At 43.3% G+C, this 60,948-nt stretch overlaps 3 protein-coding genes and 1 long non-coding RNA gene across 6 annotated transcripts in view; 2 read left to right on the top strand and 2 right to left on the bottom strand.

The window, feature by feature from the left end:
* The first annotated feature begins 601 nt into the window (after positions 1 to 601).
* Positions 602 to 7,515, top strand: LOC120031243. 3 transcript variants are annotated; one of them, XR_005473719.1, is made up of 8 exons: positions 609 to 660; positions 896 to 1,000; positions 1,122 to 1,192; positions 1,384 to 1,436; positions 1,608 to 1,683; positions 6,002 to 6,110; positions 6,374 to 6,472; positions 6,905 to 7,515. It is a non-coding gene; the product is annotated as an uncharacterized LOC120031243 (long non-coding RNA). The 3 variants fall into 3 exon arrangements; XR_005473720.1 differs by having other exon boundaries at positions 602 to 660; positions 899 to 1,000; positions 6,002 to 6,472; XR_005473718.1 differs by having other exon boundaries at positions 6,002 to 6,472.
* A 5,540-nt stretch (positions 7,516 to 13,055) lies between these two features.
* On the top strand, positions 13,056 to 29,604 carry LOC120031195 (valine--tRNA ligase-like). Its single transcript, XM_038976835.1, has 30 exons — positions 13,056 to 13,119; positions 14,045 to 14,394; positions 14,630 to 14,773; positions 15,300 to 15,498; positions 19,421 to 19,548; positions 19,747 to 19,822; positions 19,964 to 20,064; positions 20,184 to 20,311; positions 20,617 to 20,781; positions 20,917 to 20,998; positions 21,183 to 21,302; positions 21,397 to 21,505; positions 21,660 to 21,748; positions 21,922 to 22,012; positions 22,130 to 22,254; positions 22,714 to 22,817; positions 22,996 to 23,154; positions 24,113 to 24,203; positions 24,311 to 24,416; positions 24,508 to 24,578; positions 24,751 to 24,876; positions 24,987 to 25,091; positions 26,833 to 26,980; positions 27,081 to 27,208; positions 27,417 to 27,572; positions 27,701 to 27,925; positions 28,057 to 28,168; positions 28,332 to 28,507; positions 28,683 to 28,832; positions 28,997 to 29,604. Exons 2-30 carry the CDS (start codon positions 14,047 to 14,049, stop codon positions 29,063 to 29,065), a joined length of 3,831 nt encoding a protein of 1,276 aa, XP_038832763.1. The 5' UTR covers positions 13,056 to 13,119; positions 14,045 to 14,046; the 3' UTR covers positions 29,066 to 29,604.
* A 4,611-nt stretch (positions 29,605 to 34,215) lies between these two features.
* On the bottom strand, positions 34,216 to 50,395 carry LOC120031351 (phosphatidylserine lipase ABHD16A-like). Its single transcript, XM_038977063.1, has 19 exons — positions 50,294 to 50,395; positions 49,831 to 49,887; positions 49,504 to 49,570; positions 49,146 to 49,232; positions 48,728 to 48,813; positions 48,450 to 48,523; positions 48,117 to 48,227; positions 44,700 to 44,814; positions 42,991 to 43,092; positions 42,833 to 42,896; positions 42,581 to 42,630; positions 42,097 to 42,220; positions 41,766 to 41,870; positions 41,474 to 41,537; positions 38,331 to 38,387; positions 38,157 to 38,219; positions 36,178 to 36,353; positions 35,334 to 35,380; positions 34,216 to 34,914 (listed from the first exon to the last, which is right to left on the bottom strand). The coding sequence occupies exons 1-19, from the start codon at positions 50,393 to 50,395 to the stop codon at positions 34,831 to 34,833; spliced, it is 1,635 nt and encodes a 544-aa protein (XP_038832991.1). The 3' UTR covers positions 34,216 to 34,830.
* Positions 50,396 to 55,281: 4,886 nt separating this feature from the next.
* Positions 55,282 to 60,948, bottom strand: part of LOC120031572 — a 13,075-nt gene continuing 7,408 nt past the window's right edge. The window contains exons 9-13 of the mRNA XM_038977380.1: positions 57,116 to 57,274; positions 56,785 to 56,858; positions 56,328 to 56,354; positions 55,761 to 55,807; positions 55,282 to 55,471 (exon numbers count right to left, since the gene is read on the bottom strand). Of these exons, the coding sequence (XP_038833308.1) occupies positions 55,411 to 55,471; positions 55,761 to 55,807; positions 56,328 to 56,354; positions 56,785 to 56,858; positions 57,116 to 57,274 (368 nt within the window). The 3' untranslated portion in view covers positions 55,282 to 55,410. The remainder of the gene's footprint in view (positions 55,472 to 55,760; positions 55,808 to 56,327; positions 56,355 to 56,784; positions 56,859 to 57,115; positions 57,275 to 60,948) is intronic.

The raw sequence follows: 60,948 nt of genomic DNA, 5'->3' as shown, positions 1-60,948 counted from the left end.
TAATCATTAGTTGATAAAGCCTATTGTTCATGGGTATGAGTAGGTCTCACAATCCATAAAATCGCCTAGATCCCTCATTAACGTATATTATTTATGTGACCACTGCAGGGGTTAGATTATTTTCCTTCATTCTGGCTCTATGTCTGGCCCCGCCCACTGTTTTAAATGTCACTTCCAGAGCTTGAAAATGACTCCCAACTAGTGGTGAGGTGAGGTTTTAATGGATGCAACTGTAGGGTTAGTGTGTAAGGTCATTTTTCTTCCCTTTTCCCCATCCTTTTCTCTTCACCTTTGCATCATAAAGTGTAATGAATTCACACTCCAGTAGGCGGGAAATACAAGGGTTGAAAAGACAAATACATGAGAAATACACAATAGGGAGGTTGCGCCCAGTCTCACAATCCAGTACAGTAGGTGGGGGTGTATGCACATTTCAGTTGGTTGCAATCCGCCAATACAAATTTAAAAAAGAAGAATGGCGCGCACAAACACACACAAAAAACGAAAGTAGACTCAATAATGTAATGTAGGTAGGCCGTGAATGGCCTCACACACCAGTACAGTAGATGGCGGTATATGCGAACTGCCAACCAAAACCTAATGAAGAAGAAGAACAGACGTAAACAATGAGTACGTCGCAGAGATTCATTCAAACGAGAGGTATGAAGTATTTTTCATATTAATTCAAGCTATTTAACTTTATAATGACATGGTTTCGTCTCCTTATTATCCTACTTTCAAGCGTTTTCAATTGCTATTTTTCTGCTTCCAGCTAAATGCTTAAAAAAACAACGATAATGCACTGGAAAGGCTAGCAGTGAGCTAGCCAACAAGCTGCTGTTAACGTTATATAGCTAACATAACCACGACACTAACAATTTCCCTACCGGTATAGCAGGTCCACTGACGGTTCAACCACAGCGTCAGAAATGCCGATATGGAGGTGGACTACAAGTAGAACCACAAAAATCTCAAACGCAAATTGAAATTCATGGTTTATGTGAGTATTAATGTTTCATCCAATTGTCAATGACGTGCTATTATTATTATAACACCTATTAGCCAAGGAACTGTAATTTACAGAGTTGAACTGTTGTATTTCGCTACTTGTCTCCGTTTAGGAGTAGGAGTGTTTTCAGGAAGTGCTCAGAAGATCCCAGAAGAAGCTGCTCAAAGTGTCCAGAGATAAAAGGTGGGTGGGTGAATCTAGAAGTTTGTTTAGTTTGGACAGATGGGGTGTATTTATTTGTCACACTGTAGCAAAACCTTTTACTACGATGTGCTACTAATAAATACACCCCTGTTTAATGTGTACACATACTGTACAAGCATGTTCAAAGTTAAAAATGGTCTTTCCTGGGCTTCTATTCTCTTCTCTTGCAGTTTTCTGTTGGACCGATTGTTACAGTACGAGCGGGTGGACGAGGACTCCTCAGGTAGGTCTTAAGCACCAAGTCTCAATGTTTCATTCTCCACAATATCTGTTATTTTCTTAATAGCTCAACCAATACTGATCAGGAAGTTACCTGCCTTGCTGTGGAGTATTTTCAGTATGGATCATGTTAGTATGTTGATGTACAGTGTCTGATTGTCATGTTGTGTTTCAGATTCTGATGCCACAGCCTCTTCTGAGAACAATGAAGGAGAGGGCACCAGGGAGAGGGAGAGAGACGGAGGAAAGAAGTGAGGATGCAGCATGCCAGCAACACAGACAATATTTCAAATTGCACTCTTTCTATTACTGTACTCTCTCCATCTTTGCCATTCTCTCTCACTGTCTCACTATTTAAGAACAGATATAGCCCTTGGTTCACCCCAGACTTGACTGCCCTTGACCATCACAAAAACATCCTGTGGCGTTCTGCATAAGCATCGAATAGCCCCCGCGATAAGCAACTTTTCGTTCAAATATTTTTTATTGAACACACACAGGAATGGTGTATAGGTATAAAAGGCAGGTATACAATTCTTATCTAAACATAAAAGAGCAGACAGAAACAAAAAGGCCCAGAGTTCTGGGTACAAAACAAATATTACAAAACAAGACATACAGAACAAGGACAGGTAGAAAGAAAGAGGGTAGGTGTCACCCCCCACTTATTCCCCCCCTTTATCCCTCCCCCACTTCTTCCCCCCCTTTATCCCTTCCCCTTATTCCCCTCCCGACTGCTCGGGTGGCGGTGCCAGCACATGCTGCCCAAAGGTGGATTAAAATATTACAATTGAGAGTGCGTTAAAAAGTACAAATTCACAGCGCCGAATGGTCCAAGTAAGAGAGGAAAGGCTGCCAGATTTGATCAAATGTTGATCATTTATTGTTCAGAATATATCTAATCCTTTCTAAGTGTACAGTGTTTGCCAATTCGCTGAGCCATAATTTGGTAGTGGGCGCTTCCTTCTTTTTCCAAAACAACAAGATTAGTTTTTTTGCCGAAATGAGACTGTAAGAGATTAGTTGTTTTTGGGGGTTGGTTAATCCGTTTAGGGAATCAGACACTCCCAGGATTATCAGAAGCGGGTCTGGGTCAATTGAAGTCTCCAGAACTTCAGAGAGGATCCTAAAAATTCCACACCAGTAACCATACAAGCTAGAGCATAGGGCAAAGCAGTGGAGTAGTGTACCCTGTGCAGCCTGACATTTATCACACATAGGGGATGTATCAGGAAATATCCTATGCAGTTTGGTTTTGGAATAGTGTAATCTGTGTAATACCTTGAATTGTATGAGACGATGTCTGGAGTTAATGGAGCAGGTGTGGATATACTCCAAGCTATCTTCCCAGTCTGCCACCGAAATGTCAGTCCCTAGTTCTTCCTCCCATTTTGCCTTAATGGCATCTGTAGAAGGTGTGCTAACCGATTGAAAAGCATCATATAAACGAGATATCAGTTTGTCTGAGGTGGGGGATGTTTTTATGCATCCGTCAAACATGGAAGGCTTAGCGTTCCCAAATGTTGGGAGGTGTTTCCTAACATAGTCTCTGATTTGTAGGTATCTGAAAAAGTTACTTCTGGGAAGATTATAAGTTTCCCTCAGCAACTCAAAGCAAGCAAAGGTCCCTTCTATATATAAATCCCCTATGGTACTTATCCCCAACTCTCACCATTGCTCAAAGGTGTTATCAAGGTTAGAGGGGGCAAAGGAGGGGTTCCTGGCAACAGGGAGCATGAATGACATTGGTCTAAGCTCAAAGTGGGTTTTAATTTGCTTCCAGATTCGGACTGTGCTATGTATAATAGGATTGTTACGATAAAGTGACCTCTCCAGATTGACAGGCGACAAAATCACAGCACCAATAGAGAAGGGGTGACACTCCTCCCGCTCCATACTAAGCCAGCTGGGTGACGGACGTGCGTCATCCAGCAAAAACGTAACAGCGCGGAGGTTAGCGGCCCAATAATAAAATATAAAATTTGGGAGAGACAATCCTCCTTCCATCTTGGATTTGCAGAGGTGTTTTTTACCTATCCTGTGTGTTTTATAATCCCAGATGAAAGGATTGATAATTGAGTCCAGTTGTTTATGAAAGGACTTAGGTATGAATACTGGGATGTTCTGGTATAGGTAGAGCAGTTGTGGGAGGAAGACCATTTTAATGGCATTCATTCTTTTGAGCAGAGAAATTGGGAGAGTTCTCCAAAATTGTATGTTTGTCTTGAGTTTTTGCATCAGAGAGGGGAAATTCTCTTTAAATAGTAAGGAGTATTGTTTGGTAGATAAGCAACTTTTCAGGGAAGTCAGGAACCAATATACTCAGTCAGTTAGGAAAGCTAAGGCTAGCAGAAATTTGAATCCTGTAGCACAGGAAAGTCAGGAAAGGAAAGACACTGTAAAGTCCATGGAGAATAAGAGCACCTCCTCCCAGCTGCCCACTGCACTGAGGCTAGGAAACACTGTCACCACTGATAAATCTACGATAATCGTTACTTTCAATAAGCATTTTTCTACATCTGGCCATGCTTTTCACCTGGCTACCATTTCACCTGGCTTCCACCTACCCCGGCCAACAGCTCAGCACCCCCTGCAGCAACTTGCCCAAGCCCCCCCCCCCGCCCCGCTTCTCCTTCACCCAAATTCAGACAGTTGATGTTCTGAAAGAGCTGCAATATCTGGATCCCTACAAATCAGCTGGGCTAGACAATCTGGACCCTCTCTTTCTAAAATTATTCGCCAAAATTGTTACAACCCCTATAACTAGCATGTTCAACCTCTTGTATCATCTGAGATCCCCAAAGATTGTAAATCTGCCGCGGTCATCCCCCTCTTCAAAGGGGGAGACACTCTAGACCCAAACTGTTATAGACCTATATCCATCCTGCCCTGCCTTTCTAAGGTCTTCGAAAGCCAAGTTAAAAAACAGATCCCCGACCATTTCGAATCCCACCGTACCTTCTCCTGCAATCTGGTTTCAGAGCTGGTCATGGGTGTACCTCAGCCACGCTCAAAGTCCTAAACGATATCATAACCGCCATCGATAAAAGACAGTACTGTGCAGCCGTCTTCATCGACCTGGCCAAGGCTTTCTACTCTGTCAATCACCGCATTCTTAGCGGAAGACTCAATAGCCTTGGTTTCTCAAATGACTGCCTCACCTGGTTCACCAACTACTTCTCAGATAGAGTTCAGTGTGTCAAATCGGAGGGCCTGTTGTCCGGATCTCTAGCAGTCTATGGGGGTGCCACAGGGTTCAATTCTCGGGCTTTTCTCTGTATATATCAATGATGTCGCTCTTGCTGCTGGTGGTTCTCTGATCCACCTCTACGCAGACGACACCATTCTGTATACCCTTCTTTGGACACTGTGTTAACAAATCTCCAAACGAACTTCAATGCCATAGAATACTCCTTCCGTGGCCTCCAACTGCTTTTAAATGCTAGTAAAACTAAATGCATGCTCTTTAAGCGATTGTTGCCCGCACCCGCCCGCCTATCTAGCATCACTACTCTGGACGGTGCTGACTTAGAATATGTGGACAACTACAAATACCTAAGCGTCTGGCTAGACTGTAAACTCTCCTTCCAGACTCACATTAAGCATCTCCAATCCAAAATTAAATCTAGAATCGGCTTCCTATTTCGCAACAAAGCCTCCTTCACTCATGCTGCCAAACATACCCTCGTAAAACTGACTATCCTACCGATCCTTGACTTCGGCGATGTCATTTACAAAATAGTCTCCAACACTCTCCTCAGCAACTGGATGTAGTCTATCACAGTGCCATCCGTTTTGTCACCAAAGCCCCATATCCTACCCACCACTGCGACCTGTATGCTCTCGTTGGCTGGCCCTCACTACATATTCGTTGTCAAACCCACTTGCTCCAGGTCATCTATAAGTCTTTGCTAGGTAAAGCCCCACCTTATCTCAGCTCACTGGTCACCATAGCAGCACCCACTCGTAGCACGCGCTCCAGCAGGTATATTTCACTGGTCATCCCCAAAGCCAACACTTACTTTGGCCACCTTTCCTTCCAGTTCTCTGCTGCCAATGACTGGAACGAATTACAAAAATCACTGAAGCTGGAGTTTTATATCTCCCTCTTTAATTTTAAGCATCAGCTGTCAGAGCAGCTTACCGATCACTGCACCTGTACACAACCAATCTGTAAATAGCACACCCAACTACCTCATCCCCATATTGTTATTTATCCTCTTGCTCTTTTGCACACCAGTATTTCTACTTGCACATCATCATCTGCACATCTATCACTCCAGTGTTAATGCTAAATTGCAATTATTTTGCCTCTATGGCTTATTTATTGCCTTACCTCTTTACTCTTCTACATTTGCACACACTGTACATAGATTTTTCTATTGTGTTATTGGCTGTATGTTTGTTTATCCCATGTGTAACTTTGTGTTGTTTGTGTCGCACTGCTTTGCTTTATCTTGGCCAGGTCGCAGTTGTAAATGAGAACTTGTTCTCAACTGGCCTGGTTAAATAAAGGTGAAATAAATAAAAATACATTTATTCAACTGTCTCTCTTGTGAACTCTCTCAGGAGAAGTAGCCCTGGCATAGGCCTTCCTTCATCCTCCCATCTCTCTCTCCTCTCTCGTTCTGGAGTGAACCCTCTCCAGTCGTCCGGCAGTACCCCGTACCTCAACACAGTGAGTTATTATCGCCTTCCCCTCACTGAATCTATACAATCAATAACTATAACATCATTGATTGTTGCCATTATCGTTTTCTCATTACCGAAGATAATCACTGTTTTGATTTGGGGCATTATTAATATTGTTTTATTATATGTTTACTGTATCTTTTGCTGTCTATCATGTTTTATTTTTCGGGACTGTACCTACAGTGTGTGTGTGTGTGTATGTTTGTTTTGGAAATTGTCACTGTGTGTGTGTGTGTGTGTGGTGGGAAGTTGCCCTTCCCACCAGAGTATTTGCCTCCACCAGCTGAGAGAATGAAGAAAGAGAGAAAGACAAAGGCGCCCAAACACAAGAAAGAGACATCGGGGAAGGTGAGAGGGGAGGAGGAGGAGATCACAGATGAGGGAACAGACATGTGGCACGTAGGCTATTGAGTCCTTAGGGTCTAGAAGAGGGTGTTTCTACAGTATAACTGCACTACATATGACAGGTTAGGTGCAGGCCTACAGTAGGCTATAGGAAGGTCCATAACATTGTGGCATCATCAATGAAGTAATGTACTGCCATAATATCCTGGACTCTTTTCATTTCTAATTCCTGACCATTCATTTAAAGGGTTGTTTTTCCTCAGTAGACTAACTACATCCCAGATGGAACCCTATTCCTACCCCAGAGGGCTCTGGTCAAAAGTAGTGCACTATAAAGGAAATAGGGTGCAATTTGGGACTCAGTCCAAGTCATCTACCCCTCTCTTTCTCCATTGCATCTCTCATTCCATCTTCCTTTTACCTCCCTCCGCTTAGGTGGTGGCCCCTTTAGCAGCCAACAACCCAACGGGCCCGACTGCCCCTCCCACATCCAGCGCCTCGTTCAACTGGGTGCCCAGGCAGATGCTGAGTGGAGACGCGGCGGAGGAGGAGGGAGAGAGTGACGGAGACTCAGACAGTGGAGACAACGCCAGGGGGGAAGGAGAAGAGGCTGACCTTGTCATCGATATCCCCAACAAGTGAAGTGAAGTGTGTGTGTGTGTGTGTGTGTAAAGGATTGTTTGAAAGAGTGTGTAAGACCATAATGTGACTCTGTGGATTCAACCCCTCCCACTGTCAAATGCTTAGCCAAGCTCCCCCCAGTGGACCTTCAGGTTACTGCAACAATATCTCTCTAAGCAATGTGACCTGTCATAATAATGTTACTAATTGACTCCTTTAATGTAATTTTACTGCCTTCTACTGTTATACAAGTCATGGAAGAAATGGTATTGAAGGCATGGACAGCTACAGGACTGCATACATGTAGCACCTACCTTTTTATAGGAAACTGTCAAATAATGAATTTTCTGTTGGAGATAATGGAGATGTTATGTTTTCTACCAATGACTTTTCAAAATGTAATTGCATTAAATTAGTAACATTTCAGATAACTGTGGTAGTTGTTGCTGAAAACCTAATGGACTGGTAGTATAGTGTAGTATGTGCTGCACAGACATGCAGTACTGCGCTTTTACTCAAAACAAATGTTTCTATTGGCTGTGCCTGGAGACAAAAGCCTTTTATGCTGTGTTCATAACCAAATGGGAAGGTGGTTTTTACCCCTTCAACTCGTAAAATCTAGTAGGAAACTCGTCTATCATCTGTGAGGTCTGACTTCTCGCACATGCTGACCTCTGACGTCACCTACTAAGGAAATTACCTCGATAACAGCATTTTCGGCAGTTAAATGTAATTTGTTTACAAGCATTATAACTACTTTTAGTTTATGGTTGACACAGATTGTTGGCCATTAGCCAGTCAGCGTTTCTCAACGAGTTGAGAATGCATCCAACTGTTATTTACGACTTGACAACTGGTAATTAGTACCTTCCCACTTGGTTATGAACGCAGCATAAAGCCCAACCCAAAACTATCACACCCAAAAGCCATGCAGCTGTTAGTATGGAATGCATCCAAACAACCTAAAGCTACAAACAAAGGATGTAATGAGGAAATAATGAGTGTCTTTGCTACAGACTAATAACTGTGTCTGTGAATATAATAAGGAACAGTGTGACACTGTCGGAAAACTAATTATGCACTGATAAAGATTTTTCTTGGTGGAAATTACACATGTCAAACTATTAGCCTAATCTCCCTCAGATGTGCATTGATGTGTAGCCTATCCCATAAAAGGAATTCTCCTACCAGACAGTTCTGACTGTCAGGCCCAAGGGTGCACTGAAGACTCCATGTGATCCCAGTCATAACACGTAGCAGGACAAACCTGGTTTGTGACCCCCTATGTCAGAGGTCACAGGTGAAGAGCTTAATTATTATGCTCTCGTCTTTCCTCTCTTGTCATCTCACAGAGATTGCAATGGGTTGAATTGGATGACTCCTATCAATTTCCACATTTCCCTCAGCTTTACTAAACCAAGTGGCCGCTGAAACACAAAATCTAAAATAATTTTGTCTTTATAGCTGAGAAAATGTAATTCAGTCAATAGAATCTATTTTGGAACCTTGGTGGTGGATAGAGCTACTGTGTGATATTCAACACTAGGCCACTGCTGTAAGATATACTGCTGTGGTTTCACTGTGCACCCTAATAGTGCACTCGGCTAAAATAAAGTCAGCACTTAATTTTTTTTATTTTACCCCCTTTTCTCCCCAATTTTCGTGGTATCCAATTGCTAGTAATTACTATCTTATCTCATCGCTACAACTCCCGTACGGGCTCGGGAGAGACGAAGGTCGAAAGCCATGCGTCCTCCGAATCACAACCCAACCTACTGCTTCTTATTAACACAGCGCGCCTCCAACCCGGAAGCCAGCCACACCAATGTGTCGGAGGAAACACCGTGCACCTGGCTCCCTTGGTTAGCGCACACTGCGTCCGGCCCGCCACAGGAGTCGCTGGTGCGCGATGAGACAAGGATATCCCTACTGGCCAAACCCTCCCTAACCCGGACGACGCTAGGCCAATTGTGCGTCGCCCCACGGACCTCCCGGTCGCGGCCTGTTGCGACAGAGCCTGGGCGCGAACCAAGAGTCTAGGGGCGCAGCTGGCGCTGCGATGGAGTGCCCTAGACCACTGCGCCACCCGGGAGGCCCAAGTCAGCACTTTCTAAGAGGTGTGTGTTTTACCAGAGAAAATGAACCATTAAGCTGTCAATCAGACAGCCAAACCTTGTTTGGGAATGGAGACTTACAGGTAATAGGAACTGGTTACTGGGTGTGGGTCTGCTGTGTACCTAACAGTAATGAGAGGTAAAGGTGTAACCAAAAAAGAGCTATGAAAGAGAGAGGAAGGAGTGAGGGAGAGCCAGGTAGAGGTGTAGCTAGAGGGAGAATGTGTGTGTGAGGGAGGGAGGGAGGAAGAGTGAGCTTGTCAATGAGGGAGAGAGAAGCAGAGTGTAAGCAAGACTGTGCCCAGACACATACAGACAGCACAGCACACACAGTCCAAGGAGAAAGACATGGGTGGAGACGCTGATGGGGTGGAAGGGAGAGATTGAGAAAGGGATAGAAGAACGACATACCAGAGATTCCCTGGCTGTCAACCCTAGCTACCGGCCATTATCCTCTCCCATCTGCGTAGATACAGCACAAACCTCTGGATTATTTACCAGCCTCTCTCTCTGTGAGTGTGTGGGTTTGCTGAGCTCACCATGCTGCTGCTGCGGTGGTGTCCTGCTGGTGTCAGTGTCAGTACTGCAGGCTGGATCTTGCTGGGGCTGACTCTGGAGCTGTCTCTACCAGTCACGGCACTATCAGAACCAGACCCAGGCTTCTCCCTCTGCAGACAGAGCTTCTACAGACAGACCCCCCCCCTGGGCCTCTCTGTAGGTGGGGGGCCCCTCCTGACACCCCTCTGTCACAGGCTGCCAGGGGGACAGTCGGTCGCCACGCTCTACCACCCGACCTGTGACGCAGCTGTTTACTCTGCCTTTCATCTCAGCCAAGGATGGGGGGTGAGAGGAGGAAAGGAGGAGGGGGTAAGGGAGCATTCTGTTTACTCTGCCTTTCATCTCAGCCAAGGATGGGGGGTGAGAGGAGGAAAGGAGGAGGGGGTAAGGGAGCATTCTGTTTACTCTGCCTTTCATCTCAGCCAAGGATGGGGGGTGAGAGGAGGAAAGGAGGAGGGGGTAAGGGAGCATTCTTTTATTTCTATTATGTGGAAACAGTGGAATCATTGTCATGCATGGACTGCGTAAGCACTACCTTGTACAGTTTAGTGTACATTCTCAACACAATCACACAAGTTATAGCGGACATGATCAAACCAACAGTATACCACTCTTTTCCTCCAGCTGTAGTACAATCATGTTTTTGTGATATGAAACTTGTTCAAGTGAAAGGAAACTCTCGTCCTGTAGAGGCAGTCAACTTACTGTTGATATCAACATTCCATGCAAACCTGGCCTTGTTAAAACAAGTCAGAGTGAACAGAAAGATGAATGTGAACAACAGTTTGATATTTGACTTTGATATTTGACTGATGTCTGTCAGGAGACAAGCTCCCTAACACTCACAAAACTAGAATGGTCTGCATGGCATATTATTTCTGCCATGACACCTGAGTAAAAGACGTCCTCCTCTATCCTACTCTACATTGACACTAAATGTACTGTAATGTACAGTAAGCTTTACCCAAATAAGGGCCAAACATTCATTTATCATGATGTTAATACTAATTGCATTAGTGATTCAATATATGCACTTTGACTAATGATTCCTATCTCATAGACAGAGAAGGAGGAAGAGGATGCCAGAGGGGAGGAGAAAGAGGACGAAGGGTCCCAGGTGATGACCCCAGCCCTGCTCCAAGGGGATGTGGCGGGGGGTAATCCCCAAGCTCATTCTGACTCTCCCCTCCACCAGTGGGGCTCCCTGGCCACAGAGCTGATCCAGAGCAGCGTCCTGCCCCAGTGTGGCTCCACAGGGGGCCAGCTCTACGTCCTGACAGGGGCCACAGGGCTCAGGCTGGGGCCCGGGATGGAGGAGGGTGGGGATGGGGGGTGTGAGGCTGGGGTGCAATGGTCTGCAGTGTGCTGTGCTGGCCCAGAGGGACAGAGTGGGTTCAGTGTGGGGGTAGTGAGAGAGACAGGGGGAGTTGAGAGGGTGGTGAGTGTTAAGGAGCTGGAACACATGATTGGAGTGACAGATCTATTTTCAGAGGGTTGCGGGGAAGCAAATGGGGAAACGGAGGAAGACATAGTGACACTGCTCAGTGATGCGATGGTCGGAGTCGTAGAAAAGCAAAGAGCGGTCGCAAGGCCAGACGCCATTGAGGAAACACTAGATGAGACTACTGACCAAAGCATAGAGGCACTACCTGCCGACACAGAACCTCTCATCACTCCTTCAGTGGACAACGAGACACTGGCCTCTGAGTCGGACACAGAGTCGTCCAGCAACCCTCTGGTGTATATCATCACCTCCTCTGTCTCCCTGCTCATGGCCCCTCTACGCCCTGTAGTCTCCACCCTCATTGGGATCCCTGGACAGGTGATTACTGATGGAATGCAATACTGTGATTGAATTGAATTGAATTTATTTTGGGTAACAGACATATTAAACAAAATGTACAAGGAGGATATCACTTGAAAGTATTAATTAAAACGCTCGTTTCCAAAGTGGTCCTCGATGGTAAAAACAATAACACATGATGGTTCCATATCCTTTTATATTTCTGATCACAAAAATAAGTTTCTGTTATAACAGACAATATCTTGTAACAGAACATATCTCCTCTCCTCGTCTAGGTGGCCTTTGTCCTACAGGAAGACCTGGGGGTCCTGTCTGCACTGCCAGGCGACATCCTTTCTGTGTTCTACAACATGGCGTCTGACCTGGTGTCTGGGGTCGGCTCAGTCACAGGCCTGATACTTGGTGTGGGGGAGATGTGCTTCTCCACCCTGTACTGCATTACAGCCCCACTGGTGGGCTCTCTGTTCACCAGCTGCCAGGATGGGGTCACAGGGGTGGGCACCCTGGCCTGGGATGGGGTGGGCATTTTCAGGGGGATCGTGGACAGTGCCTGGTGGGTGTCCAGAGTGGTCGGGGACCAGGCGTGGGAGCAGGGTGGGGGGTATGTGGGGTCGGTGGTGTCTGAGATGGGAGGGCAGGTGAAGGCAGTGGGTGGGGGAATGGGGAAGCTGGCGTGGAGGTGTGGGAATGGGGTGGGGAACGCGGTGAGGTTGGCAGGAGGGCTGGTAGTAGGGAGCGCGGAAACGGTTGTGGAGAATGTGATGGAGGCCTTTGGGCAGGACCAGAACTGTGGATGGTTTGGGTCTACAGAGATTGTTCATCAATAACATTGCAGATTTATTGCAAACCTTGAAAATTGTGTATCGTATTCTTATAAAGTATGTAAATATGCACCAGATAGCAAGAGAGAATTGATGGGTACACCGCAATGCCAAAGCCTCTAGCTAAGCTGTCTAACATAAACCCATAGTTAGGCACACAATGCATTTTCATATTTTTTTGCTCCCTAAAGTAGATGACTTCTTAGTTGTAAAGAAGCAGGATCCCAAAAGACTAAAGCTGAGATGAATGGTATATGTGTCATTAAGTGAAGCAGGGTAGCCCCATGGCCATTTGATCAATTACAATATGGTATTATTTTGGGGAAACATGCTTTCACTGTGTGAGTTCAAATGGTAATAGGTGTTAGAATTGATGTTACTTTATGAACTATATGCTTGCTTGATTAAAAAAGGATAATTGATTGATCACACCCACTCAGACTAATGCAATTTTTTAATTTGTCTATCAATATATTTTGCCTTAAAGCTGGATCGTTTTAATTTGCACATTCATAACACTGCAATAATTGGTCTGAGTGAGACTCTGGACAAATGTCATTGTCAATTTGGAAAAGGCATTCTTACAGACCGCCTTGGTGTGGCGGAAATGAATCTGACCAAAGAGTCCTTCGAACCAAACATGTGCGCCACATTGCGTCAGACGGCCGACTATTGTAATACGCTGCTTATCCGGAACTCATGAGTTGACGTCCCTTTCTTATTCATTCAAAGGTATGGACAACTTTTGCAAGTGCCATTTAGTTTAAAATTATGTATTATATCAAAAGTTTGTGTACGTAATTAATGGTGTAAGGCAGGCGAATAACTACCACTTTTTACGGTAAAAAGCAGAGGGATGGGGCTGGTGAAATGTAACAACTCTCAAGTTCATAGATGGAGCTATGGATGCAAGGACTGACCATTCATGATCTCAACATGATAGTTTAAAAAATAATTGGGGGCTATACCGTGTTTGTTTACATTTAGCTAACGTTACTTTGTTTACAAACATTGGAGTAAAACAAGCTTATATTTTGGGTTCTGATGGCGTACGACCATTGAACGAAGCTCATGAGGCATTTAGCTATGTTATATTTGTCAAGAATGAATGGGTACATATCATTTATTTACAATGGATATAGCACCTGCATATTGTCCCTTTTAACGTTACAGCTTGCCAAAGCTGATGATTAGCTAACCGACTAAACTCCGCTCATAAACTTCCTTCACCATAGAGTGGAGTTTAGTCCGCTAATGGTTAAGTTAGCTAGCTAGCCTGTTAGCATGTATTTTCTGTTTGACAGGTTAGTTGCACTAGAAAATATTGCATGAGTCGATGCATAGCTATCTGCGCAGATCTCTGTTTGTGGAACTGTCTGTTTACTTACCATATTTTTAGCTAACGTTAGCGTTTGTTACTTGCAAGAGATGTCACGTTAGTATAGCATAACTTAAGTTAGCATAAACAAACATGCCCAAAACAGTAACGGTACTGCCGACTGTTATGTAGCTAGCCTGCTAGTTTTAGCTGAGATTGGATGACTTGTGAAGTGGTTTGCATCCAATAGTCTGTACTATTTCACGAAGCATTATATTTTGCCAGCCATTATATTGTCTGACACACCCATCTCCGTCATCATTCTCCCCCCTCTCCTAGGGATGGCTTCCCTCTACGTCTCCCCCCATCCTGATGACTTCAGGAGCCTCATGGCCCTGGTCGCTGCAGAGTTCTGCCCCTCTCGGCCCTGCACACTCATAGAGGACCCTCCTGCTTCCCTGGCCCTGTGCTCTCGCCCCGGCTTGGTGCTGGACTCTGGGGGAGGTGAGGTGCTCTCTGGGGCCAGTGCTGTTGCATGGTACCTAGCCTCTCAGGGGAAGAGGACCGGATCGAATGCTAAGCAGGAGAGCCAGGTGTGGCAGTGGCTCAGCTTTGCAGACAATGAGCTGACTCCTGTGTCCTGTGCTGTGGTGTTCCCACTGCTGGGGGTGATGGGAGTGGATAAGAAGGTGAGGGAGAGGGGTCTCACCACTGGCAGCAACCCATGCAGTCACAAACACAAATAGGAGTATAATGGTGAATATTTGCTTAATTTCAAATTAATGTTAGTATGGGAGTGATTGAACAATGACAAAGCAAGTAGAGGGAACACTAATCTGGAATATAACACAGCCCAAGACAAATTCCTGTGTTAACAATGTTGATTACCAATTGTTTTTTCTGATTCTGATTTTTCTGATGCAGCTTCAGCAGAGTTCTCATGCTGAGATGATGCGCGTGCTAAACGTTCTAGATAAGAACCTGGAGCCTAGAACATTCCTGGTGGGAGACAGCCTCACTCTGGCCGACATCGCTGTGGCAACCGCAGCACTCCTGCCCTTCAAATACGTGAGCCAAATCTTTGTTAACATTTATCTTATATGTATATCCTCTTCCTCATTCTTTAAAGTTAGGAAGAAGTGAAAGTACTTGTCTTCTGTTAACAGACTGTCTGGTAAGTGAGTGCTGGGTTGTATTTATTACGTCTTGCAACAGAACCTGTTTACCGTTTAAGAACTAAATGGAAGCAAATGGAGCAAGCAGAACAAAACGGGGGGCCTACCTGCGTTTGTCCTATAGAAACACTAGTTTTCGTTGTATAAAACGTTTTCCATTTGGAGTAAACCGTTTCTCTTGCAAAACGTTTTGCAACAGAATCGGCGTAATGAATACACCCCAGTTGTACTGTAAAGCTGACGTCACACAAAGCAATCCGTATGCAATTTCTGTTGCAGATTGCAAATGAAATCATCTCAAGCAACTTTGGTGATACGTAAAGCAACTCGACTGAAATTGCATGCAACATCCAATGTAAGATCTTCCTGTTTCACATTGTTTGAACTCCAATAACATTCCTCTTATTATGTCATACTAGGCCTTGGAGCCATCCAACAGGAAAGCCCTGACGAACGTGACCAGGTGGTTTCTGACCTGTGTCAACCAGCCTCAGTTTGTCAAGGTCCTGGGACAGATCTCTCTGTGTGAGAAGATGGTGCCCGTCACATCCAAACCCAGTGTTGCTCCTGTTCCTGCTGCTAACGCTAATCCAACTGCTGATGCCAACGCTGCCAGTGGTAAGAGGCTTAGGCCATGTCTTTGACTGTGAGAAACTCGTCTGGTAGTATGTGTTAAAGACGCACTATGCAGAAATTGCTCCCCCATTTTCTGGTTGCTAAGATTCTAATAGTGCGCCTAATTTCAGTTTGTATAACATAACAAGCAAGTATAGTGTAGAGAATCATTGTACCATCTAAACCCCTGTGAAATATATATTTTCCATAACCAAAAATATTGTATTTTCAGCTGTTTGAATCTGGTGTACAAAAACCGAAAGTAAAAGACGCAAAAACTAAACTTGAGAACGGGAAGCATAGAAATAGTGAAAGTAGAACAGATCTACCACTTCTTAAACATGCTTTCAATGAGAATGGCAGATCTATAACACACATTTCTATGTGAATTTGGTTGGGTCGCCCAAAAAGTTACGTTGCAGCTTTAAGAATTTGCAAACAATATGGAATCAATAAAATGACAAACAGCTTCAGTTCGATTGTATATTGCAATAAAACAATTATAATAATTGTGAGTTGACTCGTATACCTGCAAAGTTGCTTGAGATGATGACATTTGCAACCTGGAAATGCAAGAGAAATTCTTGCCAAGTTTCTTTGTGTGAGATCAGTTTAGATTGAAGAATAACTTTATTATCCTGAAGACCAACGGTGTCTTCTTGTCAAGCTGAATGGCAAACCCGTTTGTTTTCACTACATTTGGCATCTTATCAGTTAGTTATATCAGAGGAATATTTTCTGGATACATAGCAGCATGAGTGACTCCGTGAGTGTGTGTGTGTGTCAGCTTGAGTTTGTTTGAGTGTGTGTGTTATGAGAATTTCGTTATCAATGTTCATAAACTTCAATTAATCTACTCAGTCTGCAACCCAGAGTTTGTAAGGTTCTGGTTTAAATGAAACAGACAGATTTCCCAGCTTACAATAGTCAAAACGTTTATTCACGAGAGCACTCTGAAGTCCATTATACAAAGACATCCATTTTATACCTTGCTCCTTACTTACGCACATACTTCCACACAAACAGTAGATATCCTACGCAAATACATACACACGAACAGTAGGTGAGTTGTATCCTTCTCCAGAGTTCTCACCCCTGTGTATCACTACCCAGCCGAATCATATGAATTTCTATCATATCAGTGTGTTATTCTCAGAAGTGTGTTCTCTCGACCCCAAAACAAAAAAGATCACATGCAAATTAGATGAAATACAGAATGCATTTGAATCATATTACACAAATCTGTACAAGCAACCAGAGAAGGCAGATGCACAGACAATAGAGCACTTTTTGAACTCACTTGATCTCCCCTCAATTGGGACAGAGCAAAATGATAGGCTAACTTTAGAAATATCCACCGAATAAATTAATAAAGCAATATCTCAACAAAAAGTCAACAAGTCTCCAGGCACTGATGGCTTCCCTTCAGAATGGTTCAAGACCTTGAGAGAACAATTAGCACCTCTACTTAAGGCCTGTTTTAACTGGACTCTGAGGGAGGGGGGTCTCCCACCGTCATGGAGAGAGGCCATCATATCTGTAATCCCAAAAGAGGGTAAAAATAAGAAAGAATGCAGTTCATATAGACCTATCGCAATTCTTAACACAGATTATAAACTATATGCATCAATAATAGCCAAAAGAATGGAGAACATAATCCCAGAATTGATTGACGGAGATCAAACTGGTTTCATACAAAATAGGCAGACACAGGACAATATAAGGAGAACACTACATGTCATGGACCACATTACTCAGAATAAGACAAGTGCAATATTAATCAGTCTAGATGCAGAAAAAGCATTTGATTCAGTGGGATGGGATTACTTATTCCAAGTTATGGAAAGATTTGGTTTCAACAAAGAAGTGATACAGTGCATCAAAACACTGTATTCATGTCCGACCGCTAGAATAAAGATAAATGGACATTTGACACGAACGATAAAATTAGAGCGAGGGGCAAGACAAGTCTGTAATCTTTCACCCACGCTCTTCTCCTTGTACCTCGAACCATTAGCACAGGCAATAAGACAGGACCCAACCTTAGAGGGAATAACAATAAGAGACAGTGAACATAAGATATGCATGTATGCTGATGACGTTCTGTTATTCCTTAAAGACCCAGGCTCAAGCGTACCTAGATTGATGGATGTTCTACAAACATTTGGAACATATTCAGGGTATGTGCTTAACGTACACAAGACCCAAGCCCTAGTATATAATTATACCCCACAGGAAGAGCTGAAGAGTAGGTATAACTTCACCTGGACCTCTTCATCCATTAAATATCTTGGAGTATACCTACCAAAAGATACACCCAAACTTTATTGCATGAATTACGATCACATCAACAAGAAAATATATGATGACCTAGACAGGTGGAACTCACTTCCCTTAGATCTTAGTAGTAGAATTGAAACAATCAAAATGAACATCCTGCCGAGGTTATTGTATTTGTTCCAATCACTGCCCATAGAAATCCCACCTAAACAGTTTAGGGAATGGGATAAACGGATATCAAGGTTTATCTGGAACAGTAAGAGACCAAGAACTAGATATACAACATTACAATTACCAAAAAACTGGGGGGTATGGCCTTACCAAACCTAAAAGATTATCATGTGTCAGCCCAATTGAGACCTCTGGTTTGTTGGTGCAATTCAGAATACGAATCCAAATGGAAAGACATCGAGACTACTTTGACAGGGATACCCATACAGTCAGTTTTGGGAAATAAGGACATGGTAAAAGAAATATACAATAGACAAAATCAGTGGATTCATTTCTCTCTGAAGACATGGTTTAGGGTAGTTAAGCAAAATAATTTAGACAGAGAGATCAAACTGCTGAGTTGGCCCGCATACGACCCCAGCTTCATCCCTGCAACTCAGGACAGCAGATTTAAACAATGGACGCAGAAAGGCATCACATCATTCAGTACAATTATAAGGAATGGGAACCTAGATAACTTCCAGGACTTAAGTAAAAAACATGATTTGGATAAACAAGATTTTTACAGATACCTACAAATCCGACACTATTTCTTAAGGGAGATAAAAGTGACTGACCCTCGAGCACCTCCAAAATTAATCCAAGTATTCACTAACGCATACAACTTGGGGAGTAACAAAAAAACGATTTCAAATCTCTACTTGGGTATTCAATCCTCAAAGAAACATTCTACAAACTATATTAAAAAGAAATGGAAGGAGGAACTTAACATAGAAATAACTGATGAAACATGGTTGAACATATTAGAGACTCAACAAAGCTCCACCAACTCAAGGTCATGGAGAGAATTCTGTTGGATGAATGTTATACGTTTCTTCATAACACCTAAACTGAAATCAAAACAGACTGGCTCACCACACCCTTGTTGGAGAGAATGCGGTCTATTGAGGGCGGACCACTCTCATATCTTTTGGTCCTGCCCCGCAATCGAAACTTACTGGGGAGAAATAAGATCTAACATTGGAAAAATAATGGGATTTGACATAGAACAAACATTAATTTCTTTGTACTTGGGTGAAATACCTGATAACTTACACGATAGAGAAAAGTACCTCTTGAAGGTCCTACTGGCAGCCAGTAAAAAGGCTATCACTAGGAAATGGCTACAAAAAGACCCTCCCACAGTGACACAATGGATAGACATTGTAGAAGAAATACACCACATGGAGCGTATGACCTTTGCTTTAAGAACTCAACAGGAGAGAGGTCAGGAATACTGGGGAAAATGGGTTTTGTACTTGGAAAAGGTCTAATTCAAAGATGCCAATGTAACTGATATGATGATGAAGGTATGAAGTGCACTGTAACTGCCAGATCTTTTTTGTTATTTTATTTTACTTTATTTGTACTTTCTTTGTGTTCCTACAATAAAAACAAAGTATATAAAAAAAAAGAAGTGTGTTCTCTCACTCAGGCAAACCAAAGACAGAAGCTCAGCTGAAGAAGGAGGCTAAAAACAGAGAGAAGCTGGAGAAGTTCCAAAAGAAGAAGGAGATGGAGGAGAAGAAAAAGCAAGAAAAGAAACTGGCACCCCCGACAGAGGTATGAAGATGGACAGGTGGCTGGTTCCATTTCTCATTTTCCCTGTTGCAAAGACCATTGCTGTGTGGATCAACTGGAACCCAACAAGATGATGATCCTTAAAGTATACTCCCTTTACAGTTTTTACAGCCTAGATAAGGTCATTCAGTAGGTGTCTTGCCAATAGGTCTCATCAGTCTCATTCTGGTCTCTCTCCAGAAAAAGGCCAAACCAGAGAAGAAGGACCTGGGAGTGATCTCATACGACGTCCCTACCCCTCCTGGAGAGAAAAAAGGTGCTTATTAACCATAGAATTAGGAATGTGAATAATTGAATAGGATCTCTGTTATTAACCATGTATAATCCACCACTCTCTCTATTATACTCAAGTGTGTGTGTGTGGTGAATATTAAACTCCTATCTCTCCCTGTGTCAGACGTCCTGAGCCCCCTGCCAGACTCGTACAGTCCTCAGTACGTGGAGGCAGCCTGGTACTCCTGGTGGGAGAAGCAGGGTTACTTCAAGCCTGAATACGGGGTGAGACTGTCACTCTCTTTATGTATTTCATAGTTTAGGCTTGTTTATGAAATGTGACATTTAACTAGCCCATGGCTGAGGTCATAATCAAGCTATTATGATGTTCTTATATTCTTCAGCGGAAGAGTATCAGTGAGCCGAATCCCCGTGGAGTGTTCATGATGTGTATCCCTCCGCCCAATGTGACGGGATCTCTTCACTTAGGCCATGCCCTAACCAATGCCATCCAGGACTGTCTGACCAGATGGTAATGGGATTCTCTATATGATTACACCAACCTGCTCTCTCCCTTTCTAGCAGTTTTTATTTTCACCTCCTTTCACCAGTCTCACTCTATATTCTTTCTACCAACCTCTCACACTCTTTCTTTCTCTCTAGCCATCTCTCTCGCTGTCTTGCTTTCTCTGTCTTGCTGTCATGACTCTACGTGTCCCACTTCACCTCTCTCAACATTCATGTCTTATCCCATTCTCAACATTCTGGAGTGCTGTAATCTAGTTCTGTCCTTATCGCAGTATAATGGTGCATTTCCTGTTTCCTCCCTCTCCCCAGGCACCGTATGCGTGGCGAGACGACCCTGTGGAACCCAGGCTGTGACCACGCGGGTATCGCCACCCAGGTGGTGGTGGAGAAAAAACTGATGAGGGAGAGGGGCATGAGCCGTCACGACCTGGGGAGAGACCAGTTCATCCAGGAGGTCTGGAAGTGGAAGAACCTGTGAGTAGAGGGAGAGGAAGGAGAAGAAGAGAGGGTTTCAAAAGAAAGAACAACAATAGAAGAGAAAGTAAGAGCTAGAGTTCCTCTCTTTCTTCCTCCCTCACCCTCTTTCTTCCTCCCTGCGCTGTGTTGTAGGAAGGGAGACCGTATTTACCACCAGCTGAAGAAGCTGGGTTCCTCTCTGGACTGGGACAGAGCCTGCTTCACCATGGACCCTGTGAGTTTACTATCATTTACATTACCTCACACTTTACGTTACATTACCTGTCACCTTTTACTGTGTCATCATGGACATCTTATGAGAGCTTTATTAGTCTAATACATAAAGTACCATGTCTAGACTGAGCGTTTACCAACGTTGTAATGTTCCCAACACTAAACTATTGTGACGCCCTCTCTAGAAACTGTCCTATGCAGTCCAGGAGGCGTTCATTTGTCTGCATGAGGACGGCGTGATCTACAGGAGCAAGAGGCTGGTCAACTGGTCCTGCACCCTCAACTCTGCCATCTCGGATATAGAGGTATGATTCTGTTGTGAAATGTTTTAAACCGTTTTTGAAACGTCCATTCTGTTGCATACCATAATGAACACTCCCATGATGCTGTATTGTCCAGGTGGATAAGAAGGAGCTGACTGGCAGGACTCTGCTGCCCGTGCCTGGCTACAAGGACAAAGTGGAGTTTGGAGTACTGGTCTCCTTCTCCTACAAGATAGAGGGATCAGGTAAGACAGAGAGAAAAGGGAGAATCATTTTGGGCTGGGGAGGTACAGGGACACGGCTTTATCTTGAGTGTTTCTGTCAATTATGTTAATTGATCTCACCCTTCCATTTTTTTCTCCCTCCCTCATTAAATGTCTCCCTTTGTCTCACTGTCAGATGAGGAGGTGATTGTGGCGACCACTCGTATAGAGACCATGCTGGGAGATTCTGCTGTGGCCGTCCACCCTGCCGACCCCAGATACCAGGTCTCTACAACTCACACACACACCCTGCCGTCTCTACAACCTTCCAATACATGCGTTCTTTGGAAAAATCTATGAAAGGTTATGCTTTCTTGACATTTTAAATGTTTTTTTGATGAATGTTTTTGTCATTCTAATTGAGAACTAACAGGTTTTGGTTTATCTGTGTCTCTCAGCACCTTAAAGGGAAGATGGTGCTTCATCCCTTCTGTGACAGGAAGATGCCCATCGTGTTTGATGAGTTTGTGGACGTCAACTTTGGAACGGGTACTAACCATGCTGTTTGGCCATGTGTCTGTCCTGGGCTAGTCTGGTGGCCCAAGGAATAGTGGGATACTGTTAGTTTGTATGGTTGAGATGTACGGAACCTTCTCTCTCCACTAGGTGCTGTGAAGATAACCCCAGCCCATGACCATAATGATTATGAGGTTGGAAACAGACACAACCTGGCCTTCATCAACATCCTGGATGAGAACGGCCTGCTCATCAATGTGCCGGCTCCATTCTTGGTACAGTACACTCCCACTACTTCTTCACCTGGTACAGTACACTCCCACTACTTCTTCACCTGGTACAGTACACTCCCACTACTTCTTCACCTGGTACAGTACACTCCCACTACTTCTTCACCTGGTACAGTACACTCCCACTACTTCTTCACCTGGTACAGTACACTCCCACTACTTCTTCACCTGGTACAGTACACTCCCACTACTTCTTCACCTGGTACAGTACACTCCCACTACTTCTTCACCTGGTACAGTACACTCCCACTACTTCTTCACCTGGTACAGTACACTCCCACTACTTCTTCACCTGGTACAGTACACTCCCACTACTTCTTCACCTGGTACAGTACACTCCCACTACTTCTTCCTTTTCCTCCTTGTTGTTCTGTTTGGTAACTTCCTCTCTGTTTTTCTCTGCCTACCTCCTCTCTCTCTCTCTCATCTCTCGCTCTCTCTCAGGGTATGAAACGTTTCGAAGCGAGGAAGGCTGTGCTGCAGGCTCTGAAGGACAGAGGCCAGTTCAAGGAGACCAAAGACAACCCCATGGTGGTGCCTGTCTGCAGGTGTACTACGATCAGTCCACATTACGAGCACATCAACACAGTCTAGTCAATGTGCATTCCTTTTTTCAGCTTCACGTGCATCTGTGGGCGAAATGTGGTCACGTCTGTGTCCAGGTGTGGGAGCGTGTTAGTGAGAGAATTTTGAATAGTATTGAATGTGAGTGTTTCTCCTCCCCAGTCGTTCTAAGGACATAGTGGAGCCCCTGCTGAAGCCTCAGTGGTATGTGGACTGTGCTGACATGGGCAAGCAGGCAGCTGACTCGGTCCGGGAGGGAAGACTCAAAATCATCCCAGACCACCACCATAAGACCTGGTTCAACTGGTTGGACAACATCAGGTAGGTTTACTCTGCACCTCTCCCAGTCCCTTCCTCTTTCTCCATCACCTCTATCCCCTCCATCCCCTCTATCACCTCCATTCCATCACTCTATCACCTCTATCCCCTCCATCCCCTCTATCACCTCTATCACTCCATCACCTCTATCCCCTCCATCCCCTCTATCACCTCCATTCCATCCCTCTATCACCTCTATCACCTCTATCACCTCCATCTCCTTTCTGGTTCTGTTTTCCTCTTCCTTCTATACCTCTCTTTTGTCCTCAGTCTTTCTCTTTCCTCGCTGTCCTTCCCGTTATACTCTTAAAAAATATATATATATTTTTTTTACCCCCTTTTTCTCCCCGATTTCGTGGTATCCAATTATTAGTAGTTACTGTATTGTCTCATCGCTACAACTCCCGTACGGGCTCGGGAGAGACGAAGGTCGAGAGCCATGCGTCCTCCGAAACACAACCCAACCCACTGCTTCTTATTAACACAGCGCGCCTCCAACCCGGAAGCCAGCCACACCAATGTGTCGGAGGAAACACTGTACACCTAGCGACCTGGTCAGCGTGCACTGCGCCCGGCCCGCCACAGGAGTCGCTAGTGTGCGATGAGACAAGGATATCCCTACCGGCCTAATCCGGACGACGCTAGGCCGATTGGACTTCCCGGTCGCGGCCGGCTGCGACAGAGCCTGGGCTCGAACCCCCCCGTTCTACTCTTTAATGTGCTCCATCTCTCTACGCATTAGAAGGTGACACCCCACACTCTCTCCATTATAGAAATAAAGTGTATTACAGATCCTGGTTAGATCTCTAGTTAAAAACGGTGAGCACCTCTACTCCAGCACCAAACCCCTTTTCTTCTTTAGTGTTTCATCTGTCACAAGTTGTGCTCAGGTTTCCTCACCCCTCTTATTTCTTACATATTCACTTGAACTCATCCCTCTCTCATTCTCCCTCCTTCCCAGGGACTGGTGTATCTCTCGTCAGCTGTGGTGGGGTCACAGGATCCCAGCCTACTTTGTCACCGTGAACGACCCTTCAGTCAAACCAGGAGAGGTGAGATCTGTTTCTCTCATTTTCTCTGTGTCATTTTAAGTCACACCTGTCCTAACAACCCGTGTCCCATCTCTCTGGCTTCCTTCTCCCTCCCTCCCGTCCTCTAGGACATGGATGGTCATTACTGGGTGAGTGGGAGGACAGAGGAGGAGGCCAGAGATAAAGCTGCCAAGCGCTTCAACGTCTCCACTGACAAGATCACCCTCAGACAGGGTAAGATCTTCTCTCAAATGATGATCATTTACAGTGGAATGGACTATTCTGCCAATTGCCCAGTGATTTTTGTTCACTTCCTGTGTTACAGATGAGGATGTCCTGGATACATGGTTCTCCTCTGGTATTTTCCCCTTCTCCATCTTCGGCTGGCCCAACGAGGTGAGGCTGTGTGTGTGGGTGCGTGTGTGTCTGAGGCTGTGTGTATATTAAAGTTAACATAAGTTTTCCATAGTTCCTGTCTTGACTATATTGAATGTGTGGGTAAGGTGTGTCTAGAGCTGAGTGAGTGATACCCTCTGTGTGTAATACATGTTGTCCTCTCTCTGTCCAGAACCAGGACCTGAGTGTGTTCTATCCAGGCAGCCTGCTGGAGACAGGTCATGACATCCTGTTCTTCTGGGTGGCCCGCATGGTGATGATGGGCCTCAAACTCACCGGCAAGCTGCCCTTCAAAGAGGTCCGGCTCATTTGGAAGTAATCACCTGCTGCCTCTGACAGGTGTAGCATGTCATTGATTACAGTGGGGACAGCCTGTATAGTAATGATAATGGCTGTGTTTGATACTAGGTGTACCTCCATGCGGTGGTGAGGGACGCCCACGGGAGGAAGATGAGCAAATCTCTGGGTAACGTCGTCGACCCTCTGGACGTCATCACAGGCATCTCTCTGGAGGTAACACACCATGTTCCCATGGGGGGTGTTGTACTGTCTGCTTTATTAAGCAGCTATTCCAGGCTTTATTGAGGCCATTTATCTGTCTCCTAGTGTTGCTCCCTCAAACTGAGCTGAGTAGGGTTTGGAGGTATCCACATTTCCTTACCGTCATACCGTTTCTGTACCATACTGGGGTATACAGTATTACTGGAAATGCACACAAGGGGCACAAAACAATTTAGGCAACAGGGATCTTGATCCAGGAGGGGATTGAATGTAACCAATAAGCTGTAACCAAGAAGCTTGATCTAGCCACAGCTAGCAAGTTAGTGAACCAATTGCACAGCTGGAGCCATGAGCTGGATATAATTTATTTGGCACATCTTAGGTTTCTTATAATTATACTTCTAGTTAAAAGCAGTGGCGTAGCACGCATCCCCCAGCTGAAATACCCCGGTATACAGTATAAACGGTATATCGCTCAAGCCTAGAGCTGAGTCAGCCCTCTAGAGCAGTGGCCACCAACCTTTTCTGAGTCAAGGTCACTTTCGTAGTCAAAAAGCAAGCCGATATCTACCGCTATGATTTTGAAGAAAAAAAAAACATTTAACCTAAAAACTATTCTGTAGGAATGAGGTTTGTGCAGTAGGCCTAATACATTATCACAGCATATTGGCCATATGCCTGGCTTGCCAATATAGTAATTCTCAGACCATATTATATTTAAAAAACTCAAGCTTTGATAACAAAATAGATCAGTTTTTTTTATACTGGACTATGGTACCTGCATCTATCTGATGGTCATGGTGCTTTCAAGACAACCGAAGAAGAAGAAAAAGAGGTCAAATCATGACATCAGTGATCTAGAAACGATTTTCCCAGACAGATCTCGTTTTCTTCCGAGTTCCCTGTTGTTTTGAACACTACATTAGTCTCAGGGGAGGGAGAGAGCAGCAGAGGGTCCGCCTCTCACGTCCCTGCTCTATTCCTCGATATTAAAATAGACATGATGAGCTGCTAATAATAATACAAATGCAGGGCTATCGAGACACTTGGCTACTAATTCATTGCAGCGCGAGGGGAAGTAGGGAGAAGAGCGTTTTTATGTTTTGTAATAGTGTTGAATAAAAACAGCGTTGACAGTACTGAATATAAATTTTGACATGAACTCATAAAAACAGCAGCTCTTTGCTGTATTCTGTGACAGTCGCTCTGTGGTCATAGTTTTATAAACTTGGTTTGGTTTGGATCAAACTTTGCTGTAACCGGGGTCGTGGAAGCTGTAGGCATGGTGATTTGAGCTATCTGAATGGCCAGCGCAATAAGCACACTAGATTTAGCCACAGTTCTTCCGGTGTGCTGGGTAGGCGGAGTGTGTCTTTTCAGACAAATGAAATGGTTCAAAATGGGAATACTTTGCCTACCCGGTGCGCGGTGCATCTGAATCAAGTGCACCTACCGCCAACAGCGCAACACTATTTTTTTTAAAGGAGCGCAAGCCTTTTTCTTTGGTGCTCGACTAGGAATGCCTTGAAGATTGTCCGGTTGGTGACCACTGCTCTACAGGGCTCTGGGGACAGGCAGCACATACTCTTACTATATCAGGTGGATTGAGGAACCAACAGTGTCTTGCTGCGTTGAATAAAAGTGTCATGCATTTATGTTGTCACATAGCTGTTGAACTGCAAGTGTGGTTAAGGGCCTAGAACGAAGCACCAGGACATAGATAGATGTCTCTGCTGACTCTGTGTGTGTGCAGGGTCTGTATGCCCAGCTGCAGGACAGTAATCTGGACCCAGTAGAGGTAGAGAAGGCCAAGCAGGGACAGAAGTCTGACTACCCCACTGGTATCCCAGAGTGTGGCACAGATGCCCTCCGCTTCGCCCTGTGTGCCTACACCAGCCAAGGTACACCACTCACTACTGCCATCTAGTGGTGTGGCTGTGTCATATTGCTATGGCTGGCATGCCATGTACACACCACCACTACCCTTTCTAACTCTCTCAGGCAGGGACATTAACATGGATGTGAATCGTATCCTTGGTTACCGTCACTTCTGTAACAAACTGTGGAATGCTGTGAAGTTTGCCATGAGAACGCTGGGAGACAACTTTGTTCCTTCAGAGAAAGCCCAGGTAAGAGACGGGTGACATCTCTACCATAGAATTTGTATCTATTCAGTGTGTGCTTACTGCAGTGTCATGCCCATGTAAATGAAGGAAAATAAAGTTGCTTAGAGAAAATGCTCTTAATTTGATAGTGAGTGAAAATGGGTCTTTGTATGATAAGATGGTATTTAGTTTTATATTTCTGTAAAATGTCCAATTCTCCTCCTCCTGTCAGCTGTGTGGGGAGGAGAGTGTGTCAGACCGGTGGATTCTGTCCCGTCTGTGTACTGCTGTGGGTCTGTGTAATGCAGGGTTCCAGGCCTACGACTTCCCAGCTATCACCACAGCCATCTACAACTTCTGGCTCTACGAGCTCTGTGACATCTATCTGGTGAGTCTGTTTGCCTGCGAGTGTGAAATGGTGTGTGTGTGGGATTAATATATTGCCACTCCTTAATTTCCTGCTCCCAACCGCCATCCTCGTCCCTTCCCCCTTCTCTACCTCGCTCACCGCTGCAGGAGAGTGTGAAGCCAGTGTTCTCCAGGGTGGAGGAGGACATTGGGTCTCAGAGCCAGGCTGTAGTCTGCAGACAGACCCTGTTCACCTGCCTGGAGACTGGCCTGCGTCTCCTAGCTCCCATAATGCCCTTCGTGGGCGAGGAGCTCTACCAGAGGTTGCCACGGCGACGATCCCAGGATGAATGTTCTAGTATCCATGTTACGCCCTACCCTGAGACTGAGGAGGTGAGGGAGGGAGAGATTTGAGGGATTGAACTTTATTGATACACTGAGTACACTATGTCAGTATAATGTGTTATATTGACTGTAATTTGTGGTTTGAGGTTGTCTGACCGTCGTCTCTGTGTGGTCTCTAGTTCTGCTGGCACAGTGAGGACGTGGACCGTCAGATGGAGTTTGTGATGACCGTGGTCCGGACCATCCGTTCACTCAGGGCCGACTACAACCTGACCAAGACACGCGCCGATTGTGAGTTCATACATGACCATAAGCACTGTACTATATTTACTACTTAGTTATAGCAAGGGTGTATGATTTAGTCAGAATTGGCATGATTATCTACTTTGGTGACTAGAAGGAACACTTCTCATAGTTTTGTTTTACATAACCATATTATACCCCTTCCCCCCAGGCTACCTTCAGTGTATAGACAGTGAGACAATGTCTCTGGTGGAGCAGTACAGTCTGCAGATCCAGACCCTGTCTCTTTCCCAGACCATCCAGCCCGTCCCAGCCACCGGGGCCGTCCCAGAGGGCTGTGCTGTGGCCATTGCCTCCGATAGATGCACCGTCCACCTCATGCTCAAGGTAAGAGGTCTATTTTACGGGCTTCAACCGCACATTATTCTGTGTTGTGATTAGTATACACTGTTAGCCAGAGTCATCTGATGACTGTGTGCCAAACAGACATCTGTGAAATTTAGTTTCACTTTTTCCACAACTACGTTTCCTTTTCTTTTCTCCTCGTTAATCTCTCTCCCAGGGTCTGATAGACTTGGAGAAGGAGGTGGCCAAGCTGACTGTGAAGAAGGGAGAGCTGGAGAAACAGATGGATAAACTGAGAGAAAAGATGGATAAGAGTGACTACAAGGAGAAGGTGCCTGTTAAAGTACAGGAGCTGGACGCTGAGAAGGTAAGGAGGGATGTGGTAGAATGTTATTACTCAGGTTTTAGTTTTGGAACGTGGGGCATTCCCACAGTAAAGACGTTTTGCTTGGCTCTGCTTGTGAAGTGAGATTATCAGCCGCTTCTGAAGTGTGTGGTGACCTGTGATACTGCTCTCTAACCCTCTTCCAGCTGCGTCAGAGCCAGACGGAGCTGGAGAAAGCAACGGAAGCCATAGACAACTTCAAGAGAATGGTGTAACCTCTCCTCGTCCCCTTTTACAAAATTTCGTGAGCTCCAACAGTATTGTGACAGTGACTTATTTTGTTTTGGCTCTGTACTCCAGCACATTGGATTTGAAATTATACAATGACGACAGGTTAAAGTGCAGACGTTTAGATTTAATTTGAGGGTATTTTCATCCATATCGGGTGAACGCCACCATGATTGAGAAATTTAGACGTACATATGACTTGTGCCTAACTTTCATCATTATACGCAATCATGGTAGAATCCATATTAAATGTTCTATTCTTATTTACAATAAGTGACTCCAAAATGAGACCATTAATTTCTATTGGGCGCAAAATATTCTGAAACACAACCCCCCCCCCCCCAAAAAAAGTGCTGTCATTTCTAAACGGTTCACCCAATATGAATGAAAATACTGAAGTTAAAGCTGACAGTCTGTACTTTGTTCCAAAACAACAATTTCACTGTGTTCCCCTTCCTGTTGTCATGTCTAAGTACTATGTCACAAAGGATTCTCTGGAGGAAGTGAATAAAGACCTTAGACAGGCTGGGATCTCTGTTCTTTCTTTGATGTCCTTGCTGCCATTCTTGTGCATTCTACTCCTTTGGTGAAATTATTAGGTCCAGGAGTTTTTCCTGAGGATGTGACCTGACCTGGAACTTTGAGTTATGGTCAGGAAAAAAAAATGTAAGATCGCAGTTTCATAAATAAATGTTAACATTTTATTTAACATTAAGAGCATTATCAGGATACAGCTTTGTTCATAAGTGTCCACAAAAAGTAGATCTTTGCTCAAAGCCAATTTGGAATAACTGTTTCAGTTTTTTTTAAATGCAGCCAGAGGGAGAGAAGACCTCTTATTCATTTAAGATGCATCTTTCCTTCCTTGTAGTAGTGTAATCAAAGGCAATAGGATAGAGCCTTTTTAAAATCTAATTACCTAGAGATCAATGGTTACTTCATGGAAGGAAGCATTTTAAATATCTAGTTCTCATAGTACCAGATGCTTCTTGAGGACGGCAGTGTATATTTAAGCAATAAGGCCCGAGGGGGGTGTGGTACACGGTCAATATACCACAGTTAAGGGCTGTTCTTTTGTACGATGCAATGCGGAGTTCCGGGATACAGCCCTTAGCTGTGGTATATTGGCCATATCACAACCCCCCGATTTGCCATTATAAACTGGTTACCAATGTAATTAGAGCAGTAAAAATAAATGTCTGATATACCAGGGCTGGAACCACCCAGTTTATAAATATGAACAAAGCCATTACAACACAGAACCCAAACCAGCTGCATGCGTGCGCACATTTATTTTGTTCCCCCACACCAAACATCAAAACAAACTGAACAACATGTCTCTGGACCTACTCACTGCCACAGTCATACTCTGGACCTAGTTTTGTCCCATGGAATAAATGTTGTAGATCTTAATGTTTTTCCTCAATCCTGGACTATCGGACCACCATTTTATTACGTTTGCAATCGCAACAAATAATCTGCTCAGACCCCAACCAAGGAGCATCAAAAGTCGTGCTATAAATTCTCAGACAACACAAATTCCTTGATGCCCTTCCAGACTCCTGCCTACCCAAGGACGTCAGAGAACAAAAATCAGTTAACCACCTAACTGAGGAACTCAATTTAACCTTGCGCAATACCCTAGATGCAGTTGCACCCCTAAAAACGAAAAACATTTGTCATAAGAAACTAGCTCCCTGGTATACAGAAAATACCCGAGCTCTGAAGCAAGCTTCCAGAAAATTGGAACGGAAATGGCGCCACACCAAACTGGAAGTCTTCCGACTAGCTTGGAAAGACAGTACCGTGCAGTATCGAAGAGCCCTCACTGCTGCTCGATCAATTTAATTGAGGAAAACAAGAACAATCCAAAATTTATTTTTGATACTGTTGCAAAGCTAACTAAAAAGCAGCATTCCCCAAGAGAGGATGGCTTTCACTTCAGCAGTAATAAATTCATGAACTTCTTTGAGGTAAAGATCATGATCATTAGAAAGCAAATTACGGACTCCTCTTTAAATCTGCGTATTCCTCCAGGGCTTAGCTGTCCTGGATCTGCACAGCTCTGCCAGGGCCTGGGATCGGGAGAGACACTTAAGTGTTTTAGTGCTATATCTCTTGACACAATGATGAAAATAATCATGGCCTCTAAACCGTCAAGCTGCATACTGGATCCTATTCCAACTAAACTACTGAAAGAGCTGCTTCATGTGCTTGGCCCTCCTATGTTGAACATAATAAACGGCTCTCTATCCACCGGATGTGTACCAAACTCACTAAAAGTGGCAGTAATAAAGCCTCTCTTGAAAAAGCCAAACCTTGACCCGGAAAATATAAAAAACTATCGGCCTATATCGAATCTTCCATTCCTCTCAAAAAAAATTGAAAAAGCTGTTGCGTAGCAACTCACTGCCTTCCTGAAGACAAACAATGTATACGAAATGCTTCAGTCTGGTTTTAGACCCCATCATAGCACTGAGACTGCACTTGTGAAGGTGGTAAATGACCTTTTAATGGCGTCAGACCGAGGCTCTGCATCTGTCCTCGTGCTACTAGACCTTAGTGCTGCCTTTGATACCATCGATCACCACATTCTTTTGGAGAGACTGGAAACCCAAATTGGTCTACACGGACAAGTTCTGGCCTGGTTTAGATCTTATCTGTCGGAAAGATATCAGTTTGTCTCTGTGAATGGTTTGTCCTCTGACAAATCAACTGTACATTTCGGTGTTCCTCAAGGTTCCGTTTTAGGACCACTATTGTTTTCACTATATATTTTACCTCTTGGGGATGTTATTCGAAAACATGTTAACTTTCACTGCTATGCGGATGACACACAGCTGTACATTTCAATGAAACATGGTGAAGCCCCAAAATTGCCCTCGCTAGAAGCCTGCGTTTCAGACATAAGGAAGTGGATGGCTGAAAACATTCTACTTTTAAACTCGGACAAAACAGAGATGCTTGTTCTAGGTCCCAAGAAACAAAGAGATCTTCTGTTAAATCTGACAATCTTGATGGTTGTAAAGTCATCTCAAATAAAACTGTGAAGGACCTCGGCGTTACTCTGGACCCTGATCTCTCTTTTGACGAACATATCAAGACTGTTTCAAGGACAGCTTTTTTCCATCTACGTAACATTGCAAAAATCTGAAATTTTCTGTCCAAAAATGATGCAGAAAAATTAATCCATGCATTTGTTACTTCTAGGTTAGACTACTGCAATGCTCTACTTTCCGGCTACCCGGATAAAGCACTAAATAAACTTCAGTTAGTGCTAAATACGGCTGCTAGAATCCTGACTAGAACCAAGAAATTTGATCATATTACTCCAGTGCTAGCTTCCCTACACTGGCTTCCTGTTAAGGCAAGGGCTGATTTCAAGGTTTTACTGTTAACCTATAAAGCGTTACATGGGCTTGCTCCTACCTATCTTTCCGAGTTGGTCCTGCCGTACATACCTACACGTACGCTACGGTCACAAGACGCAGGCCTCCTAATTGTCCCTAGAATTTCTAAGCAAACAGCTGGAGGCAGGGCTTTCTCCTATAGATCTCCATTTTTATGGAATGGTCTGCCTACCCATGTGAGAGACGCAGACTCGGTCTCAACCTTTAAGTCTTTACTGAAGACTTATCTCTTCAGTAGGTCATATGATTGAGTGTAGTCTGGCCCAGGAGTGTGAAGGTGAACGGAAAGGCTCTGGAGCAACGAACCGCCCTTGCTGTCTCTGTCTGGCCGGTTCCCCTCTCTCCACTGGGATTCTCTGCCTCTAACCCTATTACAGGAGCTGAGTCACTGGCTTACTGGTGCTCTTTCATGCCGTCCCTAGGAGGGGTGCGTCACTTGAGTGGGTTGAGTTACTGACGTGATCTTCCTGTCTGGGTTGGCACCCCCCCTTGGTTTGTGCTGTGGTGGAGATCTTTGTGGGCTATACTCGGCCTTGTCTCAGGATTGTAAGTTGGTGGTTGAAGATATCCCTCTAGTGGTGCGGGGGCTGTGCTTTGGCAAAGTGGGTGGGGTTATATCCTTCCTGTTTGGCCCTGTCCGGGGGTATCATCGGATGGGGCCACAGTGTCTCCTGACCCCTCCTGTCTCAGCCTCCAGTATTTATGCTGCAGTAGTTTATGTGTTGGGGGGCTAGGGTCAGTTGGTTATATCTGGAGTACCTCTCCTGTCTTATCCAGTGTCCTGTGTGAATTTAAGTATGCTCCCTCTAATTCTCTCCTTCTCTCTTTCTTTCTCTCTCTCGGAGGAACTGAGCCCTAGGACCATACGTCAGGACTACCGGGCATGATGACTCCTTGCTGTCCCCAGTCCACCTGGCCTTGCTGCTGTTCCAGTTTCAACTGTTCTCCCTGCGGTTATGGAACCCCTACCTGTCCCAGACCTGCTGTTTTCAACTCTTAATGATCGGCTATGAAAAGCCAACTGACATTTAATCCTGATTATTATTTGACCATGCTTGTCACTTATGAACATTTTGAACATCTTGGCCATGTGCTGTTATAATCTCCACCCGGCACAGCCAGAAGAGGACTGGCCACCCCTCATAGCCTGGTTCCTCTCTAGGTTTCTTCCTAGGTTTTGGCCTTTCTAGGGAGTTTTTCCTAGCCACCGTGCTTCTACACCTGCATTGCTTGCTGTTTGGGGTTTTAGGCTGGGTTTCTGTACAGCACTTCGAGATATTAGCTGATGTACGAAGGGCTATATAAAATAAACTTGATTTGAACGAATTACATTAATTTGGGGACACGTCGCAAAGCATTAAACGTTTATGGCAATTCATAAACATTGTTATTTTACCTGAAATGCACAAGGTCCTCTACCTCGACAATTAATCCATAAAACGGTCAACAGAATCGTTTCTCGTCATCTCTCCTCCTTCCAGGCTTAAAAAAAATATATATATTTATGCACGATGGCGAACGCGGGCATCCAGTTTGGGTCCTGTGTAACTTCTATTTTACCTCACGGCAACACAAACGCTCATTGACGCGTGGGTGCAATAATTTAATAATATAGATTTCTACATTTATTTTGCGACGCGATGTAGTCAAGGTATTATTCTCAGACGATAATAAGGAATTCCCTTAGACCACGCCCACATTGAAAACAAAAATTCTTTACCATTCACCCCATTGTAAAAGAGCCAACTTCGTTTATTTTTGTTTTGTACAGAAATAAAACATGCGAAAAAGCTGCTGTGTTCGATGTACATGTAGCCAGGTCAAAAATCACAACCTACTGTTCGCAATGCTCCCATGTCGAGGAAGAGCCCTGTGGCTTCAGGCTATTTGGCGTGGGAAAGCAGGCTACGTGTGGGGAAAGCACTATCACAGGTAAGACTTAACTTGTTTAGTACAGTTCGTTTGTAACTCCACTCACTACTTGTAGCTGTATAACGTTGGTCTTGACTAGCTTGATGTTCCGGTCGGCCGCTAGCATCTTCATAAAAAAGGGGCATGAGGCAATAATACGTTTTTCTAAGTAGTGAGAACGCTAGGGAGCAGTAATCTTTAGACATTTACATTTCATAATTAAGTAGACAAATGCCAAGTTTTTGCTATGAGCCAATGGGGTAACCACAGGTAGGCAGGGTCGCAACGTTCTAATACCAACTGGGTCTAGCTGCCTTGAACACCTCCCATAGATACATATAACACATTCAATCCATGCGCTGTAAACCTCTGATTGGTTGGTCTCGCCAGGCTCTTTGCTTCTCGTTTCTATCCATCCTTCAACCCTCTTTCTACAGTCTCCAAGGGGCAGTGAATTCAGAGTAGGGGAGAGGAGTGCAGTGAGTTGAGTCGAAGTTCCGCATGTACTTCCGTGCCTGAGAAAGGGAGGGAACAAGTGATGGAGATGGGAGGGAAAACAATGAACGAGAGAACATTCCCAGTGGAAATCTGTAGATTTGCTTTTGTCTGACTTTAATGGAAGCCCACTCACCTCCTTACCATTTCCATATAAAGGGAATCAGATGTACATAACAGGCATTAGCCCACCACAGAACAGCTGTAGTAAATTACTTAAACCACAGAGCCAATAGAAATACATTGCACCAGACACAAGGAGAGCACAGGTGACCTAGTTACTATGGAAACCTCAAGTGTTCTTCAGCATTGGGGGGGTAAGCAAAGGATGGGGTGAAGGAGACAAGATTGAAAGGCTCTGATGGAGACGGGGGGAATAGAATGCAAGTCATGTTGTAGAGAGGAGGAACAACGGAAGATGAAAGAAGCGGTTTCTCACCAGGAAAAGAGCCAGTTGCCGTCTTCCCTCCAGTGTCATGTCCTCACCTGACAAAACAGGCAGGAAAAGCTTAATACCACAACACACACAAGTGTTTATATAGGTCTCTATGTTGTGTTTTGTCCTATATTTTTAATCCCATCCCCCATAGGAGGCCTTTTGGTAGGCCGCCATTGTAAATAATAATTTGTTCTTAACCAACTTACCTTGTTAATTAAAAAAATACATATGGATACACAATCTCAGCAGAGAGCAGTGGTGTAAAAATACTACTTAAGTCGTTTTTTGGAGTATCTGTACTTTACTTCTATGTATTTTTACTCCATACATTTTCCCTGACACCCAAAAGTACTAGTTACAATTTGAATGCTTAGCAGTACAGGAAAAAGGTCCAATTCACACACTCATCAAGAGAACGTCCCTGGTCATCCCTACTGCCGCTGATCTGGTGGACTCACTAAACATAAATGCTTCCTTTGTAAATTATGTCTGAGTGTTGGAGCTGCCCCTAGCTGTCAAAAAAGGAAATTGTGCCGTCTGGTTTGCTAAATATAAAGAATATGATGTATAGCTTTTACATTATCTCAAGTATGACAATTTTGTACTTTTTCCACCACTGTACTTTAGTAAAAGTATCAGATTTTAAATATACTTAAGTAGTATTTTACTGGGTTACTTTTACTCAAGTATGACAATTGAGTACTTTTCCCACCTCTGGCAGAGAGTAGTGTCTAAGAGGCAGTAAAAGACCAAAATAAATTCCATCATCAAGTAGTTCATCTAGGGAGATTCTAATCTAAGTCAAACAGCTGTAATGGTGTTGTCATTTGAGGAGTAGTCTTACCAACGCTCCAGGGGAAGAAAACGTCTCTCTCCGTCTTATACGACTGCAGTACAGACACACACCAGTCATCATCCACCTCATAGCTACTGTACACCGCTGCCTCTTCTACGTGGTTGGAGGCTGCCAGCCATGCTCTGATGGCCCTGACTCCATCGTCTGTCATCACCTTGGGGTACCTGAAGATATGACATCAGAAAGGGTTTAAAACAGAAACACAGTGCTCACTCTGTTCCAAGTGTATGTATACAGTTGAAGTCAGAAGTTTACATACACTTAGGTTGGAGTCATTAAAACTCATTTTTCAACCACTCCACAAATTTCTTGTTCACAAACTATAGTTTTGGCAAGTTGGTTAGGACATCTACTTTGTGCATGACAAGTAATTTTTCCAACAATTGTTTACAGACAGATTATTTCACTATCACAATTCCAGTGGGTCAGAAGTTTACATACACTAAGTTGACTGTGCCTTTAAACAGCTCGTAAAATTCCATAAAATGATGTAATGGCTTTAGAAGCTTCTGATAGGCTAATTGACATCATTTGAGTCAATTGGAGGTGTACCTGTGGATGTATTTCAAGGCCTACCTTCAAACTCAGTGCCTCTTTGCTTGACATCATGGGAAAATCAAAAAAAATCAGCCAAGACCTCAGAAAGAAAATTGTAGACCTCCACAAGTCTGGTTCATCCTTGGGAGCAATTTCCAAACGCCTGAAGGTACCACGTTCATCTGTACAAACATTAGTACGCAAGTATAAACACCATGAGACCACGTAGCCGTCGAACCGCTCAGAAAGGAGACACGTTCTGTCTCCTAGAGATGAACGTACTTTGGTGCGAAAAGTGCTATCAATCCCAGAACAGCAGCAAAGGACCTTGTGAAGATGCTGGAGGAAACAGGTACAAAAGTATCTATCCACAGTAAAACAAGTCCGATATCGACATAACCTGAAAGGCCGCTAAGCAAGGAAGCAGCCACTGCTCCAAAACCGCAATAAAAAAGCCAGACTATGGTTTGCAACTGCACATGGGGACAAAGATCGTACTTTCTGGAGAAATGTCCTCTGGTCTGATGAAACAAAAATAGAACTGTTTGGCCATAATGACCATCGTTATGTTTGGAGGAAAAAGGGGGAGGCTTGCAAGCCGAAGAACACCATCCCAACCGTGAAGCACGGGGGTGGCAGCATCATGTTGTGGGGGTGCTTTGCTGCAGGAGGGACTGGTGCACTTCACAAAATAGATGGCATCATGAGGATGGAAAATTATGTGGATATATTGAAGCAACATCTCAGGAAGTTAAAGCTTGGTCGCAAATGGGTCTTCCAAATGGACAATGACCCCAAGCATACTTCCAAAGTTGTGGCAAAATGGCTTAAGGACAACCATGTCAAGGTATTGGGAGTGGCCATCACAACACCCTGACCTCAATCCCATAGATAATTTTTGGGCAGAACTGAAAAAGCGTGTGCGAGCAAGGAGGCTTACAAACCTGACTCAGTTACCATCTCTGTCAAGAGGAATGGGCCAAAATTCACACTACTTATTGTGGGAAGCTTGTGGAAGGCTACCCGAAACGTTTGACCCAAGTTAAACAATTTAAAGGCAACGCTACCAAATACTAATTGAGTGTATGTAATTTCTGACCCACTGGGAATGTGATGAAAGAAATAAAAGCTGAAATAAATCATTCTCTCTACTATTATTCTGACATTTCACATTGTTAAAATAAAGTGATGATCCTAACTGATCTAAGACAGGGAATTTTTACTAGGATTAAATGTCAGGAATTGCGAAAAACTGAGTTTAAATGTATTTGGCTGAGGTGTATGTAAACTTCCGACTTCAACCGTATATAGTACAAGGCAACACAGATGTCTGTGTGAGGTTGTGGATAATAACGTCTGTAGTGTACATAGACATACGTGAGGTCTTACTAGAACAGGTCTATGTGAGGTCTTGGAGACAGAGAACCAACCTGAACTGCAGAAGTTTGAGCAGGAGGTTGTTTCCTCTGTTGGACATGATGTCTTCTGGACCCCTGAAACAACAGTCAGTCAGTGAAACCAGCCACTATAGCTATGCGCTGGTAAGTCGAGGTAACCTGAACGGGCTCTAAGTCTTCTTTATTCATGTCTTCATAGTGACTCACGTGGTGGTAATGATCTCATCTTTGGTTCTTCTGATTAGAAGCACTGGTCCCTGGTACCTAAGGAAGAAATCTTGTGTGTTAGGGTCATAAAATACTCCCATCTTCCCTTAGGGTAAACAGCACCCCTTTTGATTTGAACAAAACCTCCCATACACGTTTGCCCATTGTAGAAGTGCTCCGAAATTGTCCTTTTGGACCTGAATGCCAAAATATTCAGGAGAATAAAGGTGCTCAAAGTTGACCTATTTTGCATATCCCACCATACCATCAGATAGCCATGTCTTCATCACTGGAAAAGATAAAGTTTTAATCAATTAAAAGCTTTAAAAAAAACAGGGTTATCCAACTATTTTATTTTTTCTTAAATAATGAATTTTTTATAGTCATTTTAACCTTAAACACAATTATCTAAAAACTTGTAAACTCTTTTGTTCTTCATATTTGCATATGTTGTAGCTACCCTACTTTACATCTGATGTTCCAGGCTGCATCACATCCGGCCGTGATTGGGAGTCCCATCGGGCATCGCACAATTGGCCCAGCGTCATGCAGGTTTGACCGGGGTAGGCCATCATTGTAAATAAGAATTTGTTCTTAACTGACTTGCCTAGTTAAATAAAAAGGTTACATTAATTAATAAAAAAATAAAATAGTGCCCGGTTGAGACAATATGCTTTGAATTCAGTAGTGGTCACGATACCAGAATTTTGACTTCAATACAGATACCAGGACTAGAATTACGATACTCAACACCAAACAAATGAATGTTAGCCAGTCACAGAATGGCACTTGATCCAGACAAACTCAGCTACTGACTGCTCTGTTCAATCGTTGGGCATCTTTTAAATTCAATATCATTAGATTTGAACGTTTTTACTGCACCATTTTTCAGAGACTGTATAATTGATTAATTAATCCATACATAGCAATCAATTTTACTTGGTTTTTACTCATCTATTTACATAACGGTAATTTATTTGAATGGTTAATCTCTATTGATAAACTGGGTAAATCAAGTTGTAGCCTAGGCCTATACAGTGTACAAAACATTAAGAACACCTTCCTAATATTGAGTTGCCCTCAGAACAGACTCAATTCATCAGGGCATGGACTCTATAAGGTATCGAAATTGTTCCACAGGGATGCTAGCCCGTGTTGATTCCAATGCTTCCCACAGTTATGTCAAGTTGGCTGGATGTCCTTTGGGTGGTGGACCATTCTTGATACACACGGGAAACTGTTGAGCGTGGAAAAACCCAGCAGCATTGCAGTTCTTGACACATTCAAACCGGTGCACCTGGCACCTACTACCATACCCATTCAAAGGAAGTTAAATCTTTTGTCTTTCCCATTCACCCTCTGAATGACACACATACCCAATCCATGTCTCAAGGCTTAAAAATCCTTCTTTAACCGGTCTCCTCCCCTTCATCTACACTGATTGAAGTGGATTTAACAAGTGACATCAATAAGGAATCATAGCTTTCACCTGGTCACTCATGGAAAGAGCAGGTGTTCCTAATGTTTTGTACACAATACATGTGTGTGCATATTTAATAGGAGTGAGTGCATGCATTGAGTTGAGCTTGTTTTGGCTGATTTCATGGGGCTACAGATAACACAGTTTCCCTCCCATTTGGGACTTATTTTATTGTAATGATCAACAACATTTGCATAGAAGTAGCTTATTTGATAAAACTGCGTGCTGTGTCTAACCAGTAACGACGTCATTCACAAGAGGGGGGGGGGGGGGGGGGGCCGTCGGAGCCGTATTAGCACACCATTCAGTTCGCTGAGGCAATAGATCATCCTTGGGAGAGACGTGCCTTTACATTAGCTGCGCTGACAGAGACTTGATCCGCGAGTCAGATTGACAGAAGTACTGAATGTAACAAATTCTAGTACCAAACTGTTTTTCATGTTCTAGTATTGAAAAAGTACAGAAGTTTCATTATAAACTGGGTTGGTCGGGCCCTGATGCTGATTGGCTGACTGCAGGGTTGGTGTCATGTTTTGGCTGTTAAATGCACCAAAAAAAAGCTAATACAATGGAAATGTCAACTTTCAAATGGTACCACAAAGATGGTTGGTGGTCCACACAGAATGTTGACTTGAATGGGAATATCTGTTTTAAATTACTGTCAACCCTCCATAGAAAACCTATAGAAATATAAATAATAGAATATGTATGACCATTAATGTTAACATTCAACAGTGGGCCATCTGTGGTAGTAATTAGAAGTTAAAATGTCAATGGTGTAACAGCTAAATTGCAGTGGTCTGAAGGGATAGGTCCATCCTATTAATTATATTCCTATGATTAAAATGACACCCACCCTGTATTCAAGAGCATGTTGTGTTTCAACTGATGGCGTACACAACACAAAAATCTCTATGGAAAATAGGGTCTAAGCTAATTGATCATTGAGATTAAAGGTAGCATAAATGTAACATGGATTTGCATTAGAATACACATCAAAAGTACCAATGTAAACTTACACCTCACTTTTCTATTTTTGGAGTTATTACATAAAACCGATCAGTGTTCCGAAGAATGCTGAAGTCATGAAGGAAAATGTTTTTCCGGAGTAATTGAGGACCCGGCAAGCCAGCCTACTACCTGTAATAACTTAAAAACATAACTACATATTTTTACTTATAGGTAACCAGATCGTGACTACAACTAAGCTACTAAGTCTTTGACCACACTTGTTACATTGGTGAGTAAAAACTCATGCTTCCTACCCTTTAAAAAGGGGGGGGAAATGAAACATCTAGAATTTATACAAGAGTTTGACAACCCTGTTTTTAAGCTTTTAATTGATATCGACCTCAACTGTTTATCTTTTCCAGTGATGAAGACATGGCTATCTGATGGTATGGTGGGATATGCAAAATAGGTCAACTTTGAGCACCTTTATTCTCCTGAATATTTTGGCATTCAGGTCCAAAAAGTCCCTTTCTGACCACTTCTTCCATGGGTAAACATATACGGAAAGTTGTGTTCAAATCAAATGGGATGCTGTCAAAAAGTAATTAAATTCAAATAGATTTACTACATATTTTCCATGGATGATATGTTTGTGTCAGTCACACACACACACACGCAAAGTGTTTGTGTGAGTAAAGAATGTTGCACTTACTTGCAGAGTTGATCTGCGCTGTTGAGGTTCATGTACTGCCTGACTGTGTGTGTCACCAGCGGCCCTGAAACACACAATTTTCATTGTCAGATCCTGAACCAAACACAGCCCTTACAAAGACACACACCTCAGGCCTTTAGGAGATGCTCTTATCCAGAGTGACTATTCACTTCTTAAAGAATATATCTCATAATAGGAAAAAAGTGTCATCCAAAGACATAATACATTTCTGTTTATATGACATCATTGGTCTTTTCCACGCCTTGACCTATGACCCCTGCGCGAGACTCACTCCAGCTGTCGGGCATGACCTTGAGGGCCAGAGGCAGCAGGTCATCAAAGGATGCGTCCAACACCAGTGCTTGGATCTCTGGATAGGACATCACCGCCCAACTGGCTGAGAGAGAGAAATATATAGACAGAGAAAAGGAAGTATGAGAGGGGAGGAGGAGAGAGAAGGGAGAAGAATGAGGAGAGAGGTTGAGAGAAGCGCAGGATGGAGAGAAAATGATGAGGGGGGAGAAATAAAGAAGTGGTGCTTTCAGTATGTTGGTGAAATTGGTCAACTCATTCCCACAACAAACTAGGACCAGACAAACGGCATATACCAGTAGAGTACATACCTGTGAATCCCCCTATGGACCAGGCATACACCACTATGTCACTGAGCTGGAAGCCCAGCTTGTGCACTGCAAACTGGATCACTACATCCATGGCATTGGCCTCATTCTGGGGGAACGGTACGCCCTAAGAGAAATAAGGGAGTGGATAGAGGAACGAAGAGTTATTGTTTTACATTTACTTTCATGTCAATGCACATTTTGAGACGGAAACAAATCTGCTGCTAACACAGACATTTTAGTAATTTAGCAGGCGCTCTTATCAACTCACAGTAGTGAGTGGATACATTTTCCTACATTTACTTACTGGTCCCCTGTGGGAATCGAACCCACAACCCTGTGTGTCTTCCAACATTCTCCAAGAATGACCCGTGTAGACAAACCAGACTTTCCACATAAGACAAACTTACCTAATAATGCCATTGAAACGTGCTGGTAAGTTCACACAAAAGCATGATGGGGAAGAGCGAGGGACACTAAGGCTTACCGTGCTTCCTGCAAAGCCAGGGTGGTTCCAGCCAAGCACTGAGTATCCACCTGCAACACAGACAGAAACAGTTTTATACTGCTCTAGTTTGAATTTAACAGGTTATGGGAATATGTTAACAACCATGTATGAACAGTGATCTTACAACAAAGGGAGGAAGGAAGGATGGTAAGTAAGATGAGTGGAAGGAACTAAAAAAGAAAGTATTTCTAATGTGTAAAAAAAAAAGTGTCAGACCCAGAGGTTCCTTACCTTCCAATGGAGTGTTCATACAGCCCACCTCATAGAAGCCTGCGTTCCCCTCACAGCAGATCACCTACAGCAGGACATACAGCAAACACTATAGACCTCACATGGAACCACGGGTAATGTAGTTATGATGGTTCATAGAGCATTGTGCAGGTCCTTACCAGAGTCTGTCCGTGCTGTCCTTCGTCTCTCCTGCGGTCCACAAACATGGTATCAATCTCATTCCCATCACACGCCACCAGCTTGTTCCTCTGGCCCTCACACTGCACACAGAGAAGAGAGGGAGGGAGGTACAGAAACGGATCGGAAGAGAGAAACTTAAGTTAAGCAGGTCTAAAAGCTAAAGGTTGCATATATTGCATTCGGAAAGTATTCAGACCCCTTGACCTTTTCCACATTTTGTTACAGCCTTATTCTAAAATGGATTAAATAGTTTTTCCCCCTCATCAATCTACAGACAATACACCATAATGACAAAGCAAAAACAGGTTTATAGAAATGTTTGCAAATTTATAAAAATAAATAACTGAAATATTACGTTTACATAAATATTCAGACCCTTTACTTAGTACTTTGTTGAAGCACCTTTGGCAACGATTACAGCCTCGATTCTTCTTGGGTATGACGCTACAAGCTTGGCACACCTGTATTTGGAGAGTTTCTCCCAATTTTCTCTGCAGATCCTCTCAAGCTCTGTGAGGTTGGATGGGGAGTGTCGCTGCACAGCTATTATTAGGTCACTCCAGAGATGTTTGATCAGGTTCAAGTCCGGGCTCCGGCTGGCCTGCTCACTGACATTCAGAGACTTGTCCCGAAGCCACTCCTGCGTTGTCTTGGCTGTGTGCTTCAGGTCGTTGTCCTGTTGAAAGGTGAACCGTCATCCCAGTCTGAGGTCCTGAGTGCTCTGGAGCAGGTTTTCATCAAGGAACTCTGTACTTTTCTCCCTTCATCTTTCCCTCGATCCTGATTAGTCTCCCAGTCCCTGCCACTGAAAAACATCCCCATAGCATGATAATGCCACCACCATGCTTCACCGTTGGGATGGTACTAGATTTCCTCCAGACGTGATGCTTGGCATTCAGGCCAAAGTGTTCAATCTGGTTTCATCAGACCAGAGAATCTTGCTTCTCATGGTCTGAGAGTCCTTTAGGTACATTTTGGCAAACTCCAAGCCGGCTGTCATGTGCTTTTTGCTGAGGAGTGGCTTCCATCTGGCCACTCTACCAGAAAGGCCTGATTGGTGGAGTGCTGCAGAGATGGTTGTCCTTCTGGAAGGTTCTCCCATCTCCACAGAGGAACTCTAGAGATCTGTCAGAGTGATCATTGGATTCTTGGTCACCTCCCTGACCAAGGCCCTTCTCTCGGGGGTTCCAAACTTCTTCCATTTAAGAATGATGGAGGCCACTGTGTTATTGGGGACCTTCAATGCTGCAGAAATGTTTTGTTTTTTGGTACCCTTCCCCAGATGTGTGTCTCGGCACAGTCCTGTCGCAGAGCTCTACAGACAATTCCTTGTTTTTGCTCTGACATGCACTGTCAACTGTGGGACCTTATATAGACAGGTGTGTGCATTTCCAAATCATGTCCAATCAATTGAATTTACCACAGATGGACTCCAATCAAGTTGTAGAAACATCAAGGATGATTCATGGAAACAGGATGCACCTGAGCTCAATTTTGAGTCTCATAGCAAAAGGTCTGAACACTAAAAACCTGTTTTCACTTTGTCATTATGGAGTATTGTGTGTAGATTGATAACAAAATGTGGAAAAAGGGGTCTGTATATTTCTGAATGCACTGTATATGAATACATTAACTATTGTAAATTAATGTAACCTGACCCTACTGTGGGGTGTGTGTGGTGACTCACCTCTTCTATAAGTCTAGCCTGGCCCTGTTGTAGCATGGGTCTCATAGCCCTTTGCAGTAGGAATACAGACCCAGGGTATAGCATCCTCCTCCCAAATGAGTGGGCAATCAGAAAACTAGAGAGGAGGAGAAAGAGGGAGGGGAGAGAAAAGGTCGAGTCAGTGGGCTAGCAGGCAGTAATGTAATATCAATCAAATATACCAAGCCTGCCTGCTATAACAGTGTGACGCAGAGAGACAGTGATAGAAACAGTAGTTGTAGTTAGTTACATTATGACCTGTGTAGTACGATATGACTATGTTGCATGGTAGTGTGGCATATTGTAGTCTATTGAGTGTTTATACCTTACGATGTGGCATGGTAGAATATAGTGTATTTGGTTTAGTACCTGATTATGTGGTATGGTAGAATATAGTGTATTTGGTTTAGTACCTGACGATGCGGTAGAATATAGTGTATTTGGTTTAGTACCTGATTATGTGGTATGGTAGAATATAGTGTATTTGGTTTAGTACCTGACGATGCGGTAGAATATAGTGTATTTAGTTTAGTACCTGATTATGTGGTATGGTAGAATATAGTGTATTTAGTTTAGTACCTGACGATGTCTTAGAATATAATGCAATTCCACTGAACAAAAATATAAAAAAGCAACATGTAAGGTCTTGGTTCCATGTTTCATGAGCTGAAATAAAAGATCCCAGAAATCTTCCATACTTACAAAAAGCTTTTCTCTCCAATTTATCTGGACAAATTTGTTGACATCCCTGTTAGTGAGCATTTCTCCTTTGCCAAGATAATCCATCCACCTGACAGGTGTGGTATATCAAGAAGCTGATTAAACAGCATGATCATTACACAGCTTGTTGTGTGGCCTTTTATTGTCCCCAGTACACAATGCCACAGATGTCAAGTTGAGGGAACGTGCAATTGGCATGCTGACTACAGGGATTTCCACCAGAGTGGTAACCAGAGAATGTTAATTTATTTACCAAAAGCCGCCGCAAATGTTGTTTTAGAGAATTTGGCAGTATTTTCAACGGGCCTCACAACCGCAAATCATGTGTATGGCGTCGTGTGGGTAAGCGGTTTGCTGATGTCAACAATGTGAACAGAGTGCCCCATGGTGTTGCTGGGGTTATGGCAGGTTTCCCAAAATCGGTCTTCAGGACCCCAAGGGGTGCATGTTTTGGTTTTTGCCCTAACACTACACACCTAATTCAGATAATCATCAAGCTTTGATAATTTGAATCAGCTGTGTAGTGTTAGGGCAAAAACCAAAACGTGCACCCCTTGGGGTCACGAGGACTGAGTTTGGGAAACGCTGGGTTACGGTACGTGCAGGCATAAGTTCAGGCCCAATGTCGTGCCATTCATCCACCGCCATTACCTCATGTTTCAGCATGATAATGCACAGCCCCATGTCGCAAGGACCTGTACACAATTCCTGGAAGATGAAAATGTCCCAGTTCTTCCAGGGCCTGCATACACAGACATGTCACTCCTTGAGCATGTTTGGGATGCTCTGGATTGACGTGTACAACAGTTCCCGCCAATATAAAGCAACTTTGCACAGCCATTGAAGAGGAGGGGGACAACATCCCAGAGGCCACAATCAACAGCCCGATGAACTGTAAGCGAAGGAGATGTGTTGCGCTGCATGAGGCAAATGGTGGTCACACCAGATACTGACTCGTTTTCTGATGCACGCCCCTATTTTTTTAAGGTATCTGTAACCAACAGATACATATCTGTAATCCCAGTCATGTGAAATCCATAAGGCCTAATTTATTTATTTCAATTGACTGACTTCCTTATATAAATTGTAACTCTGAAATTGTTGAATTTTGCATTTATATTTTTGTTCAGTGTAGTTTAGTACCTGACAATATGGCATGGTAGAGTACAGTGTGTTGTGGGTATTTTAGTCTGTTTATACCTGACAATGTAGCATGGCAGACAGGGGTCGACGTTAACGCTTGTCCGCTTGCCGAGGGCAAGTAAAAAATAAATGTAAAAAAAGGACAATAAGAATATAGATTTAAGTTGTCCGAATGGACAAGTAAAATTAATTCCAATATAAATTAGGGTACTCCATTCAGAATTGGATCTGTGTCCTCCAGATGCAGTGTTACACACTGTTCTCCTAATCTATGCAGAGCGCATCAGAGTATAATTATTGAAAGCCTGCGTTGACAGGCACGAGTAGTCTTTCAATCAGGCAGTCGAGAGATGCGTTTTTGAGATCAAAGCGAGTCGCATGTGCACATTTGTTGATATTCATTGCTTGTTAGTGAGTCATTTGCCCACTTATAGCTCATTTTTGGTCAGCAACGAAAATCCTGGAAAACTCATGGTGTGTGCGCCAGTGGGCCGCGTGTGCCAGTGGGCCGTTGCCAGAGGAGAGCAGGTAGGTAAAATAATGATATACAACAGACTAACTAGATAGCCAATTCAAAACAGTGTAGTTTGGCTGGGTATCTTGCTCGTTAACTACTTAGCATGTATTCATGTAATTGACATGTCCAATGTCCTAAAATAAAACTTTCCACTGGCACTTGTGTATAACCGCAAATGGGGGACACACAGTTGATACGGGTGCAGTTGATGAAACCAAATGCGGCATACTCCGGTTGTAAAACAGTCTCTCAAGCCCTCAAAATTGGCTAGGATTCTCTTCTATTCAATACTGGCCATGTAATTCTAACAAAGTAAAAAATATATATTAGAATATCCTAATTGACAAGTAACTCCAATGTTGTCAACATCTTCCCTGAACACTGAATATTTTGCCGGCTGCGACAGAGCCTGGGCTCGAACCCAGAGTCTCCGGTGGCACAGCTAGCACTGCGATGCAGTGCCTTAGACCACTGCGCCACCCGGGAGGCCAAAAAATAAAGTATTTAGTTGTAATTGTAATGTTGCAGGGTGGACAAACCATCCTCCAGGAGAGCTACTGGGTGTGCAGGCTTTTGCTCCAGCCATGCTCGAACACACCAAATTGCAAAAAATTATCAGCTGCTCAACAGGACCTTGATATTTGTGCAGGGTTGGATCCAAAGTCTGCACACCCGGTAGCTATCCAGATGGAGGGTTGACGGACCACGTGTTTTAAACAGAAGCCTATCAGTGCAGTATTTTACTTTGTGGGGGGTTAAGTGCCTTGCTCAAGGCCACAACAGTAGGAGATAATGTATAGTAATGAAGGATGTTTTACATAATACAACACAATTTTCAGTCACCTTTTTGGCCCATGGTGTTACATACTTGCCCCCCCCCAAAAAAAAGGTGACGAGCCTTCGCACAAGTTTAAAAAAAAAAAAAAAAAAAAAAAAAAAAGTCCTACAAGTTGCTAAAAATGGTAATGTCAAGCCCTGGTAGAGTACAGTGTATTGTGGATATTGTAGTCTGTCTATACCTGACGATGTGGCATGGTAGAGTGCGTAAAGAGTTGAGCACGCTGTCTGCTGCCCCTCTCAGTTTGGGCTCTGGCTTCAGTAGAGACACTCCTGTCTTGGACAGCAGCTTCCTGCCACACAGGATGTTAAGAAGGGACATTTAACAAATCAACCAGAGCTATATAGTGAAAATAGAGCCTTACTCTCAAATCATAACCCAGACACAGTCATCCTGTTTACATTTACTGTACCACCTTGTGTATTTCAAACCAAAAAAATACAATCACAGTGTAAAAATTAACACACGTGTAAAAGGTTCACATCAATACGCAAATTACACACACACAACTCACGGATTGCTAACTTCTTCCCAGCTGAAGTCTGCCGGCCAGTGAGAGAAGTCAAAATCATAGCAGGCCAATTTTTTCTACAGACAGAACATTCAAAATTTGTGATCAGGAAGAATAGATGTGGCTTGTTTCTTGAATTCAAGATTGACAACCACTAGCAAAACAGGCCTGAGAATAATATCAAATGACATATAGGGTACTGGTTAGACATAACGCACCATATGGGGAATAGGGAGGGTGTCATTTGAGACGCAGCCCAGCTGTTGACATAGCAGTGTTACCTTGTTGCTAGGCGTGTGGTTCTTCCTGGTTTCCTCCAGAATGGAGATGAACTGCTGATACTCCGAGTTCCTCCACCGTCCCCAACCTGAGAGAGGGAAAGGGAGAGAGAAGCAGAGAGTGCCAGAGAGAGTCTCAGGGGTGTACTTAGTGTACCTGATAGACCCACACCTTGTGAGGGAGTCAGTGTGTGAAATCGTAACCCCACAGGAATGCAATCGTAGTTGCCGGTAGCCTAGTCACACACAATCCAATGTCTGTGTAGCAGATGAAGAACACTACATTCTCTACAATTAGGTTTTGAGATGTTATAAGATTTTATGGGGAGAAAAAAATCCATTGAACACAGAGGATTTCTCAAACCAGACCAATCCAGGAAGAGCAATACAAGTTCAGTAAAAAGAGTGGTAAAGTTCTCACCTCTCAGACAGGCGACTCCCAGCAGACAAACCATTACTGTTCCCACATACTGACTGACTGGGACCAGCTTACTGCTGCAGATGTACCCTGAAACACACAGCAACAGTTTGGCCTACGAACACTACACACACAAACAATTAGGCTAGTAATACCCATTTGCTCCCTCTTTCTTGCACTCTTTCGCAATCAAGCATGCACACATGTCCTATGTCAAACCATATCACCACTAGCCAGTACCAATACTTACCTACTACACTACAGCTGGGTGGTATTAATAGTTAAACCAAATAAGACCATTATTGCATGAGTCATTTTTGTTACCTTTCATATCGCATGAGTGAACACACACACACACTACCTTTTCTGTAAAGGTAGCAGAGGAGGAGAGGAGAGCTGTAGTATGACAGAGACCACAAAGCTGACGCCTGGTGGGAGAACACACAAGAGAACAGTTGCATCTCAACACAAAGTATGAGAATGTATAGACTACCTGTATAGCTATGCAAGTGTGCTACTTGTCTTTACTTGTGGCTTCAATTTATGCAAAAACAAAAATCAAAGGTTGTGTATTACAGTGCAGGTCACTGCATGTAATAGTAAAATAGAGTTTGTTCTCTAGCTAATCAAAGTCATAATCAACAATTAGATACTACAACTTGTGGTAACTTGCTAGTTATATACTGACCCATCCGAGGATGCTGTCAGTGTGTTTCTCCAGGCTCTTGGGTTGATAAGTCCATCCCTGGGGTTGTAAGATAAGGGGAAAGTAGTTAGCTGCTAAATGAGTGGTGACTAGCCAAGCCAGCTATGGATAAGCGCAAGGATCTCCCTGCCTAGCTAGTACAGCTAACGTTAGCTACCTAGCATAGCTAACAGTGACTTAGGTTACGTGCTTGCTAGCATGCTCAGCTGCAACAACGCAAAGATAGCCATTATACTTGATTCTCCTGGTATCTAGCTGAACATTACCAAATGTGTTAACTATGCATACATTTTCACATTGTCACCTCTGTCATTCAGTGACTGACAGCAGTTTCAATAACATGTCAAGACCGGAGCGCAACTAGTGCTAGCGTTGAACAAAGTTGCATTCCTATCTCTTCCTGGGTCGGTCACAAACACAAGCACGTTATCTGCCGTGAGCCTACCCTCCTCCCTGCTCTTCCTTCGGGTCGGGACTCCCCCTGTGAACGGTGCACTCTCTGGAGATGAGGCCCCAAAAAGCAGCGAAACCACATCCAGCCGGCCATTCTTCCTCTGGTAGCTACGGAAGCCGACACAGGACGTAAATTCCAGACATACAACGTCCAAGCGTTTTCTTCTTCAGTATAATAGCGTTCCCAACAATTATATGTGCATTCCGCCACCTACTGTACAGGTAGATAATAAATATCCAAGAAAGGGAATAATGCGGGGTAAAAATAAATCCATACAAACGATCAATAACACACTTTTAATTAAACTAAATCAGCATGGTTTTCTGTTCTAATCAGGTACTTAACACAGGCTCAGAACGATCCTGTGAGGGTGGCATATTTTCTGGCGACAGTAGTCCTTGCAGTGCTTCTGCCATGAAGTCTTCTCAGCTGTACAGATGTAATGATGTCCAGCTTCTTGGACACTTGTGCAGTACAATTCATAACTGTGGCTATAAATACTACAAAATCCACCTTCTTTACAATAAGTGTATCCAGATCACTTTGATGTTTAACATTTGCAACAGGTTGCGGTGCATCCACGGCCATATCTTCTTCAGAACTGTGGGCTGTTTCCCCTTCAACTCTCTTCACCGCCTCCATATAAGATATTTGCTGTACAGCCCTGATCCTTGACACCTCAACTGTTTTCACCCTAACAGGGCACTTTGGGAATTCTGGAATATGATCCCCACCACAGTTGCAACATTTTACATTCACAGACTCTTCAATAGCATATTCCTTCCGCCTGAAAACATTTGAAGCGTGGCCAAACTACAACTTTCTAAATTTCTTGCATTGCATCGAGTTTTGCACGAACGCTCTTATGGGGTATCTTATATATCCCAGCTTTACATCGAGTGGTAGAAACTCTTCATCAAATATCAATAATACAGATAAACTTTGCTCCTTTCCCCCCATTCTCCATACGGGTCAAGCGACGTGCATTAACTACTCCTGGATTTTTTTGCCTAAGATATTGATTATCAATGTCCAACGGGACGCCAGAGATAACACCTTTTACCGGTGCCCTGCTCCAACAATCAAAGCTGTCCACTTCATGCATCGATCATTTCACAAGCCACAATGCACGCTCTTTAGATACCCACGATATCAAACCGAATGTATTTATAAAGTCCTTTTTACATCAGCAGATGTCACAACGTGCTTAACACCATACCACTCCTGGTTACTTTGACTGCATCCACTTTTCCCAACGCCTTCTTCACAATCCTCGTGACTTCAAAAGGGTTTCCCAAATTAACATATTTAACCAAAAAACGTACTCCAACAAGCAAAGACTCATAAGAGTCCCTTTCCACAACAATTTTAGCCGTTTTTGTACCATTCTTGGGCTTCATTGTTGTCCACTCATCTTCCTCACTAACGGTACTCGACGCGCTTTCATCTTCAAACAACACTTCCACTTCCGCCATCTCAGCCCTTTCTCGGAAGAACCTGTCACTTTCCGTTCATGAGTTTTAGGAGGAATAATTTTTCATTTTACTGTTGTAATAAATGCTGCAATAACACAATTGTGACAATAACATTTGGTTTGATTACAGACAATAAAGATTCCTTTGACCCGTTAATTTGGTGATGTTTATTGAAACAGACAGACCAAAAGTCCAAGGGAAAGGTTTACATTTCTCCCAGCCCAGATCTATCCTTATGACCAGTGATCAATATCACTATATACTTCATACCCCTTGACTTATTCTACATTTTGTTGTTACAGCCTGAATTCAAAATTAATAAACTATATGTTTATTTCTCACCCATCTACACAAAATAACCCCTAATGAAATAAGTGAAAACAAGTTTTTAGAAATTGTAGCCAATTTATTGAAAATTAAATGCAGAAATGTACATAAGTATTCATACCCCTGAGTCAATACACATTAGAATCACCTTAAGCAGCGATTACTGCTGTGAGTCTTTCTGGGCAAGTCTCCAAGAGATTGTACAATATTTGCACATTATTCTTTTTAAAATTCTTCAAGCGCTGTCAAGTTGGTTGTTGAACATTGCTAAACAGCCATTTTCAATTCTTACCATAGATTTTCAAGCCGAGTTATGTCAAAACTGTAACTAGGCCACTCAGAAACATTTAATGTCATTTTGGCAAGCAACTCCAGTGTATTTTTGGTCTTGTGTTTTAGGTAATTGTCCTACAGAAAGGTGAATGTCTCCCAGTGTCTGTTGGAAAGCATACTGAACCAGGTTTTCCTCTAGGATTTTGCCTGTGCTTAGCTCTATTTCATTTTACATATACAGTACCAGTCAAAAGTTTGGACACACCTAATCATTCAAGGGTTTTAATTTATTTGTACTATTTTTGACATTGTAGAACAGTAGTGAAGACATCAAATCCTATGAGATAACACATATGGAATCATGTAGTAACCAAAAAAGTGTTAAACAAATCAAAACATATTTTAGATTTTAGATTCTTCAAAGTAGCCACCCTTTGCCTTGATGACAGCTTTGCACACTCTTGGCATTCTCTCAACCTGCTTCATGAGGTAGTCACCTGGAATAAATGTCAATTATTAACAGGTGTGCCTTGTTAAAAGTTTGTGGAATTGCTTTCCTTCTTAATGCCTTTGAGCCAATCAGTTGTGTTGTGACAAGGTAGGGTTGGTATACAAAAGATATCCCTATTTGGTAAAAGACCAAGTCCATATTATGGCAAGAACAGCTCAAATAAGCAAAGAGAAATGACAGTCCATCATTACTTTAAGACATGAAGGTCAGTCAATGCGGGAAATTTAAAGAACTTTGAAAGTTTCTTCAAGAGCAGTCGTAAAAACCATCAAGCGCTATATTGAAACTGTCTCTCATGAGGACCATCACAGGAAAGGAAGACCCAGATTTACCTCTGCTGCAGAGGATAAGTTCATTAGAGTTACCAGCCTCAGAAATTGCAGCCCAAATAAATTCTTCAGAGTTCAAGTAACAGACACATCTCAACATCAACTGTTCAGAGGAGACTGCGTCAATCAGGTCTTCATGGTCGAATTGCTGCAAAGAAACCATTACTAAAGGACACAAATAAGAAGAAGAGACTTGCTTGGACCAAGAAACACAAGCAATGGACATTATACCGGTGGAAATCTGTCCTTTGGTCTGATGAGTCCAAATTTGAGATTTTTGGTTCCAGCCGCTGTGTCTTTGTGAGACGCAGAGTAGGTGAACAGATGATCTCCGCATGTGTGGTTCCCACCGTGAAGCATGGAGGAGGAGGTGTGATGGTGTGGGTGTGCTTTGTTGGTGACACTGTCAGTGATTTATATAGAATTCAAGGCACACTTAACCAGCGTGGCTACCACAGCATTCTGCAGCGATACGCCATCCCATCTGGTTTGCACTTAGTGGGACTATCATTTGTTTTCAACAGGACAATGACCCAAAACACACCTCCAGGCTGTGTAAGGGCTATTTGAACGAGAAGGAGAGTGATGGAGTGCTGCATCAGATGACCTGGCCTCCACAATCACCACTGGTTTGGGATGAGTTGGACCGCAGAGTGAAGGAAAAGCAGCCAATAAGTACTCAGCATATGTGGGAACTCTTTCAAGACTGTTGGAAAAACATTCCTCATGAAGCAGGTTGAGAGAATTCCAAGAGTGTGCAAAGCTGTCATCAAGGCAAAGGGTGGCTACTTTGAAGAATCTAAAATCTAAAATATATTTTGATTTGTTTAACACTATTTTGGTGAATACATGATTCCATATGTGTTATTTCATAGTTTTGATGTCTTTACTATTATTCTACAATGTAGAAAATAGTTTAAAAAAAAGAAAAACCCTTGAATGATTAGGTGTGTTTTAACTTTTGACTGTATATATATTATACATTTTTGTACTTTTTTTACCCCTTTTTCTCCCCAATTTTGTGATTTCCAATTGGTAGTTACAGTCTTGTCCCATCGCTGCAACTCCCGTACAGACTCAGGAGAGAGGAAACATGACCCTGCCAAGCCGGACTCCTACTTGCCACAGTGCTCACTTAACTGGAAGCCAGCTGCACCAATGTGTCGGAGGAAACACCGTCCAACTGGAGATCGTGTCAGCGTGCATGCACCCAGCACACCACAGGAGTCACTAGAGCGCGATGGGACAAGGACATCCCAGCCGGTCAAACCCTCCCCTTACCCGGACGATGCTGGGACAATTGTGCGCCACCTTATGGTCTTCCGGTCTCGCCCGGCCCCTCGATACAGCCTGGGACCCAACCCGGATCTGTAGTGATGCCTCTAGCACTGAGATGTAGTGCCTTAGACCGCTGCGCCACTCGGGAGGCTATTACATTTATTTTTATCTAAAAAAACTCCCTAGTCCTTGCCGATGACAAGCATACTCATAACATGATGCAGCCACCACCATGAAGAGTGGTACTCAGTGATGTGTTGTGTTTGCCCCAAACATAACGCTTTGTATTCAGGACATAAAGTTAATTTCTATTGCCACTTTCCTCTCCGGCAACTGAGTTAGGAAGGACGCCTGTATCTTTGAAATGACTGGGTGTATTGATACACCATCCAAAGTGTAATTAAGAATTTCACCATCCTCAAACGGATATTCAATGCCTGCTTTTTTTTTTTACCCATCTACCAATAGGTGCCTTTCTTTGCGAGGCATAGGAAAACATCCATGGTCTTTGTGGTTGAATCTGTGTTTGAAATTCACTGCTCGACTGAGGGACGTTACAGATACTTGTGTATGTGGGGTACAGAGACGATGTAGTCATTCAAAACTCATGTTAAACACTATTATTGCACACAGACTGAGTCCATGCAACTTATTATGTGACTTGTTAAGCACATTGTTACTCCTGAACTTACTCAGGCTTGCCATAACAAAGAGGTTTAATACTTATTGATTCAAGACATTTCAGCTTTTCATTTTTATTAATTTCACTTTGACATTATTGGGTATTGTGTGTTGGCTAGTGACATAAAATCTCAATGTAATCCATTTAAATTCAGGCTGTAACACAACACAATGTGGAAAAAATCAAGGCACTGTAACTGTCCATATACTGAACAGAGGAGAGATAATATTGCTTCAAGCTTTTGCTGATAAATCCTGAGATGTGGAGGTCTCCAGAAGGCTGCATGATTCGTATCTGAAAAAAGAACACGCTCTTAAACAACACAGACACACACAGGTACACACACACAAACGTATGCACCCATCCATGACGTTCTGCACGTCACACCCAAAACCACACACACACACTTCACTGTCAGCGCATTATGTGACATTATGTTACCGACGTGCAGCGCCAGGTTGACAGTGTCATAGTGATGTTCAGAGTTGATGGGGGTGAGAGGGCCTGTGAAGGGCAGATGGGAAATTGTGACAGAAATGCACACACACACACCACACATGACCCAGGGCTATTTAATTCTTACCGATCCAATTCCTCATAGACATCATTCTCCCCTCTGGGCTTCAGGTCCTGAGAAGAAGAGGAGAAGAAGAGGAGAAGAAGAGGAGAGAGAGAGAAGTGGTGGGAGGGAGGGAGGGCAAGAGAAGGGAGAAGGGCATAGTACAGCAAGAGATAGGAGGGGAGGAGAAGAAGAGAAAGACAAAGGCATTGTAGAATGAGAAAGGAGAGAGAGGGGGAGAAGGGGGTGAAGGGGAGGAAGGGAGAGAGAGACAAGAAGGAGGGAGAGGAGATTACATTTAAAGGCATCCTCCTGGGTGGGATGCGATTGATTTGTTAATATCACTAATGTAAGGCTGACAGTTAAGAACTGACAGGTTTTTCTGAACCACAGGACTGATGGGGGAGACATATCTGCTGACAGAAGAGGGAGAAACACACACACACACACACCCATACACGCACATGCGCACACACACACACACACTGAGGACAGACTAGCAAGGGAGGCCACTACAACCTCACCTCCCCAATCAGACTCAGGGGAACGCTTCTGTGTCTGTGATGCTGAGAACAGAACACAATAACTCACCATGTATACTGAACTCTGGGGAGTAGTCTATAGGGAGAGAGGAGAGAAAACAGTGTTTAATAACCACACTGAACCCTGGGGAGAAGTCTATACGGAGAGAGGAGAGAAAACAGTGTTCAATAACCACACAGAGAGAGAGGGAGAGAGAGAGAGAGAGAGAGAGAGAGAGAGAGAGAGAGAGAGAGAGAGAGAGAGAGAGAGAGAGAGAGAGAGAGGGAAAGGAATAGAGGGGGGGTAGAGAAATATAGAGAAAGGGAGAGACAGGGAGACATGAGGGGTAAAGAAGAAGAAGCGGGAAAACAAAGGAAAACAAAGAGAGAAGAAGAAAGAGACAGAAACAGAGGGCCAGAGACAGGAAATTAAATGGTGGGGAGACAGAAGGAGGAGAGAGAGAGGGAGAAGAGAACAGAGATTCATCAGAGGGTATTGAGATACAGAGAAGGCATGAATCCATCACCTGTCTGACATCCTCAGGATTCTCATAGATATTCTCCACTTCCCCAGAGTAGTGGGAGAGAGACTGTTCAATACCTGTGGAGAAACATATATATACGCACACACACACGCACACGCACACACACACACACACACACACACACACACACACACACACACACACACACACACACACACACACACACACACACACACACAGTGAGTGCCAGATTCATTGCATCGAACTCATAATATGTCATGCCCCAGATCACTCACTGGACTTGACAGGTCCAGAGATGGAGAGAACACGAAGGAGGTAGGGATGTCAAAAAAGAAAACGCCGGAAGACTCACCGCGGCGAGAAATGTCTTTCTGTCTCCATAGCAACACACCAGCAACCGCGGCAACCAGGGGCACCAGGAGTAATAAAGCAGAGAGGAGGGAGGGAAGGAGCGAGGCACTGTTGCTCTCTGGGTGAGGAGGAGAGATAGAAGTAGGGCTCTCTGTGTTCTCTGAGAGAAGAGGACAGAAAGATGTGAGAAAGAGAAAAAGAGAATAAGTTAATGAGTGTTGTATGAATTGAATACTTGTACATCAATGATTAGTAAACAGTGTGGTCTCATTCCCAGCAGGGGGCAGGCCTGATCCCTGGTTTAGCTCCAGAGAGGTCCTATCTAAATAGCGAAAGACAAAATGGGAGGGTGAGTAAATGTGGGTATGTTGAAATGTCTAACTCCTTATCATGGCAAGACACTCAGTATAAATCACACTCCATACAGTACTCTGGATGAAATAGAACGATGAAAGAGAAGGTTGGGAGGGGAGACACGGAATTATTACATGACATAACCATGTGATTAGCTCATGGTATTCAAATTAGACATTTGTAGACTGACAAAGCGCCACACGCGACATGAATACAGTAGTCTGGTGTGTTTGCATGGTGAGGTGAGGTGACATCATTCATGCAAACAGCCACAGGGAGACAGGAGATATGTGGGAGGTGTCAGTTACCACAGTGACAACTACCTGCTCACAAGCATCCAGAATATAAGAGAGACTTTGATGTCACCAGTGTATATCTTCATTTATATATATATATATATCTTAATTTGTATACCACTGATGTGACTATTACTAACATGTTACTGTTAATTATATATTGCTATGATTCTATTGTGAGGTTGAAGTCTTTCTGGATAAAAAAACCTCAATTTGATAGCACCCATGTTTTATTTGTACTACATCATCAAGTTACAAATTCCCAAAAACGTCCAGAAGTTTGTTTCGTAGAAGTTTCCTCTACAGGCCTTCACCTTGCCCTCCTGTCTTGACTTATACATGGTGCTTCAAATGAATCAATCATGAAGTGCTGTGTGAGGTGTAATTGATTGGTGGGGGTGGTGGTGTGTGTGTGTGTGTGTGTGTGTGTGTGTGTGTGTGTGTGTGTGTGTGTGTGTGTGTGTGTGTGTGTGTGTGTGTGTGTGTGTGTGTGTGTGTGTGTGTGTGTGTGTGTGTGTGTGTGTTGGGGTCCTTAATGGAAGCTCTGTTCTCAATGCCAGCTTCTTTAACACTGCATGAATTATGGTAATTTGGTGCAGCGAGGTGAGGCGTAAATACCATCACTCCTCAATGGCCTGGGTGCACCTTCCCTCCCTTCCTTCCTCTCTGCTCTCCTCTAATTTCCTTTCCCTACACACTTCCTCACATGAAAAAATACTATACTCCACACTGTAGTATCCCTCGACCGTGTACTTCTGACTATAGAATATTGTAGTATACTGTACTCCACACTGTAGTGTTCTTTGATCATGTGTAGTACTTACTATAGAAATGTGTAGTATACTATAGAATGCTATACTACACACTGTAGTATCCCTCAATTGTGTATTTCTTACATTATAATAATGTAGTATACTGTAGAATACTATACTACACGCTGTAGTGCTTACTATATAATTTTGTAGTATACTGTAGAATACTATAGTACATACTGTAGTATCCACTCAATCATGTAGTGCTTACTATAACATTCTGAAGTAAACTGTAGTATACTGTCAAATAATATACTACACACTGTAGTATCACTTGATCATGTGTAGTACTTACTATATAATACTGTGTAGAATACTACTGTCATGACGCTAGCCCTTTCAGTGAATTGACTAGCAGAAATGTGAACAACCCCCACTCTCCTGTTAGGAGGGGAGTGGCAGTTTTTATGACTTTACAACTACGTCATAAATGCCTTGCAGAGACTCTTGTCTCCCTGACCATGCAGTATGGGAGAGAGAGGGTCACAGTAGAACAAAGGAACTCTCCCGCCAAATTCTACTATATCCCAGAATTTGAGAATTGAACAATATTCCTATTTTGGAGAATGTGTAAACGGTCGGTGGAGAAGCCAACTACGACCCGGTCCATTTCGTTTCATGTTTGTGACCTCATGAAAGACAATACAGCCACATTACCCTAACTCTGTTTATACAGGTTCCTCAGTTACGAGGCTTGCATCTAATTCTTGTATAAAATTAATGAGTAAAAGATTCAACTATTTGCAAAATGATGTAATGTGATGTTAACCTTTAAAATGAGGGAATTGGCCACCCATGTAAAGTTTAACTAAGTCAGTAGCAACACCCAAATGAATAACGATTGGTTGGAAATGATGAACCAACCCTTTCCACTCTTGAATAAAAGCCTCTGTGGAACTCAATTCCAAATAACGGCAGGACTTGTCCCCCACGTTGAAAAGTACTAATTCTAATTTCAACTCTACAGACCAGGAAACGTGAGAGCTTGCTCCACACGTGAAATGATATGAACTCTGAACTATTGATCACCTAAAGAAGAAGTGCATACTAAACTAGCATATATCAGATTGCAGCTGAACATATGCGCAAATCTAGTATGAGAACACTGACCGACGAGGACGAATCTCCAGAGTGAGATGAACCTCTCAGACCACGTGAACCTCTCACACAACAACCCGGAAGAATCTACAAAGGACAATGGCAACATCGACTGGGCAAACCAGAGCCTCACATCACCAGCTCAACTATCGAAGCCAGCTTCACGTAAATACAATGCATTACTTTTCCTAATGAGCGATCGTTAGTGGCATATGTATTTATGTGAGAATAGCTTCCCAGGTCCGATAGAGACCCATGTTCCTTAGTCTTCCTTCCAAAACCCCCTTCTCTTGTCTCTGAATCTATCATGTTATAACCAAACAGTTTTTGTTAAGTCTACTAGGGACGATATTCACTGTATAATAATATTATGTATTGTATATTCTGTAATTGTTTAATTAGTTAGGAAATAAATAATTGAGCCAATTGGTGTATGGATGATTCATAGTAAAGGCTGGATTTGTGCAGATAGCCAAGATTTTTATGACGATTGAAATGAGAACTGATGATAATAATAATAATTACAGAGAATTGATTTGATAAAATAACAGTCTTCACATTTAATGACAAGCCAGAGACACGACACTACAGTTTCATCCACAAAAACTCTATCATTTTTTTTACTATAGTAATACTACAGTATTCAATTTGCATTTACCCCACCCATTCCCATCCCCCATATCCCAATTTGTGGTTGCAGGTAGCCTAGTGGTTAGAGCGTTGGACTAGTAACTGAAAGGTTGCTAGATCGAATCCCTGAGCTGACAAGGTAAAAATCTGTCGTTTTGCCCTTGAACAAGGCAGTTAACCCACTGTTCCTAGGCCGGCATTGTACATAAGAATTTGTTCTTAACTGGCTTGCCTAGTTAAATAAAGGATCAATAAAATTAAAATTAAAATTGTGCCACCCATGAGTGAGAAACCTACATGCCAAGTATAGACTATATATTGTGTTCCCTACAGGTTATAGAAAAGAGCAGAAGCATTGAACAATCCATTCATATTACAGTCCTACAGGTTATGGAACATTTCCTCTTATAGTATTTGTCCAGTGGGTTTCCTCAAGGGGAAAGCGCCCACCTCTAGTCAAAGATAAAAAAAAAAAAACACTTAGTAGATACTACGGTAATGTCTGCAAAAACACTACAGTGAATCCTACAATAAAGGCTGCAAAAACACTACAGCGAATACTATAATATATAAATATAGTAATACTACAGTATTTATACCATAGTATACTATATTATTTTCTTAGGTGGGTCTATCATCCATCC

This window comes from Salvelinus namaycush, chromosome 37 (genome assembly GCF_016432855.1).
Source record: "Salvelinus namaycush isolate Seneca chromosome 37, SaNama_1.0, whole genome shotgun sequence".
NCBI lineage: Eukaryota > Metazoa > Chordata > Actinopteri > Salmoniformes > Salmonidae > Salvelinus > Salvelinus namaycush.
This window is presented reverse-complemented; position numbering and strand designations above follow the sequence as displayed.

Excerpts from the sequence above, each read along its gene's own strand:
- LOC120031195 (XM_038976835.1), top strand. The coding sequence starts at position 14,047 with ATGGCTTCCCTCTACGTCTCCCCCCATCCTGATGACTTCAGGAGCCTC. Across the intron at positions 14,774-15,299 it reads CACTCCTGCCCTTCAAATAC|GCCTTGGAGCCATCCAACAG; the intron begins GTGAGCCAAATC and ends ATGTCATACTAG. Across the intron at positions 21,506-21,659 it reads CTACAAGATAGAGGGATCAG|ATGAGGAGGTGATTGTGGCG; the intron begins GTAAGACAGAGA and ends TCTCACTGTCAG.
- LOC120031351 (XM_038977063.1), bottom strand. The coding sequence starts at position 50,395 with ATGGCCGGCTGGATGTGGTTTCGCTGCTTTTTGGGGCCTCATCTCCAG. Across the intron at positions 48,228-48,449 it reads TGGGAAGAAGTTAGCAATCC|GAAGCTGCTGTCCAAGACAG; the intron begins GTGAGTTGTGTG and ends CCTGTGTGGCAG. Across the intron at positions 38,388-41,473 it reads AGCGCAGATCAACTCTGCAA|GTACCAGGGACCAGTGCTTC; the intron begins GTAAGTGCAACA and ends TTTCTTCCTTAG.